The 58,488-nt window shown below is 34.4% G+C and overlaps 1 long non-coding RNA gene across 1 annotated transcript; it reads left to right on the plus strand.

The window, feature by feature from the left end:
* The first annotated feature begins 17,910 nt into the window (after nt 1-17,910).
* Nucleotides 17,911-35,016, plus strand: LOC141482517 (uncharacterized). Its single transcript, XR_012465572.1, has 4 exons — nt 17,911-18,253; nt 18,421-18,992; nt 28,090-28,357; nt 34,772-35,016. It is a non-coding gene; the product is annotated as an uncharacterized lncRNA (long non-coding RNA).
* The last annotated feature ends 23,472 nt before the right edge of the window (nt 35,017-58,488 follow it).

The raw sequence follows: 58,488 nt of genomic DNA on the forward strand, positions 1-58,488 counted from the left end.
ACATTCAATATTATCGGGATTGAAGGGAGCTGATAGGTTAGGTGGAGTACCAAGGAGGCCGATAGGTTAGGTGGAGTACCAAGGGGGCCGCTGGATGGAACGAGTATCGTAGTGATTTAAGCGTGTAACTCCGCCCCTCGGCCCCCTTGGTACTCCACCTAACCTATCGGCCTCCTTGGTACGCCACCTAACCTATCAGCTCCCTTCAATCCCGATAATATTGAATGTTTGGTGGTCATACAATCGGGATAATAATGAAAATATGGATAACGGGTGTTGGTCATAGAGCATCAAACACGTCTACAAAGCGTTAAAACGTTGTTTTTTTCTATTTCCAAACCCCTTGTATTCAACGGATTCGAAATGATAAACAATAAATATTGTCAATTCAAACATTTTTCTGCAGAAAAAAGCCGCTCTTCACTGACTTGTTGTGCTATATCTCCTATTTTTTTGGGGTTCCACCTTCTGCACCAATATATATTGGAATAATCATGTCGCTGGAATTGAAATTGCACGCATCATTCGATACCTAACAAAGCATACCAGAACTTATAGTCACCGTAAGATCTCCTTTGGTATCTTCTAAACATTTCAGTTTTGAGTGAGTGAATCATGTCAAATGCGACGATCAGACTATTATTAACGAAAATATGGTTCAGTGACCTTTTGGTTGCCTCTTTTGTTTTTTCTTTGATATGCTGCACGTGACGATGCGACTTTTATTAACAAAGAAGCAGGTTAGTGCACTTCTGATATGTTGCGCCATCTTCGTTTTTTCCCTGTCGATTAATTCTGCATTCGTTTCCATTTCATTTGATGTGCTGTACGTTGAGAACAAATCATCATTAACGAAAATACGGCTCATTGCCCTTCTGACATGTTACGTTGTCTTTGTTTTTTTTTCTCTGCCGATGAATTCTGCATTTTTTTTTCTCCTTCAGTCAATGTATTTATTGCACGTTGAGATTCAATTGTCATTAACGGAGATGTGGCTTCGTTCCTTCCTGACATGTTGCGTCATCTTTGTTTTTTCTTTGTCGATAACATTCTGCATTCGTTTCTCTTTCATTTGATGTGCTGCACGTTAAGATCCAAATATCATGAGTGAATTTGTAACTTAATGTCTTTCTGACATGTTGCGCCATCTTTGTATTATCTCGTCAATGAATTCTGGATTTTTTGTCCTTTCATTTGACGTGCTGTAAGCGAAGATTCGATTATTATCAGCGAATATACAACTTAGTGCCCTTCTAACAGTTGCTCCATTTTTTTTTCTAATAACTCATTCATTTCCACAAATCCTCACATATTTTCTACCACGCCACCACCTCCTACGCTGACTACGTCACTTTCAAAGTTTTAATATTTTATCATTATTATTATTATTTTTCAACCCACATTCCCCAGTTCAATATCATCTAACACAATTATTAGACCGATATTTGATTCCTCCATTCTGATTGGCTGACCGACACCACTCTGTACCACAAGTTGAGTTTTAATGTTTTATCACTATTATTATTATTATTCGACCCACATTCTTCAGTTCAATTTCATCCAAAACCATCATTCTACTGATATTTGATTTCTCCAGTCTGATTGGCTTACGACACCACTCTGTACCAGAAGTTAGACTGATTGTTCCTCAAGGTTCGGTTCAGGAGTCTGAAAAATCGCAAAACGAACCTTCATACGACAAAGCGTGGACTTTAGTCATCTCCTGATGATGCTTACTTGGTAAGCGAAACGCATTAAGTGTTAAATGACTGTCATATTGAAATAGGAAAAAAAACGACAATAACGGCGAAACGATAACGAATAAATGCACGTAAACTGTTCGAAAACGCACGCAAAACTGTTGAATACTTCACTTTCCCCAATTTCGAACGTTAACTCTACAATACTACTCAGCATTATTTCTGCCAAAATTCGATAGAGAAGGGTTTGGGGGGGGGGTTCCAAACGACGTATTTCAAATATTAATTCACTCTGTATGTATGCGCTTATATTTCGTAGAATTTTAATACGATTTTCACCACACTATGGCAAAATTTCCAACATGTGTGGGCTATTATTTCTGCAAACTGAAACTCACTTTTCAAATGTAACTGAAAAAATGAATCGCAAACGTGTTATGATTTCGATATATTTTGAAGTAATAATATTTAATATCGAACGAATAGTCATAAAGAAAATTATTTGCATTGTATTCCGAAAGCTTTGGACACCGAATGAATTTCTTAATACCTGTTGATGATCTTGACCTTCCCTAATATTTATAAACATTCATATTATGCTGAAGTTGTAACTTTGCCCCCCCCGGTCACCGTACTACGACAAAATGCTTGATGTGCATTCATGCAACTGTATTTGAAGATAGTTTTATATTCCTATACATATTATAATCGTATCAATTTTGATGACTATGAACTTGGAATAATGAAAGATGGAATTGTGAATATTGTGTGTTTTTGTTTCAGAATATCGAAGTTGAGGTTAAAATATCTTTCAATTCATGTATTCACTTGAATGGATTTGAATTATTTTATGACGATTTTTCATATTTGTCTGTATCGTTACTTTGTTATGTTTATATGTACAAGAACTCAGAACTCCGAACAATGGAAACTCAGGTTATCTACACATAATAGACTTGTCCGGTATCTATATCAAAGGATGCTATTTTGAATGGGAATTTCGAAAAAAATACAATACGAAATGAATTTCCAAATATCACACTTGAAATTTAATGACAAATGTCAATCATCTATAATAATGTCCTGAATAAAATTCAAGATATAAAATGCCACTTTTCGTTATATCGACCCAACGAATCAGAATTTAAAATGACAGACAAACTTATTTCCTTTATTTCAAAAATGTTCTGTTTTTGTCAACTTAGTATCTTTCAATATGATGTTTCTTCATCTCTATAAAATCTGGTATATAATTTTTTGTTATTGCATATTTTGACAACTTTCCCTGTATAAGATAAGTTTTCATTTTCAAAAAAAGATGTGTATGATATGTATTTTATTTATTTTGGTAGTATATTATAAAGCCATTTATATAAAATATCAACGTTATTGAGACTGCAGCTGAACAAATTTCCTTTGAAATGACCCATACAGAACGGCGTGTTTTTCTTGAATTTTGGAACACACCACGATGAATCTTCAAAGTCTTCCAAATTCATTACGGTTGTGTATATATTGAATAGACGCAGTTTGTCCAACAAATCACTGATAATCGACATATTCTAGCCTCATAATGTGCAACTATAGACTGAAAAAAATGGAAACTGCTGAGATAACTCTGACTGATACTGCACACGTTGATGTATTATTCTGAAATAAATTCGATTTTTCAATAAAAAAATACACTGAAATAAATTCGATTTTTCAATAAAAACATACACTAAAAAAATTTTTTTGGCAACAGAGAGGGTAATGTCTTTCATGAAGTAATTGCTACACTTATAATGAAAATAAAAAATCAAGTGTCATTCAAAATAAAGAATTTAAAACACATATTCTGCACGTACTAAGTGAAGGAAAAATATTGTATGAAAACACTACTTTATGCAGATCATATCTGTGAGTGAGAATTTTTGACCCGAATGAAAAATATTGTATACACCCAAAAACTCTTTGCCTATAAAACAAAGAAAAAATTGGAAACAGTACTAACCTTAATTTTGTACAATCTCAAATGAAACGACAAGATTCGGTTTCCCAATGTCCATTAACCCTTTGAACACAATAGCGTATTTTCCTGATGAAAATTCTTGTAAGTGAGGACGATACGCTTCCGTCACTCGGTGGGGCAGAAATGATACTTTATCTCCCAAATCTAACAAGACCGCCTCACCAAATTTTCCTTTCACGATTTTGGCAGTGAATATCCTCTGCGGCATCTCCACAGGCAAATCTGCTACTTTGATACTTGGCTTTCTCTCCACGATCGAACTTGCATTCAACTTTTGTAAATCCATCTGTGAAAAATATAAAATGAAAGCTTTATGTTTTGATTCAAAATATATGCGAATACTATCTCAAACAAACCACGACATGTAAAACATTCGACTGAAATCATCCAACATATATATATCGAGAAAAATTTTGGAAATCAAAGGATTCAACAATTCTCAACAACTTTCAATTTAATTACATTTGAATAAATTCATCTGAGAAAAAAGTCAAACCTAAAACACTCACTTTCAAATAGAATCGGTGCACTTGTCACTGGTATCACTTTCAACGGATGCAACTAACTCATTTCCCCATGCATGACGTATTTATAATAAAATAAGTGATGACATATTTTAAAATGAAACGAAGAGCCTTTGTTTCGTCGCTTTAAAAACTGCGTATCTCCGGATGTAGATTCGACATTGACAGTGATCAATGTCACCTTGGGTTTGAATATAAAAATTAGTGATGACATATTCTGAAATGAAACAAAAGAAAATCAAAGAGTCTTTGTTAGATGCATATTCAGCGTTGACAATGATCCATGTCACCATGGATTTGAATAGCGCAACAAACACATGAATTCTGCTTTTTTTCCCCCATTTTATTTGAAGTGCTACATGTGATGATGCGACTATTATTAGTGAAGATACAACTTTGTGCCCTCTTGGCATCGTCTCCGTTTTTTTTCTCTGTTGATGAAGTCTGCATTCGTTTCCCTTTCATTTGATGTGCTGCACGTTGAGATCCAACTATCATTAACAAAGATGTTGCTTAGTGTCACTCTGACATACTGCGCCATATTTGTTTTTTCTCTGTCGATGAATTTTGCATTTCTTTTCCTTTCATTTGACGTGCTGTACGTGACGATTCGACAATTATTAACGAAAATGTGGCTTTGTGCCCTTCTGACATGTTGCGTCAGATTTGCTTTTTCTCTGTCGATGAATTCTGCATTCGTTTCCCTTTCTTTTGATGTGCTGCACGTTGAGATTCAGTTATCATTAATAAAGATGTGGGTTAGTGCCCTTCTGACATGTTGCACCATATTTGTTTTTTCGTTGTCGATGAATTCTGCAATTTTTTTTCTTTCATTTGACATGATGTACGTAACGATCCGAAGTTTTTTCAATGATTCTTTTTGCAATTCTTCCTATGCTGTTTCACATTAGGCGCTCGATATTATATTTTTCATAGTCTACACATTAAATCATTTGAAATGAGTACCCACACCGACCTGTTGCGACTAGTATAGCAAAAATAGGTTATGAAGTCCTTTTGGCTTCGTAAAATGATCAACTATGTTTTTTGACATCTAAACGAATCCATTGATGTCAAAATCATCGGAATCGGACGACCGGAAGTAAAAACCGGAAGTGACCTGTTTTTGACGGATTCGAAACCTTCTCACCCTAAGGAATCCAAAAATACCATATGTTTCAGTATACGATGATTATTTCATTTTTTTGTCAACAAATCATGTGTTTTGAATCAAACTTTTGCAATTACATTACACTCGTAGTTGTTCATAACCCAACAACTTTTAATTTCAAATATGTTCAATGATTTTCTTCAAATGTGCAATTTTTTCTATGCTATTTCACATTAGATGCTCGATATTATACTTTTCATAATCTACAAATGACATCATTTGAAATGAGTACCCACATCGGTCTGTTGCTGCTAGTATAATGAAAATAGGTTATAAGGCCCTTTTGGCTTCGACAAATGATTAATTATGTTTCATGACATCTAAACGAATCCATTGATGTTGAAATCATCGAAATCGGAGGACCGGAAGTGAAAACCGGAAGTGGTCGTTTTTTGATGAATTCGAATCCTTCTCACCCTAAGGAATCCAAATATATCATATGTTTCAGTATCCAATGATTTTTTTCATTTTCTTTGTCAATAAATTCTGCGTTTTGAATCAAGCTTCTGCAATTGGAATAAACTTATAGTTGTTCATAACCCAACATTTTTTAATTACAAGTTTGTTGAATTTGCAATTCTTCCTATGTTATTTCACATAAGGCGTTGGATATTATATTCATTACGCCATATTTGTTTTTTCTCTGTCGATGAATTCTCCATCTCTTATCCTTTCATTTGACGTGCTGTATGCGACGATCTGATCATTATTAGTGAATATACAACTCAGTGCCCTTCTGACAGTTGCGCTATTATTCTTTGTAATAACTCATTCATTATCACACACGCCACCACCTATCACGCTGACTACGTCACTTTCAAGCTTTTAATGTTTTATCACTATTATTATTATTATTCGACCCTCATTCTCCAGTTCAATTTCATCTAGCACAATCAATCGAGCGATATTTGATTTCTCCATTCTGATTGGCTGACCGACACTACTCTGTAACAGAAGTTAGGTTGGGTGTTCCACAAGGTTCCGTTCAAGAGTCTGAAAATTCGCAAAATGAATCTTCATATGACAAAGCATGGACTTTAGTAATTTCCCAATGATGCTAACTTGGTTAGCGAAACGCGTTAAATGATAAATGACTGTCATATTGAGACACGAAAAACCGTTACGACAATAACGATGAAACGATAACGAATGAACGCACGGAAAACGGTCGAAAACGTACGAAAAACGATCGAAACGCACGAAAAACGATCGTAAACGCACGAAAAACGATCGTAAATGCACGAAAAACGATCGAAAACGCACGGATAATCAAGTTTTTTGAAATGTCATTGTCGAATACTTCGCTCCCCCATTGCCCTCACGTTGAGTTCACAAAGCTTAACCTCCCGACACTTTTGGATCTCCTCTTTCTCCTGATGATGCTAACTTGGTTAACAAAGATACGAGACTTCCGACATGTTAGAACGCTAGACTTCTGTTGAATCGACATGTTTTCTTCTTAAATGATGTATTTTGAAACGCCCTGTATACACATTAATATCATTTTTCAAATCGACATGTTTTTTTCCTTAAATGATATATTTTGACGCACCCTGTACACTTCGACGTCATATTTGTTTTTCAATGATGTATTTTGAGATACCTTGTACACATTGAGGGATCGCATGTTGAAAACTTACAGCCTCGTGGAAATGTTATGTTTTTTCTTAAATGATGTATTTTGACGCACCCTGTACACTTCGACGCCATGTTTGTTTTCAATGATGTATTTTGAGATACTTTGTAACATTGAGGGATCACACTTTGAAACGATACAGCCTCATTAATCTGTAATGTTTTTTCTTAAATCTGATTCATTACTATCAATATATCACTTTCGCGCTTCCAATTTTCGTCGAGTAGTTCACGATTAATTCCAAAACCGGCAACGCTACATTGCCCCATAAACAATGATTTATTGTACAACTGGCAACGCCGAACCTGCCATGCTGGCATGTATTGACATTTGACAGATGCAGTCTTATGAGTCTAGTGTTTACAGTGTCCTTCTTCAACCAATAGATAGTTCAGCTAGTGACTCATAGATGACTCTGTGTGTTCTATAACTTAATTTTCAAACCGGCAACGCTACATTACTCCATAAACATTGATTTATTGTACAACTGGCAACACCTGCTTGCACCAGCAACCGGTAAAACCTCGATCTCCATCTCTCTTTGCATCGATTACGTCACACGCGCCTCTCGCTCTTACACACACATACACATCTCTACATGAAATATTAATTATTTCCCAAATCTAAGTATATTTTCCTATCTTCAATATGATAATGACGATTACATTCTACGGAAATCAAAAATAAAAATGCTGTCAAGTATAATGAATGAGTCAATTTGGGTCCCGACAAAACTAACGCTATAAATACCCAACATTCGCAGTCAACTTCAATATCTTACGATGGTGTAGAGGCTAAGGACAATGTCTACGGCGCGGACGATCCAGGTTCGAATCTCATAACTATGAACTTTTTTTAATTAAAATCACGTGACTGAAGGGGGCCGAGGGAGCTGATAGGTTAGGTGGAATTCCAAGGGGGCCGATAGGTTAGGTGGAGTACCAAGGGGGCCGAGGGGCGGAGTTCCACGCTTAAATCGCTACTATACTCGTTCCATCCTGCGTCGATTTCGATGACGCTGATAGGTTACCCCCACTCCCATTTGCGCCAGAAGTCTCTTTGTTACACTACTATTGGGTATAGAAGGTTTCTTCATAGAAGTGTCCATACGGTACTATTTGGAGGATCACCTTCTATCGCATTAAGTATAGGTTCTTCTAGTTCAGGCAGTGTTACAGTTTCTGGTCTTCCACCACCTGCATTTTCAGTAAGACTCCCAGTTTTACATAATCTTGCATGTAGCGTTCTGAATGTTTAAGCACATGGAATTACTCTGTTGAGATATCTGTCCTGGTACATTATTCGTGCTTCTTCCGCATTTCCATTTGCTTATCCATAAATAAAGTGCATGTCAGCAATTTCAGCCTCAGTAAAATTATTTATGATGAAATCACTACTGATTCACAACTCTGACTTTCACTGATATGACAACACTTTCACGGTCAGCTGGTATCCAACACAGATATTCGTGATATGCAAAGTGGCTTAATTTTTTTTTCTCGAAAACAAAGCTAAATATGAAGAAAACACATTTAAATATATAAAAAACTACAACAAGTCAGTGACGCATATTTTTCCCAATTTTGTTGGCTGTGGTGCCCACTAAGACTCCAATGGACCTAAAATTTCAATCTGGTTAGGCACTAACCAGATTAAAATAACTATAGCAAATTTCAACCAAATCGGTGTAAGGCTATCATGATATTTTATAAACACCGTTTTTTTTTCAACTCCCTGAATCTCAGAAACGAAGAAACTGCGGATATATGTTCATTAGAACTTTTTTTTTGAAATGACCCAAGTAATCTGAAGTTTTGTACCATAGTTACGAAACATCTTGTATATTTCAAAATATGAGGAACTCACTGAAAATTGTCTCCAAAATTATGAAGTGTCTTTCAGTCTTTCATTATTATCATCAATGATCAATTGAGATTATAATATGTAGTATCATTAAATTTTTATCTGGTTAAAATGTTTTCAGCTATCAGTTAACAGCTCAATCCTTTTGTAACAAGTGACTATCCTCTTCAACTTCCTTATAAAAGTAAAGGCGATGACATCTCTTCCTACGAAGACACCATCTATAGGATTGACAAACGACTTTGATCTTGGAAAAGTTCACTTTCAGGCTTGTTGATTTTAGTACAGTTCAGTGGTTCAGCCTAGCACCACCGATGAGACCTTAGTAAGTCGAAACATCACTATCTGTTATTTGATGATGTTGCCTTGCAGTGAAACCTGACTTGTGCCACTGACCGCCTTCGGGAGCCTGGTTCATCTTTGATATTCAAAGATTTGGTCTTCTGTTGATCCCATAGGTGGGGTTTTCGTAGGAGAAGGTGTTATCGCCTTTACTTTCACGCTTGTAAATAAATAAAAAGGTAAGTTGAAAAAACAATTTCATTAAGCAAAAAACTGAAATTACAGAGAAATAACATACAAGCAACAACCAAAAAACCAAAAAAAAATTGAACTATTAAAACGAGCTGAACCAGGAATTCAACCACCATCAATCGACTGAGATAGGAATCATCAAGACTCTACTAGACCGTGCCTTCGGGCTCTGCAATATTAAGGAAGGACTCGAAAAGAAACTAAGCATCATCAAAAATGACTTTCAACGGAATGGTGGCAATAGTGGCACATGCTTTAGCTAGAATACAGCAAGAGCTCCACAAGAAAAAGAAGCCGCCACAACCAGTACTTGTACTTCTCTACATCAGAGGATTGTCGGAAAGGATAAGAAGGATTGGGTCCAAGTATAACATCAGAACCTGCTTCAGATCTGGGAACACTATCCGTAGCAGTCTTCAAAATCAGGCCTCCAAAAGCGGACTGCGATTCCAAGAATTGCATTTACCGGATACCCTGCTAGTGCAGAGAATCATATATCGATGAAACTAAGAGGCCATTGAAAGTTCGCATTGCCGAGCACAAAAAACACACACAACGAGGAGAAACCAGAAAATCCGGAATAGCAGAGCATATTTGGACTCATCAACATAATATCAAGTGGGCTCAAGCTGAAATCATCCACAAGGAGAAACACTGGTTTAGGAGAAAATTTAAAGAAGCCGCATATATGTTGTCCAACAACGCATTTAGTCAAGCTAGCATAGAGATACGTAACAAAAGGAAACCTCTAGTCAAGCGGAACACGACCAACTCCCGCCAAACGGTCAGCTCCCGCTAAAACCGATAAAGCGGATAGAGGGAAGAGGGGATAGGTGAAAGCACTCGAATGACCTCTAAATAGTCAGATTTCGAAGAAATAAGTCCAGTTATCACCCGAAGACGATTGTGGATACTAACAATCGAAAAGTAGTAAAGTAACTTGGTTTGGAATCTTTTAATTTTATATTTTAAATTTTCATTTTTATTTTTTAATTTTTCATCTCGTGTTAGTAGTTCAATTTACAGGTTTTTTGGTTGTGGCTTGCATGTTATTTCATTGTAATTTCAGTTTTTTGCTCAATTAAATTGTTTTTTTAGCTAATCTTTTCAATTTTTTACAGATTCTTTCAGGGATTTCAAATCAATTTATATCATATTAAACAATGAAAGTCCAATTTGATGAAATCTTCAATTCTGTCTTCGAAAGGAATGCTAAGAATCCTCTTCCAGATAGCCAGGCTGCACGTGGATGATTAATAAACCCAAAACGTGGAAACTGATTTGGGATTACCATGAAAAAGCCTACGATCAGAAATTGATCAACTATTGAGGGTTAGGATGTATATACTTGAAAAAACAAACGGGATTTTTTTTCAAGATAACCGTCTGAAAAATAAATGACAACGTGCTTCTCAATAGACACTGTAACTCAAAAGGCAGCTGTATAACAAATATCTCAACTACGATGAAGAAAGGGAGAAAACTGTTCTTGTTTTAAGCTAATGTGAAGCACTGACAGGAACTGTTCATCAGAAACTTGAAAGAAATAGTCAAATGAAGTAAGAAGTTCACCCTTGAAAACAAAACAATTTTCGTTCAGAATCATCTTGTATTACGGTAGTGTTTGGAAGTTTTCCTCAAAGACTAATTATCGAATGTGAAAATGCTGGTACTACCAGATTAACTTAGCTGGATAATTCATATTTGAGGTATCGATTCCTTCCATACCCGAAATCCCCTAAACCTTGTCGACTTGAAAGACTTAGAGAAGCATCTGGCTTTGACATAAAACATATCAACAATTATACAGCAAAATCATCGAATTGCAACTCTACAGAAGTTCTTCTTCCACACACAACTCTCCCGGTTTCATCAAGAAATTTGGTGAGGTTTATCGATAGTATTGAATGCAGTGACTAATTTTTCGAAAAGAAAGTTTTTGGCTTTCTACTACTCCATCTTGATACAGCAAGATGGAGAAGTAGAAAACGAGCCACCCTGAATAACTTTTGGAGCAATGATTTTCAGTAAAAATAAAAAACCACCTCATCAATCGTATACAGGTACACATTTTGACATATATTCACATTAGATCTAACTTTCCGTATCGCACCCCCAGAGCATGTCACCATGCTCTGTACAATCTTCTACCTAGGTTTCATTGGTGTTTTAGTGCTCTTCATTTTGTATTCGTCTCATTTAACAATAAGGGTTACCTACGGATTGAAATAGTGAGTTCGTACTACATTCGTAAATAGTGCTAGAGCTGCTGCACGTATGTTCAATGATAATCATCCAGGAAGAAATGTACGACACAAATACATTTCGAAATTGTTGAACAAATTTATGGAAACTGGATCTGTTAACAATAAAAAGCATAACCGTTTAGGAGTTGTCAACAATGAAGCTACTGCAGTTTTAGGGCACGTTGGACTAATGGAAAATTCGCAATCTCTTACTGAGTTATCTCGAGAATCAACAATCAGTCGTACAAATGTTTTCAGGATCTTTCATAAATACAAATTTCATCCATATAAGATTAGACTAGTTCATGAATTGAACGAAGATGATTTCGATAGACGTATCGAGTTTTGTGAAAGTCTCACTGAACGGATCAACTTGCAGCTGAATTTCTTGTATAAAATTTATTTTTCGGATGAATGTACGTTCAGTTTGAATGGAGAGGTGAATCGGCAAAATTCTCGATATTGGAGTGATACGAATCCTCATTTATACCGTCAAGTTCAATGAAGAGGTGAATCGGCAAAATTCTCGATATTGGAGTGATACAAATCCTCATTTATACCATCAAGTTCATACCCAACGACCTCAAAAACTGGATGTTTGGGCAGGAATTTCAGGTGACCACATCATAGGACCATTTTCAATCGATGATAATTCGATTAGTGATAAATATTACGATATATTGGAGAATCGAATAATACCGTGCATCAACAAGGCAATTGAGGAGGATATAAATTTATTCGAAAACGAAATAGTTTTTCAGCAGGATGGTGCACCTCCGAATTATGCCACTCCATTTCGACAATTTTGGGATGACCATTTTCCTGGTCGCTGGATTGGCAGAAGAGGTTCTACATAATAGCCACCAATGTCTCCGGATCTCACTCCTGCAGATTTATTTCTATGGGTTAATTTTGAGTCTGAAGTGTACGAGATAGAATCAACAACATTAGAAAATTTGAGAGAGAATATAATTAGGCATTGCAGAGAAATAACTCCCGAGATTCTCAATCATGTGAGGGCGATAATGGAAGCTCGTTTGAACCATTGAATGGAAGTTGATGGAAACGTTTTTGAACATTTTCTATAGAAAATGTTTGTCTCCTCATTGTCCAGTCATCAGATTTTGATTCAAAAGTTAATAAAATATCCAAAAACCAAAAACTTTCTTTCTCAATGATTGAAGACCTTGTTTCTCAAACATCAGGGGCTTGTATGGCGTTGGAAAAACCAGTTTCATCAATAGGGGTTACATACCGATAAACAATATTTCAGAGTCATCTGATGATATGTACATAACTCAGAGTAATAATAAGACATAGAGTTGCCATGCCTATACCAATACAATACATGTATTTTGAAACGGGTATCGTACTATCCTTTTCTGTACAATTTATTGGCGAGGGGGGTGGCGGGTAATGAGGGGTTATGGTTTACATTTGAAGTAAGTTGGACTATTAACAGTGGCGATTGGTTTAGTTGATAATCGGAGGGATATTATATATTTATAAAATAAATCATTTCAGGTGAAAATGTATTCTGTTTGAATAGTTCCTACAGGAAATCTGATTTTTATTAATGATTATGAAACTGAGGCCAGTTTTTCTACCACCTACTAGATTTTTATTCATGTATGGCTTTATAATAAAGCGCGTGGTTTACTGGGTTAAAATTAAATTATTTCAAATGAACTAATTCATAGCAATGATAAATGTTAATTTTAAAAGTAATGAACTTTGCTTCATATAATCAGATGAAGAAATTTGTTATTTATTCTCAGATTTGATGAACAAGCGGTACGGTATAAAGAATTTTCGATTAGAAATCATGAATATTTATAATTACGATTGATATTTGATATTATTATGTGATTTCATTCAAAATTGATATCTAGGGGTCTTTGTGGACCGACATTATGTTTTTTTTTCAATAATTCATGCTGACGAATTCTATAATTACGAAAAATCATCAATGTAAATGAAAAAACTGTATTCAAAAATGAAAAATATCTATGTTTCTCATATGTGTGCCATATGTCATATTCATTCTATGATCAACAGATTAAAAAATTTCTGGTCAATGTTCAGTTTGTATACTAAATAGTTATTCTTGTGCAAAAATCTGTTATTGCTCACTTAACAACTATCTTACGTCACACAAAGAATATGATTTCCGTTTTGGTTTTATTTTCTTTGCACGAGGCTATCGCGTTGCATACAGACAATATTCAATGAGAATTGACGGTTGTCAATTTTTTAACCTTTTTTTGGTTGGGATATGTCAAATAATGAAATAATATTAATCTAGTTCAAAAATGCCATTTATAAGAATAAGATCAAAAAAATTATGATTAAAAACATCAAAAATATCCCCTTTCATGATGTCAGTCCACAAAGATCCCTAGATACCAATTTTGAATAAAATTATGATTTCTAATCGAAAATTCTTCATATCGGACCTCACAAACCGTACCGCTTGTTAATAAAATCTAAGAATAAATCACAAATTTCTTCATCTGATTATATGAAGCATTGTTCATTACTTTTGAAATTAACATTTATCATTATTATGAATTAGTTCATATGAAATAATTCAATTTCAACCCAGTAAACCACGCGCTTTATTATAAAGCCATACATAAATAAAAATCTAGTAGGTGGTAGAAAAATTGGCCTCAGTTGCATAATCATTAATAAAAATCAGATTTTCTGTAGGAACTATTCGAACAGAATACATTTTCACCTGAAATTATTTTTTTTATAAATATATACTATCCCTCCGATGATCAACTAAACCAACCGCCACTGTTTTATAGTCCAACTTACTTCCCGTAAACAAACAAAGATATGCTGTCTTCAATGAAAGGATGGAAAAGGCCTCTCTTTTATCTTTTGTAACTCTGAGATACACAATCAAAAGATGCTTGAGACGAAAAAACTACTGGTAAGGAGAGTATATGCTCCTCTTATGAGAGAGTACTGTTGATGTACACTGGTATTTTAAAATAATATGGAACTGTCATGGTAAAGAACGGCCTGACACTCGTTTGTTTTCTGCATTTCACCAAATACTTTCTTTAAAGAAAGAATTGCCACTTTTTCTATGAAAATGGTACCTATCACAAGAATTTCAGTTCAAAGTTCATTAAAAGTTATTTCTTCCATTCGATTCGTCTATAGACCATATAACATAATATCTCCCAGATTGTACTAATCATCTCCTATGAAGTAAAATACTATAATATATTAGATAATAAGTATGTTGTTAGTATCAACATATGAGTTTTATATAAAAGACTGAATAACATTTTGCAAGCTTGTTCTCTTTATCATTCCGAAGTAAGGACCATCTAAACCTTCACCACCCTTATCCAAAATACGTTTTTCTCATTCCGGTCAGTTCATCCTGAAATCAATGTTTCTTGCTTAACCCTACAATATCTAATTTGATATCCCGACTATATGGTCAATTAAAGGCTTAAATAATGACTAAAGTTGGAAGGGACATCGCAGGGGAGATGGCAGAGCAATAAGATCCGAAATTACTCGACGAGAGTGGTTATGAAGGGCGCTAAGGTTGGATTTACTAACCAACTCGTCGTCCTGGATGTTTTCCGACGGCCCTAGGTGTCTATTATGTAGCTGTTTAATAGCACTTATCCGATATGTTATGTGCTAGGCAGCCCGATCGGTTCCATTATTTCTAATTAAGTGCCTTTCCGTCTTTTCTCGGTGTTTGACTTGCTGATTAATTGGTTTCAGGTGGGTTATCTATTTGACACCACGATCTATCACTATTATGTATTGTTGTCCAGAACTATTGGATTACTTATTATACAGAGTATACACATCTTTTCACTACTTCTGAATATCGAAGGATTCCAAAAGTTTTCCCGTGTTATGAATTTCAAAATTTTGCTGATCTCTATATCCTGGTTTGTACTGCCAAGATGAGAAATACGTGGAAGATACTGAAATTTCGGAAAAGTGTACCTATTGACATCATTACACGAGACAGTTTGTTCCAAGAAGATACCTTGTAAATGAAACGTTTCCACAGAAAAAGATGAAAATACTTCAAAAAATTGAATTCAATCCACCCTTCAGAACCTCTCCAGCCAATTATAGTGTAATTTTTCATTTCTCAAATCATGCAAGATATTATTTATACAATTTTAGTTACGTCAGCGCGAAAAAATGTCTGATCTGAGCATAAAATTGATTACCTACACAAAAATTAAATTGAGTTTATTCTTTAAAAGAAATTTTTGTGGGGGACTCAGTACAAAACTATTGTTTTTTGAGTATACAACCTTCCATCTGAGAAATAAACAAAGCTAAATCAGTGAAGAATCTGCTAGAGTGTGATAAAGGGCAAACTGAAAAGTTCACCCCAAAAAGTTACTGATTATAAACCACTGAAGGCTCCAATTAGTCAGTAACTTGTTATCATAAATTTTACCTACGAACATTGTCTCTGATAAAAAACTCACCCGGCCAGACTGTCCAAATGGACATGTCGAAGGATTTGTGGTAAAACTTGGATTCATGTGATGATTGTCAGACTAAAGGTCACTTATGGTGCAATTGCTTGGTGGCCGAAGGCTTTACAGTAAACGGCCCAGGCGAAGCTCTCTGGCTTACAGAGACAGGCTTATAAGCACCAAAATCGGTTGGATGCCACTACTGATATGCGTTTGAGTTTGAGTAACACTGAACCAAGGATTCAAAATTTAGTAAAGAGTATGCAACCACAAAAGTTACATTAATTTATAATGAAATTTTTGTTTCAGTTACACATTATACCTAATGATGAAAGGACATTAAATAATTTTATGCTTATTTTATTTATAGATGAATTAGAACAACCATCCCATTTATTTATTGTACTGTACTTTATTTATTTGTAGTCATCGTAAGGTACTTTATATCAAGTACAAACTAATTAACCAACTTGGTGATCCATGGCCTGACAGAAATTTTGTCAAATGGTCCCGCATGACTATAAGGTTAAGAACCACTGTTCTAGATCTACCTCCTCACCACATTTTTCCAGAGAGAGAGAGGCTAGATGGACTACGTATAGACTTGTGCACATTGCCAATTTCACGAATCAATTTAATGCAGAGTACAACAGACTGTTGGTTGAATCAAGTATCAACCACAGCATTCTGGAAATGACCTCTGACATTATGACTTCTACTGTCAAGCGCGACCTGCCTTACAAAGTACTGTTCCCGCGTAGAAAGGACTGGATACTCCGGGAGAAGAAAATATTAAAAGCAAATAGTTGTTGGTTCACAGATGGATCAAAAACACCTTCCAGTTGTGGTACAGGTGTTTTTATGTGCGGAGAGATTGGAAGAATCCAACATCATACACAAGTCTTCGATAGGAAGACTTAACAGATTGTCTCTGGTCTGGATTCGTGGTCATACTGGCCTGGAAGGCAATGAGGCTGCTGACTCCCTTGCAGAGGATGCTGCAAGCAGCTTCATCGGACCAGAACCTATCATTGGCATCGCTTCAGGCTTTGCCAAACAAAGATTGAACACCTGGATGACGAAAAGATTTATGGCAGAATATTCCAGGATTGGCTCACTCCAAGGTGTTCATTCACCCTTAGAAGCTCGATACCAAACAGTTGTTGGACTACAGTAGGGATGAACTACGATGCCCAACAGGCCTTCTCACAGGTCACTGTCATCTGAATCATCATATGCAAAGACTCGGACTGTCGGAAGACAGGCTGTCAGAAGATTAAATCAGTTCTAATCTTTCTCTTTGAAGATGCTGATCACTTGGTGATCGAAACACGTGTCGTGCTGTTAAAAATAACTATTTGGTCTTGGGAAAAAACTCCAGTAATATTCATTACTACACCAAAGGTTCCAAACAGTGCATCATAAGTCTCTTCTTAGTAATGGCAACGATGTACGATCCATTTCCACAGAACTTTTCGAAGCACACGTGTTACCTGTTGAAAAATGTATGCGGAATCTTTGAAATTACTAATTTTTTCATGAGTTTTTCTGGTGATAATTTTTGTTTCACTCTATTTTATAGCATAATCCCCAGCTGGTTTTGAAATATGCTTCGCTATCCCTGATCCTGCCATATATCTTCTCCTCATATATTCACGATGTTCATTTTTTCTCACATCTAGGCGTCTTGAGATTTTATCTATATCATAAACACCCAATAATAGAAAATGCTATTTGACATGGACAACTATTTGACATGAAATCAGTTGACATTTTGATATTTGATAATTTTCATGGTTTTTGTTCGCAGTTATTGCAATAAACTATGGAATGAAGCAACGTAGTGATTTTTAAAATGTGCCTTACGAAAGTTTCATTGTAGTAACTGCTGATACAGCACAATTATCGCCTGAAAACTCTAAACGTTTATGATTTGTTGTCCAAATGGATGGATGTGAAGAAAGTACAATGGATGTAATTTTGACTCATTTGGCGCAAAAATCTAAAACTGCCAAATCCTCTACCTTGTGGACCATGTACTCTATATTAGAAACTACCCTTTGAGTGGAGAAAAAAGTAAACAAAAGGTATCGCATTTCTTTAAAGAGAGAATGTTGGTTATGGAAAAGAAATCGGAATTCTTCAACAGCGAGCAGATCAACAAAATGAAACATATCCAATGCTAAAGATACTTTTAACAAATTATGACAATTGTAGAATATGAAAGTATCAACTCAATTTGCTTTATTTTCAGGTAGCAAAAATTATTGGGTTAGTCGATGGGTGTAAGCGGGAATAACTGATAAAAATGTCAATTGGTCTGATGAGTGACAAGAAAAACATGTTGCCTTTGAAAGTACCAGATTCCAAAACACATATTGAAAGAACTTTTGTTGTAATTGGCAAGAAAACCTGCTGTTGTAAAGGCAATATTCATTTTTATGCCCATGCCATATTCCACATAACAGATTATTCGTGAATTACAAATAAAGAAAATGGTTAATTCCCCTGTTGGTATCCATAGTTTTAGAAATTTTGGATCAAGTTATATGTTGATAATGATGAAAACATCACGAATTTGAAGAGACACAGTGGCTGAAAGTTTACCAATGTCCCTGAAAGATATAAAGACAATTCACTTACAATCGAAATATAATTCACCAAGACCATTCAAAAATTATTATCAGATGGGATTTATTCAAATAACCGAATGAATGTCATGACGTATTGCCATCGATAACATGAGTAGGTTAAATTCATTCGAGTTATCCAGATTTAGTGTTGAAGAACCGATAAGACAAGTCTCTTACGGCAAAATATCGCAAAGTAAGTGTCAACCATGTAGGTGAAATTTTACCTCCTTCATTCACTATATTGTGTAGCAATCCTGTGAATGATATCTGATTCAATTCCATTACGAATGTTTGGAATACAAACTGAATACAGAAAAGTTTTTATGGATAATTCAGTGAATAATTCAGAATAATTCAGTTTCGAGTAATTCAATGTTTATACTAAGGTAATTGTTTCGGGACGGCTTTTTCTTTCAGTTTTGTGTCTGAAAGTTACTTCTATGCATGATTTACACATCTTTGTATAGAGTTAAACTTTTTGTTATTGATTGTTTCCTTCCTTTCTTTCGAAGATTCCCACATAAAGATGTAGAAGTAGAAAGCCAAAACCTTTCCTTTCTGGAAATTATATCTTCTTGTTCTGACTTCAACAAAATGCATTCAAATATACCAAGCATTTCAAACGAACTGAATCCGTTCCATATTAGTTAGCAATTGCTCGAATTTTCATGTAAATATTAATATAAATATGAATTATAGTGTTTCTGTTCGATTTTCAATATTTAATATAAATAAGAATTGAAATGTTCCAAATTATGTTCTACAAAGACATATAGGGCGTTTCAACGAAAACTTGACACCCCTGTAAGTCAGAATAGGACGTGCAATCGGAAATTTTAAAGAACACGTCAATTTTTATTTCTAGGGTGACTAATTCTGATATGGAAATCATACTCGAAACTTCACTTCCCTGCGGTCAGCAACTACCCCCCTATTTTTTCATTGGCATGGGGGTCGAGTGATACATCATTTGAAAGATCTTTTGTCCCTCTATTACTTTTTATTTTTTTTTTAAATTGATTCATTCGTTATTGAGAAATTAAATGTTGAACGTTATATTTTAAAAAAAAAAACAGAAAATTCGCCGCTCATTTTATTGAGGAAATCAACAAAAGTAATATCAATGGCAACATCAACGGATAAAGTGTTCAAAATGACCTCCATCTAGTCATGTACAATAATACAGTTTACTTTCGAAAGCGTTTCTACATTGTTGAAGGTGTCCGGAATGAGTTGAATATGTCCGGAGTCAGAACAATTCTCTGTCGCAGGTGTTCTGTTCAATGTATTGATGGCTCACGTTGTGGTCTGGATGATTCGTATTATAAAGTCTTGCAGCAGCTTCAGCACATTCATTATTTCGATAATAGGTTGCAACAATGTGTATTCCTTCTTCAGTAGAATGAACCGTGTTGGATCACAGTGGACAAGGATGATTGAATAATACCTAATTCGTGAAGAAGTGACAGTAGTATCGCAGAACTTTCTGTTCTGCGATAACTAGATTCAACAAAAACTACCAGTGCCGAAAAAACTAAGTGTCGTCCATTTCAAAACGTTTACTGCTAATTAAATGAATCCTACAAATCTACATGACATTCTACAACTCTACAAAACGTTCAACATTCAATTTTTCAATAACGAATGAACCAATTTCAGAAAAAATTACAGGAGTAATAGAGGGAGAAAACCTTTCAAATGATGTATCACTCGACCCCCCATGCCATTGAAAAAAATAGGGGGGATTTGCTGACTGCAGGGGGATGAGGTTTCGGCATATCCGAATTAGTCCCTCTTGTAATAAAAATTGACATGTTCTTTGAAATTTTTGATTACACGTCCGTTTTTTACTTAGAGGTTGATCAAGTTTTCGTTAGAACACCCTGTATAATAAAGGAATGGGTTTCATTGATTTATTATTCTACACGTTTGCCGAAAAAATAGTGTATTCCAGACATCTGGAAACAGTTTGTGACACTTACAAACTTCCAGGACTAGCCTAAGGCTCACCGTAGAGTTTTACAAAGAGTACTTTTTCGTGGACTTAAAAACTATTTTCAACAAAATAATACGTCACATTGTTTAAATATAAAAAACATGTTTGGATAAAACGAAAAAAAAACTTTTTTATTGCTGTCCAGGATTTATAGATATTTCTGAGACGTTCCTTTTTCAGATTTTTGAAACTGAATCCCCATCAAAACTTGGTCAGATATAGGCAATTCAAATTCAGAATAACTAAAAAATCGCACCTATTGAACAGTATCCTTCGCTTATAAAATAAATTGGGAAGAAAAATATTTTTTGCCAGATATACCGAATATTCTCAAATAATGAGGTAAATTCCAAAAAGTATCATATTGGTGAATTTTTTTTATCGAAACCTATAAAATTTCACGAATTTCAAAATGAATCATTTTTTTTTTTTTACATTTTCACCCACAAATGGGCACCAAAATGTATGTTATTTTACCAGCAATTAGCTGCCCAATAGATTTGTATTCAACGTTTATATCAAATTCAAGTTGAAAGAAGAAAATTTCAAACAGTTATTTTGAAAATTTAGTTAGTGGTGAGGTTTTATAACCTCATAACGGTTCTTTTTCAATGAATGCTCTCATTTTATTATCAAAAATATTTTCCATTTTCGACATAGCCTTTCATTTTGAGTATACCGAACGCTATTTGCAGAGTTTCAGAGAGAAATTTCTGAAATTGTGTCAATGGTGAAGTAGCTTTCTTCGTGTCTCCTGTCCGCCGCCTAACTTCGCAAGTCTCTAAAAGGTGCAACAGCCATATTTACGTTTCAAAATCGAGTTCTTATTCATTATAAAGTTCAAATATTCCAATAGTTCTCATGAAAATTCCAGCCTTCAATGTTCATGAAGAGGAGTGGTGAATTTTAGAAAAAAAAGCTTGTATCTTAGATTCTTTACTTTTTCAAAAATGTGTGTTCTTTTCCAGCTACAAGAATATGTCGGAAAATATTTTAAAAAATCAAAAAATTTATGTTGAAAGTCGTAAAATTTAGGTTTTGACGAAAAAAATCCACTGATACATCCAACTCCCGGAATGCGAATGTTAATATTGACTATACATTTTGCTCGTTATTTGTGAACACTCGTGGAATCTCGCAAAAAAAAACAATGTATGTTATTTAACAAAATTTATTTATTTATTTATATTCATTTCTTTATTTTAGTGCCCAGTCCCATAGGTGTGATTTTGGCGAACTGAAAAACCTACCTACCTACAAACCGGAACAGTATTCAAAAATAGTTTTTTCGTTTTGAGCTAACAATTTTCAAAGTGTTTCAAGGAGAAAATATTTTATCACGTTATTTGAAATGATTTCATCTACCGATCAATTATGGTTAAAATCGCTCCATTCTTTGATAAGTCGCCAGATAAGTCGCCTGGAATATTTGGAATTTGTACCTTCGGTGAGCTGTAATAATAAATTGAATTGCCTCTAATACGAAATCAGTCTCTGAGAAAATCCACAACGGCACCCACAAAAAATCATATAATTGTATAACTTTTACTTCCTCGTTCTTTACCTAAGTCGACATAAAAAATACCGTTTTTTATTTGGGTAAAATTGTTTTCTGAATGGTTACCGTTTTTTAAACATCAACTGTAATAAACATTTATTATACTTTGGGATGCGAGATTGCTTTTTTAGGTATTACACTCCGTTATTTTTTATAGCTTCCAATCCTTTTTTATAACAACTACAGCAGCAAAAAATGCTCTAGACTGCAACCACGGAAGGAAAAATGTCATTTCGATTTTGAAGGTGAATGATGTTATGTAACATCAATAAAAATGAAGTGGTTATAAATACATAAAAGTAGAATTAATTTTTTACCACTTTTTCATGGAACTGAAAATATTAATAGTTTTAAGTCCCGAAAATGTGGACAACAACACTAGTAAACCTGAAACTGGAAAAGTTGTTCAAATACCACAAAACAAGTTATGTTGATGAATAAAGGTTTTGATTTTCTACTTCTCCATCTGTATACAAAAAATTGAGGAAATCTTCCAAATACAAAAAGAAAGCAATCACTTCAAAAACAAACTCTGTTGATCACACCAAAAAAATAACGTTCATACACAAACTGGTAGAAAAAGCTTCTCGAAACAACTACTTTCATATAAACATTAAACTACACAAAAATAAAATAGTTTCGAAACAACTAATTTCACATGAACAGTCGATTTTCTGGGAAAGGCACCTCCCACTATTCCTACACATTTTGAAACATATAACCTTGGTTGTTTAAAAAAATCAAAGAGAATAAAATAAAACAAGGCTACACAGTTGCAAACGGTTACTCAGTTTTTACGAGGGAGCTATGGGTCGTGAGTTGGACGAAAAATACAAAATTAACCTCTTTGGGCGCCAATCAGTTTATTTATCAAAAGAGAATATATATATATATATATATATATATATATATATATATATATATATATATATATATATATATATATATATATATATATATATATATTTATGTAACTGATAAATATAACTATAAGGATCAATGATGTCGTAAAAAAAAATATATATAAAAAGATATGCAACAGATTTCTGAACACACACCAAACATTTATTATGAAAAACATTGTAGAAATACATATATCATAAATTATGTTCAATCTCAAAAAAAAATATATTTCAGGATATTTCTTCCTGTAGCAATATGCAATCGTATACGTATACCTTTGCCTCACACCTTGGAAATAGTAATAAAATCCTGATATTTCCTAATCTGAATTTCGGTAAAACAGAAACTGTATAGAATATTTTTTTTCTTGCGAAATATTCGTTGGAGCGCAAATAAAAAAATATATATATAGTTTATCTGGAATGTCTTTCGAGGGCCGCCGGTTACATAGACTTCGTCCAATTTCCCAAGGATGATTACTGATGAATTTCACAAAAGAGTGATCAGAAACTACCATAGGTGACAGTTGAAATTAAAAGGATCCAAAATGCCGGTCGGTACTATTCTTCTACTTTTGTACATCGAATGATGATTTCAGGTAGAAATCAATATAATAAATAAAATTGAGGAGAAGGAAAAAGAGGCCGTTGGTGGAATGTGGCCTCAAAGTGGAAAGGGTCCAAAAAAAATATTTGCTGAGATTTTTCACTGAACAAGGCTCGTAATCTGTGATGTTTTATAGATCCATGAACTCATGATACCACCACAAAAACTTATTTTCCTTGTGTGATCTCGACAATGCTTCTCATTTGAACTCTTCAGTTTCTTGGCTAGGAATGGCAATTTTAAAAGGAACATGAAATACCGTCACGCTACGGAAATATTCACTGAGGGCAGCACCCAGTTTAGGATACGATAAGACAATCAGAGATGTTCAAAATGTTAAATGATGTCTGCTATATTATTTTTCATATTCATTAAAACTGATGTTTTTAGAGTGTACATACTGACAGTATGAGCCATAGCTGATATTGGAAAATCACCAGAAATTAATTTAATCGCGAAATAAGAAACATACCATCAAATGGACTTTATTGGGTCTCCGAACATTTTGATGTTTCCTGGATGTGAAAATGAATACTCTGAATATTGGTTTGTTCGTTTTTTTTTTTTTCATTTTTCTATACAGTGTGTTCACTCTTGAAATAGTATTAGGTAAAAGGTATCGATTATTCTGTGTTGTAGCATTTCAAATACTACAAACAACGTATTTATGCATATTTTGAGACAAAAAACTTTTTTGACAAGTTACAATTTGGTTTTCGCAGAAATTGTTCTACAGCTCAGGCTGTTTTTAGCGTGGTCACTAATGTAGTCAAGGGTCTTGAGCAAGGTGATCTCACAGCAATTAAGCTCTGTGACCTTTCAGAGGCCTTTGACTGCATTTCTCATGAAATACTATTAGAAAAACTAAGCTATTATGGAATGAGGGGAGTTGCACTTTCCCTTATGAAATCATACCTGTCAAGTAGATATCAAGCCGTTAGTGTAAACAACAAAGTTTCAAAATTTGAACATGTAAAGTATGACGTTCCGCAGGGGTCAGTACTGGGACCCCTGCTATTTATAATTTATGTTAATGACATCAGTAAATTCATGCAACCATTTAGCACCGTACTATTTCCCGACGATACGACATTTATATATTCAGATAGAGAACTATCAGAACTCACAAGAATATCCAAAGAGGTGGATGATAGGGCTGAAAATTGGTTTTTGGCAAATGGTCTCAAACTAAATAGTGAAAAGTCACAGAGTCTTCATTTTTCAACAGCAACGCCACATCTAATGTTGACAGTGTTAAATTACTGGGTATATATTTGGACAGCACTCTCAGCTGGGTATGTCATATTGAACAGCTTGAAAGTAAATTATGTACTACACTTTTCATCCTTCGTCAAATAAAAAATGGTGACAACGTATTTTTCTCTTTTTTATTCCCTTATTAGTTATGGTGTCCTTCTTTGGGGTAATTCTACTGGTGCTGAAAAAATTTTCAAACTAGAAAAAAAAGGAATGAGAATTATTGCAGATGCCGGTTTTAGAGATCATTGCAAACCCATATTTATTCAGATGAAAATAATGCCTTTACCAAGTATATATTTGTTCAATGCGCTTATTGAAATAAAGAAGAAGTCGAACTGTCTCTTAAAATAGTCGAATATTCACACCTATAATACCAGGCATGCCGATAAAATTCAAACGACTTATTTTCGATTACATAAATCTCAAAAAAATAGCCTTGATTATACGCTTTAGAATAACCTAGCCAAGGAGTATAAAAATCTTAGTTCAATAAAGCTCTGAAAAAGTATTTTTTTGAAACATTTTTTCTACTCTGTAGATGAATATCTGAAACACTTACGTGAATCTTCCATGACTTGATCACTTTGACAACTAAGTAACATTATCGAACTTTTATAATCTATATGTTTTTATTTATACATTACTTATATTCTATTATACATATACTATTTATACATTACTTATATTCAATTGATTGTACTGACTTGCTACAAACATTTTTGTAGCAAGAATTTATTTCACTACGTTATGTAGTGAAATAAATTCTACTCTATTCTATTCTATTGTATTCTTTTCTATACACTAGAATCCACAATGCTCAATATCAACAAGGCGTCTGGCCCTGATGAAGTGCCCGTCATCGTACCTAAAAAGTGCGAAATGAATTCTCGCCAGTATTTTGCAGACTTTTCAATCTGTTTTAAAAGAAAGGGGTTTTTCCTTCGTTTCCTTTGACCGTGTATGGCATGAGGGTTTGCTTGCCAAACTTCGATGCTATGACTTGTCGGATAATTGCAGTGTATGGTTCTCCGGCTTCCTGAAAAAAAGTTCCCTACAAGTGGCCGTCGATGGATATTTCTCGAATACTTTCACCATCAACGCTGGTGTTCCCCAAGGATCCATAATGTCTCCAATCCTTTTTTTATTGTATATCAACGACTTATTGGAAAAAATAAAAAATCCAATATATTGCTTTGCTGACGACAACACACCTGTTTCATCATTCCTGTTGGATTCCAGCACATCGGCTACGGAGGCACATCTTCACCAGCAGCAGTAGGTTGCATATCTTAATGAGGAAGATCTAGAAGTGATTTCGAATTGGAATTAAAGTAACCAGGTTCAATTCAATGCCACAGAAACCCAAGCATCGGTTTTCTCCAAGAAGATGAATATCACCGAACCGGATATAATAATGTCGGGACAGGCAATTCCGCTTTCTGCTTCGATAAGTTTGTTGGGGGTTAAAATGGACAACACTATGTCTTGACACAATCATCTCGCTGGAATTGCAAAGGTTGCTTCTCAAAAGCTTGGAACACTGTTCAGAACTGTATTGTTCTCATGTATGGAGCTCTGCCCCCAAACATACATCCGCCTCATTTGAGACGCGAATATCACGTGCAACCTTGATAGCCTGGAACATCGAAGCAAGGTTGGAGATCGTCTCTCTTCTACAGATACTTTCACGAAATGTGTTCAAGTGACTTGGCACATTTGATTCCACCAAGAGCGGTACATATCAGAAATACGCGACAGACTGTGGCTGCTCATCGTTTGAGGTTTAAGCCAGTACACCTCGAACTTCACTGTTTAAGAACTCTTTCATCTGGAGATCTGCGTTTGTGAAATAAACTTCCTGAGAACGTTTTTCCAAATGGATTTGATCTTCAGCGACTCAAATCCAATGTGAATCGTTACTTTCGCACAGGAACCGCTCTGAGAGCGTCTTAAGGATTTTCCTGTAGTGCTTGTGTTTTGTCTTAAGAAAAAATATGAACATTGTATTATACAAAAAACACTTTTTCCAATTCATTCTTCATTCCAAACATTCGTTATGGAATCGAATCAGATATCATTTACTTGAAGAGTTTATTTTGAAATCAATTCCTTTCTTTGGAAGATTACCACATTTTTTTGTATAAAGATGCAGAAGTGAAAAGCAAAAACTTCTCCCAAAAATTAGTCTTTCCTAAAAAGTCAGTTGACTATCACACCAGTAAATTTTTGACAAAAAAACATTGAAAATCTAGTGAATTGTCGCATTACTTACTTTTTTTAATATACAATATCAAATGGACGTCTACTAATGCGAGAAAAATAACATGGGGATTATATTATTATGGAACATACAGTGCATTCTAATTACAGCGAGCCCCCTAAATAAGTCATATGATATTGAGACAGTAAAAAAATCGTGAAACACGGTAACATTATTTGATCGGTGAATTTGGAATCTTTTGCGTGAAACGAGTCTAACGGAAACACTTCTCTCACACCAGAACAAAAACACGGTCTCTTGACACGACTTTTCTCATCTCCTGAAGATGCTAACTTGTTTAGCGAAACGTGAGTCGAGGGGCAGTGTATTTTGTTCAGGTATGGAAAAAATATTCTTCAGATATGTTTACTTTAATTTTCTGATTGACAAATTTCTACCCCTCAACCCTATGTCACAACAAACCCCCTTTCCATAACAAACTACATGTCAGAATTCCCAAATAGAAATAATATTTGAGTGATCCCTCATTTGACAGAACTTTCGATTATGTATTTGACACAATTTCGACATTACAATGCTAAGCAATATCAAAAATAATTCAAATACATTTTTAAGTTTGTATTTCATCTCGAAGTAGAAAATGAAACTGAACAGTAGAATTCAATGCTGAAACTGAGTACCTTAACCTTGCCCACAATAGTATAATCAAGCTTCTGTTCACTTCCTCACATTCTGATGAATTTCAGATGTTAGTAGCCTACATCACCTGATGATTTCTTCCCGTAAATTACCTCCAGCCTACATCTCGTAGAATTCTTATTTAGACCATGACCAGTGGAGATGGAGATGGAAGTCCAGTGGATTCAGATCGAGGAAACTGTGTGGTCACTCTGTAGGTCCTCTCTTTCCAATTTACCTACCATGAAATTTATTATAAAGAAACTATCAAATTAGTATCACGCGACAAGGAGCAAACCCATCTTGTTGAAAAACAACCTCCAAAGAGAATACCAGGTATGTTCCAAAAAAGGTGAGTTTTCATTTTTCTCAAAAATTATTTCATTATTCATCAATTTTTATTTTGTCCCCTTCGAAATAGTACCCATCAAATATAAAACACTTCTATCAGGATTTTTACAATTCTTGAAGCCGTTCTTATATGCACCTTTTAAGAATGTCCTTGAGCTCTCTCAGCGATTTTTTTTATTCCCCCAATCGGCGTCCTTCCATGGTATCTCTAATCTTGAGAATAGGAAAAAGTCGCAGGGGGTCAAATCTGGTGAATACGGTGGCGCAAGCATTGGGCTTTTGCATTGGGACGATTAGACTTTCGATGGTTTCGATGTCATAATCATATACCCATGATTTGTAACCAGTTATAACTTTTCAAGCAAATCTGGATCGCCGTTAACGTTATTCAACAATTTCTGAGCGAAGCTCATGCGACGGTTGTTTTGGTCAAAATTCAACAACTTTAGAACGAACTTCTATCTCAGAGTACAATATCCGTATGCTACGGTCAACATCTCAACTATTTTTGAGCACCCACTTTTTAACACGAATTTCTATGCAAGTTATTTGATCCATTTGTTTTGATAGCAGAAACTCGCCTAGCACGCCAAACACTTCTATCTTTTATGTCTCTCACCAACAAAATAAACATGCTTAACAGCTAAAACTCTAAAATTATGTTCGAGATGAGTCCACCAACATAAAAAATCGCTTATCGAATATACGTAGCCCGCAAGTTTCAATATTCACCTTATATTTTGAATATACCTCGTATCATCTGCGAATAATTTGAAGAGAATGAGGACCTAAAGCTGAAACCTATTAGATATAAGAGGAATAATGTGAAAGAACGTGATGATTTTGATATTCAATTTGGGTGTCATTTCTGGCTTCAAGAACTAGAGAAAGGGATTTTCGATTCGAGTATCATTTTGCAGACATATGTAGCAACTTTTTCTTCAATTGAAACAATGAATCTCTAAAACTGATAAAAACCATAATTTGAATTGAAGGGTTTCAAGTTTGTCAGTTGTGAGTATTCATCACAAAAAATTAAATTTTTTGTTATTCATCTGACACTACATATGACGTCATAATAAAAATAACATAATAACTACGCACATCAAGGGTTATATTATAATTTTGGTGTTTTACTGAGCCTGCTTTAACGATTTCACTCTGTATCCCATTTTCGGAACGTCTTATAACCCGTTTTCACCCCAGCACTTACCTTCTTCCGCCAAATAAAATAAGAATCAAAATAAAATGAAAGCAGGGACATTGTCCAAAACTTTAATCCGCCCTCTTTGGCCGTCAAATGACCAGCGATAAGCGAATTTCCCAATTTTCCAGAATTTTCTCTACTCTCTCCCTGAAAAACAGAGAGGGAGATTTGGACGGAGTGTGCCAACGACAAAGACACCACTAGGATTTGTATAGGAAAACCAATAACAATTCCGAAGTTTGCTGTTTACGAATAAGGACATAAAGGCTCCTGCAGAGTCCTGCGTGTGCTTATGTAATCTTATCGCTGGAAGTTATTCTGAAGTTATGGTGGGATTTATTGAGGATTATTTGACCGAATGACCTCTGGTCAAGTGCCTGTATGGGTAATTTGATTTTACAGGCTATAGTTTGGTTTTTCTAACGAATCCCGATTAGGTTTTCGTTTTATAGTGAGTGGACTCTATAAGAAAAATCAAAACGAAGTAAATATTGTACAAATTATAACACAAATACTTCTCAGCAGGTTTCTCACCAAGTTGGCATCATCATTACACTTATTGATTATAACATTTACATTCAGTTACTTTCCAATTTCAGTCACACATCAAAGACTTCTCAAATATATACTATTTTCTAAAAAAAATAAATTTAAATGTTCAAGCCCGTCTCGGATATACCTACACAGTGAGTTGAATGGACTGACGCCTATCAGAAAACAACTACTCCACTGGCTAATACCACGAACGGCATTACATTATATCCGACAGGCGTCACTGAAAGAGTCTACCTCCAATTGCATATGTAATTGCCTGTCGGATATACTCCAACGCCGTTCGTGGTATTAGCCAGTGGGGTGTTTGTTTTCTGATAGTCGTCAGTCCATTCAATCTACTGTGTAGGTATATTCGAGACTGGCTTGAACGTTTAAAGTTCATTTCTTTAGATTTGTTTACTGCCTGTTTTCAAGCATAGCCCACTGACTAATAAAAAAATATATACTATTTATCTGTATAGTTCATTTTTAGATGACATCAACTTGGTAGGTAAATTATGCGTTGGAAATTATATTGCAGTGTTAGTATTGGATATATATTATTTGTTGCTTCTGAGTCTCCTATACAAAAAACTATCGAATATTTGAAGGATCTTCCCAGGATCATTGATCTAAAGTCTAAGTGGTGAAATAGTTGAGGAATACTTGGATACATACGTCTCAAACAAGTCAGCATGAAACCAACTTGTTTTCAAGTCAACAAAGAGATCAAGAACATCAAAATGGAAAACCCACTGTATCACTTCATGGATAATCCGTTAATCACAGACTTGAACGGGAAGCAGAAGAGGACCTAATAAAAATAATAATAAAAATACAAATGGAATAGACAAAAATAAAATAAAACAGTATATAGGAACAATAACAAAAACAAAGAAAAAAACTTCCAGTATATGGTGAATAGGCGGAGTATCAGCCGAGGCTGTTTTTCAACTCGACCTGGGAGAAACTATAAATAAATAATATGAACACAAGTCGAGTTAACAATATCCAAAAAATTCAGTTATTGCTTTACTTTAGAAATGCCAAGGTCGGAAACAGACAAGAAGCTAATGAGATAAATAAGTCTTCAGTCTTTTTTTAAAATTTACGATGGTGTATGATCGAAATTCGCAGGGTAGTTGATTATAATAATTTAGTGCATTATATGAGAAGCAGCGGGTGAAGATGGAAGATTTGCGTTTGTGGATGAATAGAACTGAACTGTTCCTTGTAGTAAAGCTGTTTATCGTAGAGAATGTTTTAAGCTTCTTCAGTAAGTAATCAGGTTGTCGAGTTATCGAAACTTTATGTGTGTTGGTAAGAAGGTGTAGAATTCTAAGTTTCTCAACATTTAACAATCCTGATTCTTGCATTGCTGGGGATATATGGTCATATTTCCGAATACCAAACGAGAAACGTAGACAGCTATTCTGAATACGCTGTAGTCGGAGAGCATCCGATTGTTTTAAAGCAGGTCCATAAATACTGTCGCAATAGGAAATTTTTGACATAATCAGAGATTCGCATAGTACGAGAACGAAATACGCATAGCTGTCTAATAACGTTACAAGAAGATTGGTTCCGATAGCTGACATGTTTAGTAAAGCGAAGATCCAGATCAAACCACAATCCTAAATTTTTTATCTCGTCCACGGAGGGAAGTATATCGTTTTCGACGCGAACTTGAAAGTTGGTGAGCTCTCTGTTCTTCTTAGCTCCGAACATCATTATTGCGGATTTGTCTGAATTGAGCTTGGGCTTATGGGCAGTAAAAATGTCAAATGTGGCTTGGAAATCGTTAATAATATGCGACAGAGCAGACGTAGACCCGCCAGGCGAAAAAGAGAAATATAACTGCGTGTCGTCTGCATAGTGATGTATATTGCATTTTGTCACGGACCGATCAAAGTCACAAATATACAAGCTAAAAACCAAGGGCCCAAGGATAGATCCTTGTGGCACTCCCTTCAATACCGGCAGAGCATCTGAAATAACTTCATCCACAACAACTCTTTGAGTACGATTCTTCAGATAGTTTTCTAAGAGAGACACTGCTTTCCGAGAAAAACCGAAGTGGACAAGTTTGTCACACAATATCTCATGATCTAGAGTGTCAAATGCCTTGCTGTAATCTGGAAGTAATAAACAGGTCAAATTTTGTTCATCTGCAGCTTGAAAAATATCGTCAGTGGAAAGGGGGGTCTTGTGACATATTTTTTTGAAGCTCATGACAAATGCTTCACAACCATGTAATATAATTTCAATTTTTTCAACTACTTCAAAATGCCGGAACTTTCAATGATTGCCTGAATACATTGACATTTAACTACATAATATGAGGTAATGAGCTTGAGATCAGTTCAGAAGATGCTCGAAATAGTCGCCTTGAACTTCTTGACATATGAACAGCCTATCCGATATTTCACGCCGAACATTTTCGAACACAGTAACGTCAATATCTCTACAAATATTTATTATTCCCTGAAGTATACCCAATATTGAAGCAGGTTCAGTTTCGTACACCTTTTGCTTCAAATAGCCCCATAAAAAAAGTCCAAAGGTGTCAACTCTGGCGAGTGGGCTGGCCAATCTGTAGAACCTCGACGGCCAATCCAACGACCGGGAAAAGTAGTATCCAAATAGTTTCTTACTTGTCTGGAGTGATGTGGTGGTACTCCATCTTGTTGGAATACAATATCCATATCAAATTCATTAGGATCCGATTCGACGATTTCAGTGATAAGAGGGTCAACAGTAGTTTCCAGCATATTGAAATAATCATAATCAATAAATAGAGGTTATTAAATATGGTTTCCTAAAAATCCTGCCCAAACGTTAATTTTTTCTGGATATTGGGTATGTGTTTCCCGGAAAACGTGAGGGTTGGTATCACCTCAATAACGGCAATTTTGTCTGTGAACATTGCCATTTGAAAAAAAGTACATTCGTCACTGAAACAAATATTGTGGAGATGTGAAGGATGCCTTGCAATGGTTTCCGTCATGATTTCGCAGAATTCTGTTTTTCGATAAGAGTCATCTTCAGGTAATTGGTATACCATTTTAATTTCGTATGGATGATACCTATTCCTCTTCAAAAGTCTCCACACAGTAGAAGGAGACACCTCACAAACATTCGCGACGGAATAAGTATACTGTTCGGATTTACTATCATCTCACCAATTATTTGCACTTGCTGCTCTTCCGGAATGGACGGATGACCTGGGGGCTTTTTGTTATGTACACTACCGGTAGTTGTGAATTTGGATACAAGTTCCCTCAAATATTTTCTACAGATAGGACGATTCGGAATACGTTCATTGAAAATCCTTTCGGTCTCGTGAAAGTTACGCGTCGCACGGTTAGTAAAAATCGCTTCAATTTTTTCTTCCAATGGACAAGAGTTGACCATTTTAGAGATTGTTGACGTAGTACGTTTCTACTAGTAAAACCGAAAACTAAATGAGAATATTCTAACCGAACAACGATGTTCATTGTCGTACTGACGTTTTTTGACATTTTTTATAAACAAAAAATAACTAAACAAACCTTATCGGGTTGTTGGAATTGCCATATGGCACATAAAAAGGAATATTTCTAGAAATATCGACATTAATGTGTTTGTCTTCAGGAAATTATTAAATGTTCCGCCATTTTGTAGTACGTGAAGATATTGACTTCTTATTCTAGGTTTGTGAAGTATTCATCAGTAACTTCAAAATGATGTGTCACAAAACCCCCTTTTCCGTTTAATTTTTTCTCCCAGATGGCGCCCAGTCGCCATCTTGAAAGTTTCATCTGTCAATTTCACTTCAAAATAAAGTATTCATGCATCAATTTCATTATCTCAAATTTCAATATTTTGAGTTGACCCCTTCAAAAAATAAAAGGCCCAAACAGGCTATTTCAACCTAATTATTTGAATAAATGAGGTGAATTACAATCATTTACATAAAAATATTGTCTATATTATATCTACTAGTCAATGCCCAGAATTGTAGGAAATGAACTGAGTCCAAAATTGTGGAGATGTGGAAAATCAGTCTCAAAGACTTGCGATAGATCGCTGAGGGTGAGGTCCAGACTAAATCGAAGTATTGAAATCATTAACTAATTTAAGAATAAAAACCACTGGTGCTTTTGCTGGATTTCCTATTTTTGATATATCGAACATGAGGATAGAACGTTTACGATGAGAAGAATAAACGTTGAATGGAATCGCATCAAGAATTTCTGAAGAGTTAATTTTATTATCAATAATTTTGTGCGGAAATATTATACAGTTCAAACTCGTCCGTAGTTCCAGAAATAATCTTTTGAATTCCGATCTCAACGTATGATATTATAGTCAGGCCACACATGATAATGTTTCAAGTATAAATGCCTTAGTAAGTCATTCTGAACCTTTTTTAATCCATATAGATACGTTTGATACTTCCCGGACCAAATAATAGAAGCAAATTCTAGTTTAGGCCTCACTAAAGAATAATATAGTTGCTTGATCGTATGTATACTCGAAAAACATGATGCCCGCCTGATCACAAAACCAAGAATTCTATTGGCGGGATTTTACTTTTTTTTTTGATATGACTAGAAAATGATAATTGTGAATTATAAGTTACTCCAAAATCTTTTACTTCTGTTTTTTTTTTCTAGGACCTCTCCATTCATTTGATACGCAAAACTACAATCTCTAGCCAAAATATTAATTCTTCAAATCTATGAAAATACATCGCTATCATTCTCTAAACTTGACTGAAGAAAACAATACTTTCAACTGGGATGGAAAGGGAATTCAGAATGTGCAATATTAGTTCTTTTTATAAAACAAAATTTACATCGATGTGACATTTCACTTTGTAAAAAATACATTAAATTTACACAGTAACTTAGATTTATACAAAAACTTACACAGTAACTGTAGCTATATAAAGTTTTCTACTGAGATTTTTATTTATTGAACAAAAGTAATTTTGATGTAGAAATTCAGGGGTTTTGTTGACCTTTTTGGCGATTACGTTTTTTTCAGATTGCGAAAGGTGAAGATTCCCGAAAAGAGCGAAAACAAATTATCTCTTCCAGATTGTGAAAAGTAAAAATTCCCAGAGAGATCCATAGAACAACTTTCAACTGCTAATGACGCATCTTAATGACTGAGTGGAAATTTTGAATCTAAACACAAAACGATTCCGTCCACGTGCTCACACCCGACAAACGATTGTTGTAAAAACTTGTACATGTAACAAAATTCCCTAGAAATCTATTTTAATGACCGACAGTTGGCAGCAAACAATACCATTAGACCCTCCTTTTCAAATGAACATAAATTATGTAGTTCTTATGTATGGGCGGGTATGCGTGGTCTTACCTAAGTAGGTATTGACAATTCACGAACTCAACATGGCTAATTTACCTCTGTCGTGTCTCAGAGGACTACAGAAATAGTAGAATGTAAATACATATTGACAATTATGGCCAATTTATTTCAAACATATTTTTTAATATTTTCAATTATATCTTGTAATAACATCCACTGTATCATCTCAGACAATGAAATAAGTATTCAACTCAATCTATAATTCAAATTTTCGTTTCCAATCGGCACTAATATTCCAATATTATGATCTGATGAGTTTGAGATATCTTTATTTTAAAATTTTTTTAATATTTATATTTCACAACAGAAAAAGTTCAAAAATCATCAACATTGATATGCAACCCGACTCACAGCGAGAAACCTAGATATGCCGAAAATGAACAAAACTATTGGACAAATATTACTGGAGTTTTTTCCCGACACCAAACCGTTATTTTTAACACCTCGACACGTGTTTATCTTCAAATGTTGTTTCGTTCCTTTCTCAGAAGCCACCAAGCAAATATGCAACTACTTCAATATGTTATTGACAAATCTGAAATCGAAACATGTGGTTGCCTTATTTTTTATGAAAGTTTAAAAACTTTTAAATCTAATAATGTTGATTTATTCATAAACAATATAAATTAATATCGATATTTACTGCCATAGAAGTCAGTTGCTACTTTTTACTCAGGTTTTTTCCTACAAACTTTCCTGTTTCCCAAAATTTCCTTTCTAAAAATACTGTATAATCAAATAAAGGAAATCAAATATATTTTTCGAAGCAACTGGCAATCTCTTATATTCGGTTCATTATCTTTACTGGTGAAAACTCACTTTTTGCAGAAATATTGGTGAGAAATTATTGATAGAAAGTGAAATTCATGACCCCTATGGTCATATTGAATACACAAATGACTAAAATTAATTCACAGATATATTATACTGTCATGATTTATTACATCAACGTCATACAATTATTGCAATAGTTCAGAAGAAAAGGAGTCTTCATAGTTCTTTTAAAGTCGATTTCATATAGAGCGTATATAATTTAATGTTTCTACAAAAAGACGCTATAAAACCATTAGTCATCAACAAAAGAATGACACTGAGAGTGTTGTAAATTGTTCACTTCACAAAAGAAAAGAGATTCGATATATTTATGACCGATAATCGCCCAAGTTTTGGTATAATGTTGACATTTGTTGGCCAGAATATGGTAGATTTCATGGTTGGAATACAAGTTGAAATCATTCATTTCAAGGTTGTGTCAACTGATTGTGAAATCGTCCTTGTGTTCTTCAGATACATAATTGTTTTCAGACTTGCAGTTTGACTTTATTGTTAAGAAAGATCTTTCTGTCCCTGTCCCTACATTCTGTCAGCTGCGAATATCTCTATAATCTTTAATGTTTAAGTCAATTATACAAAAAAGTTTGTACGAGTATTCGAAACAATACGTATTATAAATTTTCAAGATAGCAGTATTTTCGATATCAGAAGAAAACTGAAGACGTATTTTTTACAATGATTATTCCACACAAGAGGTGCTTCTTTGGTTTCTTTATTATGATATATGATTATTAAAATAATTTTTATGAAAATTCCACACCTGTAATTTTGAACCAATCAAAATACGTTATTTTGACAAATTGCCATGGCAAAGGAGGTATTTTAGTGGAATTTTTTTTCTCGTGGGATACCCAACAGCGAATTATACATTTTTGGCAGATTGGTTTTTATTTGTTCACATAATATTTAGTTTTGATACATTTTAATTACAAAGTTAAGATTTTTGGGAAAGAAAGTTTTTGGCTTCCTACTACTGTGATTTATTGATTTAGTATGTATGAATATAACTAAAAGACTTTTATTATTATTATTATTATTGATTATTATAATGGTCCCTATAAAATCAACTCGGGTGTCTCACAGGGATCAAACTTGGGGCCTTTGCTGTTTGTTTTATTCATCAATAATCTAACATCATGTTGACATTTTTCTAAAGGGCACCTTTTTGCAGGTGATTTCAAATGCTTCAAAGAAATTGAAACTGTCAGAGATTTTGTTGCACTACGATTTATTATAAGATCTAGCTATTTGTTTGCGAACGTAGCCACGATAAAATAACTTTATATCACACTTGTAAGACCAATATTAGAATTTGGTTCACTAATTTGAAAATTCAAACCACAGATGCATTAAAACATGAAAAAAAATACAAAATAGGTTACTGAGATATTTGATTGAAGGTGGTTGACAATGTTTCGTGGTGTATTTCATCAATTCGGACTTCCATTGTCAAATATAATATAAATTATTTGATAACCCTGAAAAAAATCAAAAAGATTAACCGAAAATAACAATTTTATTAAACAAAAAAACTGAAATTACAAAGAAATAACATACAACAACAACCAAACAAATAAAAATTGAAATATTGATAAAAGCATCATCAAAAATGACCTTCAACGGAATGGTTACTCCAAAGTGATGGTATGTTTCGAAAGTTTTTTTTCTTTCGTATAATTCAATGTTTATATGAAAGTAGCTGTTTCAGGAGGACTTTCAGTTTGTGTCTGAAAGTTACTTCTTTGCATGATCTACACATCCATGTATAGAGTTACTTCCTTCCTTTCTTTGGAAGACTCCCTCATCCTTCTTTTTTTGTATCAAGATGGAGTAGTAGAAAGCCAAAAACTTTCTTTCTCAAGAATTAATCACTCCTACAAAAAAAATATATACCCCTTCAATTCAAAGTTAAGATGTTTTCTATATTCTTCGGACACCTTCTCTCTTCTTAATGGCGAAAATGCAGGACTTTGAATGTTTTCATTTAAGTGTCTATTTCTAATAAAATATACATAATATTTAGAAACTGATTTATTCACCTTTTTTCCATTCAGTACTTTCAATTTTGCATAAGTTAGATCCAAATATTCGTGGACAATACGGAAAAAAGTTTCTTTCTTCAAGTTGGAGCTACAATCCTCTATTTATGCGAGTAAATAAGTCATGGTACGATGATTGATCATTACATCAAATAATTTTACGCATATTTTGCATAAACTATGATTTTCAAATCGATTCATTTTTTTAACAAAGAATTTTGTTGGTTTTACCGGCTGTGCAATATTCTTCATTGCAACAAAACACGAGTTTTTTTATGTTTTGAACTGTAAAAATACGATGATCACAGCCTCATATAAGTGATGCTTGCTGACGCTGTTTACGAATTTCAAAAACCAGAGAATTGAAACTTTCTATGTTTTTTACCATTTTCAGTTATTTAATAAAAGTGGTAAAAACATAGAAAGTTTCAATGATTTCTTACCACGTAGTAACGGCTACATTCATCAATTTATTGCAAAAAAACAATGTTCCAATGTTCAATTTTACATAAGTTTTGAGTAACTTATGTAGAATTGGAAAATATACTATTTTCTATTTTGAAATGGCATTCCCGTGCAACCACAATGAGTAGGAAGTACCAATTTGAAGGCCTAAATAATTGCTGCCAAAGCTATGACGCGCTGTGAATCTGTTTATGCAGCTTCCCGAAAAACCTCTGTTTTTGTACCCTGTTCCTGTAGTAGATTTTGGAACTGGGATTCTTCCAGTTTGGATTTGGCGTCAAAAATAAACGCTTCGTTTTGATAAGGCCCCGCTTGCTTGTTACTTTCTTGAACAGTCCCACTGGACATATTTCTTCGTTGAGTGTATTCGAAACTAGCCACTTACTGTCAGCCGTTTTCTTTGAATCGCCTTGGGTGGTCTTGGTGAAAACCGGGTTATACTCAATGCGGCCTATTGGTTCACCTCTATTGTCAATTTCCTCCACAAAATATTCGAGTTGTACTGCCGCTTCTTCATTTCCTCTCCAGGCCAATTCATTCCAGGCTGTGTGGAAGAACTTTTTCTGCAGTCCTTCCGGAGTGTTTTCGTCCCAAAGCTCAATAATTTTTCTCAGCTCGTCTGCCGATAGTGTAGATGAACTTTCCTTTCTCTTTCCTTTCTCAGTCAGAGTTTCTGCATATGATGATTCAAATGACAGTGAACTTAAAGATGGCCTGTTAGACATCGTTCTTCATCCCTACTGCAGTCCAACAACTGTTTGGTATCAAGCGTCGAAGGGTGAATAAACGCCTTGGACTGAGCCAATCCTTGAAGATACTGCCAGAGGTATATAAATCTTCTTGCCATCCAGGTGTTTTGTTTGGCAAAGCCTAAGCCAATGACAGTTTCTGGTCCGATGAAGCTGCTTGCAGCACCCCCCTTCGCAAGGGAGTCAGCAGCCTTATCATCGCCTTCCAGGCCAGTATGGCCAGGAATCCAGACCAGAGGCAATATGTTTAAGTCTTTCTATCGAGGAGAGTCTAGTTGTAATCAGAATCAGAATATTCTTCATTGTTGAAAAAATATAATTCTCACTAACAAACAGTTGCAGCAGATAGCTATATGTTCAAATTAATCTCGAAGTCACAACTTTAATCTCGAAATTTCGACTTGAAATCTTGGATTTTCGAGTTTGAAGTTGGGTAAAAACTGTAGAGATTATTGAAAGCTATGTTTAAATAGTCATAATTAATGAACAGGGTGTTCAATGAATGTTCACAACAAACTTATGTTTTTTTGAACAGAATACTCGGGTTAGATTAGGTTGGGTTAGGTATATAGTTGTTTGGGTTAATACCGAGTGTTTCAGAAGTTATAGTGAAATGTATGTCAACAACTTGGTATTGACTACTACAATTCCATCAGAGATGTAACACACTCTTGACAACAGTATGAAAAAGTCATTAAATAGAGGCAATGCCGTCTTTTTTTATTCAGTGCTGGAAAAAACAAGTACCAAAATGAAAATAAACAATTTCAAAACGCACAAATTCACAATAGATGTTTCAACAATCGTCAATTTCGAGCTATGCATGAATGTAGTGTATCAATAATTTCCCTTCGAACTCCAATTAAAGTTGACCTTGTAATAGACTGAAAAACTTCTCTAATCCTATGTCGTTGGTTTCTCTCGAAAGACCTCTTCTTCAGCATATCTCCGTAGAAAGAAATCTAGCAGCGTATGGTCTGGGGATCGTACTGGCCAATGAATAGGTCCATTTCTTCCAATCCATTTATTTCTAAGCCACCCCTCACCCGATTTTGATTGTGGAGAGGCGCGCCTTCATGTTGGTAATATAATTTATGCCTTGTGTTAATCGGTACATCAACCAACAAATTTCATACTCATTTCGGAGGAAATCTCTATGAATTTTTCCATTCAGAGTAACGCCAAAGAAATATGGTCCTATGACCTGATCCCTAATCATGCCCCCCAAACATTTATCGACTATATGTTTTGGTTATCGATGACTCTCATCGAATGATGAAGTAGTGCCATGCCATGGACTCGTCAGAAAACAAAACATATTTCAAAATATACGGTTCTTCGCATTCTCTTCACGGAAGTATGATTTATAATAAACTCTCTTGCAATTTCTCCCGTACCTACATGAAAATTTTCAATTGTTGAAAGCTTCACCGCTAATTCATTATCGGTATAGCTCATGAATTGAGGAAAATAATCGATATTATTTTACCATCGCAGTGGTTTTTTTAGTAGAATTCATATGTATAGATACATATTTCGTGTTCTTCAAATTTCTAACCGTATATGATTTTCTAGAACCTTATTCTGGTGTGAGTTTTTTCATTGAATTGCAGAACAGCAATAAAATAGGACTGAAAGAATTTTGTATCATCACTTATGAGGTAATTATAAGTGTAGAATCACACAATACTTCTGCAGTAGATACTTCTTGATCTTCTTCAGGCATAACACGAATTCAAAATGAAAATCGTGTAATTGAATGTTCCAGTTTGTGAAAGCCAAAATTTTTTTAAACTAATCTTTCCTAAAAAAATTCCCCTTCAAATTCAAAAATTATTTGGTCTCGAGCTCATTAACATGTTCGATGTAATATAGAGAGGGATCAGTACCATGGTCATACGGTGTATGACCATGGTACTGTTAACATCGAAGTATTGAGCTCTGTATTTTTCCATTTTCTAAGCGACTATTTAAGACTATTTAATCTGTGATCAAAGTCATATTTCTGCAATTACCGTTGTGCGTGGATTATAAAGTTTTAACTTTTGTAAAAGTGAGATTTTAAGAATAGAAACTGTCGAGACAATTCCGAACAGTGTTGCCAGTATACGCATAATGAGCAAAACAACCCGATCTAATGCATCAACCGCTTTGAATTATATCATTGAAACCACTCTCGAAATGCTGATAAATAAATTAGTTCCAAAAATTACAGCCAAAATAGAGGAGCAGTTGGAAAATCTGAGTAAGCAACTTGCAAAAATGGATACTAAGTTAAATAATGTTGTGATCAAATTAAATGCTTTGGATGAACTAGCCCATTCTAATCAAAAAGAAGTTTCACTACTGAGGAACAAATTAGATTCACGTGAACAGAAAAATAAGAAGAATACTTTGAGATTGGTTGGAATGAAGGAAGACGATAATGAGAATCTACAAGGTAGGATTCTTCATCTATTTAATGATGGAATGAAAATCAAATGCGCACTTGGAGAAATTAACAACGTCTTTCGTATTGGTAAATTTTGTGAGATTACTCAAAAGCCAAGAACGGTTATGGTAGACTTCGTCTCATACCTGAAGCGAAACGAAGTCTACAGAGCCAGAGCTGCATTGAAGGGTACCGGGATATATTTGAACGAGGATTTGATTGGAAAACGCTACCAACTTCTAATGTTAACGAAGAAAGAACAGGGTGCACAGAATGTCTGGACTAGAAATGGAAAGATCTATACGAAAGTTGGCAACAATGTGAAAATAATAAATGAAGAATCGGATTTGATGAAGGCAGATGAAAAACTTTAACGATAAAATCTGTTTTTTTCTCTCTAGATTGTTTGTGTTCCACATAAAGTTGGGTTTATACTGTTTGTATGTCGATAATTAGCAAATATTCGCTGAATGATTGATGACATTAGAATTCATAATTTTTTTGTTTATAATAGTTTATGATATTTAATATAAGCATGTTTCAGGGCTTACTAATCGTTATACAATACTATGATCAACTTATCTATATATTACCAGAATTGTAGGGGGTTGAACACAAAATGCAACGAATTTTTTAGAAGATCTTTGGAGGACTACTATGACATGTTAATGATAACGGAAACATGGTTACAGGAAGGAGTCAGGGATGGAGAAATCGTTAACATAGAAGGTTTTCATTTGATAAGATCTGAAATTCACAAATAAGAGCACTGGAGGTGGGGTCCTAATAGCTGTTGTAATAAAATTCAAAATCCTCAATATTGTAAAATATGCACTATTTTTCGAAGCAGTGATTATTCAGCTCAGATTGGGTTAGGAAAAGTACACGTTTGGTGTTATATACATACCTCCCAATAGTACAAATGAAGTATATGAAATGGCTTTCAATGTCTTACAAGAAAACATCTTTTTTTTTTAGTAAATCTTATATTGTTGGGGATTTTAATATACAAGGGATTTCAGGTACTAGCTTTAATTTAAACATGCATAGTGGGAAATTAGACTTAATATGCGGGTTCACTGATTTTAACTCCCTCCAACAACTCAATCATATTAAAAATAATTATGGCCGTATCTTAGATTTAGTATTTACTTCAGAAAATAATTTTACCAGCTGCACTATAAATAAAATAGATCTGCCGTTTGTGAAGGAGGATGATTACCATCCTGCTCTAAATGTCACTATTTCTTCTGGAGGGAGGAAAGAATCTACAAATATTCCATTAGAAACGAGGTATAACTTTAAAAAGGCCGATTTTCTTGAATTGAGTCGCACTTTCAGAGATATCGAGTAGCATACAGTTCTTAATGAAAGCGATGTTGAAGAGGCTTTAGGTAAATTTTATAGTTTGTGGAATGACGTGGTAGCAAGGTGTGTCCCTAAAATTAGTTTCGGTAAGAATATCAATTCGTATCCAGTTTGGTTCACTAAAGAGATAAAGGATCTGAGGAGAGAAAAAGAGAGATACAGGAAATTGAAAATGTTATCAGTTTATTATGAAAATAAATTCAAAGAGTTAAGGTGCAAATTAAAATAATTAATTAGAAAAGAAGAGAGGATTTATTATAAAAAAATCGAAGATAGTATACATACCGAAGTGAATGAATTTTGGAGTTTGGTAAATAAAAAAAAGTCAAATAATACAAATCTAGGAAGTTTTGTCTATAATAATGAGTTTGTGGATGAAGATAAAACTGCCGACGTATTTGCAAAATTCTTTTCGTCAGTCTTTTGCTCCGAACCTGCAACTTATAACATGCATTTCAAAGATAAACATAATGATATAGGAATTTGTAATGAATCATTTAACATAGACTCTATTTGCGAGACTGACTTTGATGCAGCAATGAAAAAACTGAAGCCCAAGAAGGCAGAAGGTACAGATGGTATTCCTCCTTATAATTTGAAAGGCTGTAGTGAATGGCTGAAAGTTCCATTGATTTATATTTACAACTTGATCATTAAAACTGGTTCATTCCCAACTGCTTGGAAAACTTCTATAACAATACCAATACACAAGTCGGGAAACAAAATGGATGTGGAAAATTATAGGGCAATTTCCATAATGTGTGCTCCAGCGAAACTATTTGAGCAAATCATTTTTATCAAACTCAGCAATTACACTCATAAATATATAGTACCACAACAACACGGATTCATGAGAGAAAAAACAATCAGCACTAATCTATTGATATTAAGTAATAAGGTTTTTGACATGTTAGAAAATAAATCACAGTTGGATATTGTTTTTACGGACTTCAGAAAGGCATTTGATCAGGTACATCATGACTTACTTCTAGAAAAGCTTAGTGGCTATGGATTGTCCAGAAATTTGCTCGAATTGATGAAGAATTATCTTTTCAAAAACGATATTTTAGGGTCAAACATAATGGAAATACTTCAGGAAAATTTCTGGCTAATTCTGGAGTTCCACAAGGCTCGAACCTAGGACCTCTTCTGTTTTTACTTTTTATTAATGATTTGTCTTCAACTCTTGAATTTTCGGAGTGCTTACTTTTTGCAGATGACTTAAAACTCTTCAAACGTATTCAAACTGTTCGAGACTGTATAGGTCTGCAGAGAGATGTTGATAAAACCATGGATTGGAGTCTAAGAAATAAATTATATTTCAATTTAAAAAAATGTTCTGTACTCTCAATCACCCGTATTAAAGAGCCAATTCTGTTTGAATATGAAATGAAGGGAGAGATCCTAGAGAGAAAAACTGAAATAAAGGATCTTGGTGTTACCTATAATTCACAATTCAACTTTTCCACTCACATTAATGACATGATTAAGTCCGCTAATCGTATTTTAGGTTTTGTTATCAGACAAACATCGAATTTTGCCAATATTAACACCATTAAATTATTATATTATTCCCTGGTCAGGCCTAAACTAGAATATGCTTCAATTATTTGGTCCGGTGAATATCAAACATATCTAAATAATTTGGAAAAAGTACAAAACAAACTGTTGAGATATTTATATTTTAAAAAGTACCACGTGTGGCCTAATTATAATACCGTCAGGACATATCAATTAAGATCGGAATTCAAGATACTATCCTTAGACCAGAGACGAACTTTAACATTAATGATATTCCTGTATAAATTAATAAACAATTTAACAAATTCCCCAGAAATCCTCAATATGCTTCCATTTAATGTACCTCCACGGTGTATACGTTCCACACCAATGTTTAATACCTCTGCAATATGTACATCATCGAGATCACCTCTTTTAGCTATGATTAAATTAGCAAACAATTTCAATCTACTTATGGATTTAGATTGGACCTTACCTCTATCAGTTTTTCGTAAAACAATTTTAGAACAAATATTGAATTCAACTCTGTCAAACTAAACATATATTTGACGAATCCAGTCAGTGCAGTTATGGACGACTCCCTACAAGTCTGGTATCAGTAAGTAATAGTTTAGTAATCTAGATCTATATTTAATAGCTATCATTGTAGTGTATTTGCCAACAGTTTATCCATGTAATTAGTCTTTAATGGACTGTATGGGTAATAAATACAAATAAATAAATAAATAAATCAATAGGATTAACGAAATTCTACTTATTTCTGCACAGTGGAAAGTAAAATTGTTCAGATACTTGAAAAATTTCATAAATATTATTTTTGAAACCTGAGCATACCCAAAAATCAGCTAGATATCGAATGAGACTCAGGATAATAACAGAAATAATACTTTTCTATTCATAAAAGATACTACCTAATACAAAAATATTATTCTTCGCAGTTATTTAACAATTGGATGGATCTGCGAACGGCAACACGAATTTAACAACCGACACAATAATCACTGATTCAACAATTATTGAAGGTGATTGTTGAATCATAAATAATGTCATACATTATACTCCAGAACTTTCTGAATAGATAAAATTGACTAACAGTATGTATAATGTCAGAACTTTTTTGGAACAAAAAATACTGTGCGATCTATACCTACTCACACATGCAAAATCCAAAAAGACCGGAGAAAAAATAAAAACTTACATTTATAACATACATACTTTGCTCTCGTGGTAAAAGTTATATTGGTGAAATATCAAGACGATTAAAAGTACAGAAATGAACAATGAACAAGATCAAAATTGTCAAGATACGTTTTGAAATCTTACGATGACCAAGTAAAATAGACGACAATGATAATTAATAAACCACATCTGGAAATCGTAAAAAAAAAGCAAACGTGCTTTTCGTCAACATAAGAAGCACATTTGCTCATTCATATTACTGGAGAGACAAGTGAGGTCACCATTTTAATTCACACACACGCAAGGGTTTTATCATTGATTCATATTCTTGTACACCCGTACATTGATGAAATGCAAGATCTGTCGAAAACATCGCCACTATCTGTGAGAGTATGCAGAAGAATCCGAGGCAGTTGATTTCGCATCACTCATAAAAACTGGTCATTCGCAGACCACAACTTGGTGGAATTTGCATCGTGTGTTCGCTGAACGACTCTTTCCTGTGGGGTTTCCTCATGTGACAGGTATATGCGAATGAGTCACAAACCACGGCGGTCCTCAAAACCAACATAGCTCATACCAACGGTCAAATTCAGCCTGATTTATGCGCCAGAGTCATGGAAAATTGGACGTTTCGAATTCGCTTCACCCAGGAAAACCATGGCGAATATTTGACGTTATATTCCACACATTATGGCATTAGGTATTTTAAATGAATAATACATTTCGATATCTCACGTAGTCTTTGTTTTATTAAAATTCAAATGTAGAAAGCATTCAATGAAGAACCCTATATAAAAAGTCGTTTGAGATTATACCAAATCATACAACTTTAAAAACGTTACTACGTTGTTCACTTTTTCCCCGACTCGTTCATGTGGAACCGCTACTCGAAAATGATTTGTTACTCAACAACAAAATATATTTTTCAATTCTGGAATATATTATCAAATTATAGATCATATCGAAAAATGTACCCAGTACCAACTTTGACCCAGATGGTTTCCAGTGATATATTAAAAAAAATTGTATCTCTCAACATTACATCTCTAGTGACAGTGTTGTTTACTATGTAGCAAATATGTAGCAATAAAGCTCATATAATATGGTATACTGAATATGAATCTTGTAACTTTGTTGGTGAATAAATAAATAGGAATAATTTCAAATGAAACAGTTCCATCGATCCAAGTTCCAATGATCAAAAGTGATTTTTCGAAATGATTTAAGTAAGTTTGTTGTTTTCTACTGTAGATACCATCTGGACCATTCATCATTTCGCAACACTTTGTTCAACCACGTTAAAAATCATCCGTCTTCCTCGAATGAAAGCTTGGAGCACCCAAAACGAATAAAACCTCAATACTGAACGCAAGATCTATGGTTAACAACTGGTTAAAGCAAACGTTCTCCTTCTGTCCTAATCGATGGCTCATAATCTTCCGCCAAGTGTAAATAATAGTTGTGTCTCTTTGTAGTTAAGTTTCCTGTGCCACCCACCGGTTCTTGACATGATAAATGGTCTACTTAACATCTTCATAGCCCGACTTTACCCAAATCTCGTCCCTAAATACTGCTCGCTAAGACCACGCACAAAATCACATTGGAAACGTAAACTGGATTTCACGGTAGATTATGCATCACACTGAAAGAAATTAGTTCTTTTCAGATGTTTTAAAATGCATTAGTTGAAATGTACTTAGTAGGAATGTGCTTTAGAAAAGGCGGAACTAATGTCTCTCGAAAGAAATGGTAAACCTCAGGAGTCAGTATCAAATGTGGGTTTGTTAACATTGAGGATTTCAAAAGACAACTATTCTTTGTTATCTGCAGCAATCGGTAACCGATGGTTGCATGTTTGTAATACACAAAGTGAACAATTGGAAATATAATGCAACATATCACGTCTTTTTTGATACTTCATTGAGAAATATGTTTATGTTGAAGTTTTTTAGATGATGAAAACAATATTCTCAATTATGGCACAGCAAATTTCCACAAATGAGAATAATATTCTGTTGAGTATAAGTAAATAATTTTTGTTTCATTTCGTGCTGTTCATAATATTTCAATAAATTTATATTCTTCTTCATCCAGTTTCAATTTGAACAACACGGTTTGTTCATGGTTATGTCACTTTCAATAATAACATCACCATTTATAAACATGATTTTTTCCACAATCACCAACAAATTCAGATTTATCATCAATTTTTGATCGTCCAGGTCCTGATGATGGTACTGAAGATGAAGGAGAGAACAATATGAAAATAAAGTTAGCGAATCCAATCTGATCTATCAAAAAAAGAGATATAGCTTCAAAAAGAGATGTTCAGAGCGGAGCAAAATGTTAAACATGTTTCTGTCTTTTGTGATATCGGTTAGAATTATATTAAATGATTTGTCTTATGATGAAGACTTCTACACAAAGACTAAGAAAAAATAATAAGTATTTGTGGAACCCTATGAAAAATTTATAGTATTTCACTGAAGATACAGTCCCATGTTATGATCATCAGATTAAATTGTGATGTTTTCAAAAAGGTATAGTATATTGTTCTATATTTTTTATTTCTCTTTACCTGAAAGAAAATTTAGTCTCTGACTTACATTACTGAAAATATTAATAACAAAAAATGGACTTTGTTCGTCGATAATACATATACAAAATCAAAAGGTGAAGCTCTTTTGCTTAGGAGTATTTGGGATTTTTTTGAAAAGACAAAACATAATTGAAATATCAGAATGAATTCTCATTCAGAAATGAAAGATTTTGGCTTTCTACTCCAACTTTATACAAAAAGTCTGGGAATCTTCCAGAGAAAGAAATAAAGCAATTAAATTCCAAATGAACTAATCACAAGGATGTGTAGATCATGCAAAGAATTAACTTTTATTTACTTGTTTACATGATCTACACATCTTCGTAAGGTGTATATTTTGAATTCAATTGTTTTATTCTTTCTTTTGGAAGATAGAGAATTGGAAAGCCAAAACCTTTCCTAAACATGTTTTTCTCCTAAAAATATACCTCTTTCAATTCAAAAAACTATTTCCGTTTCTTTTACCCCATAATTCGAGTTTCCTATAAAGCTTCAGTTCTCAAATCTACTACAAAACCAGGGAAAGGTGTTGCTGAAGAGATATTTCTGTCTCATCCATAGTTTGCTTTGCACTGGAAGTACCGTGTTAGGAATCACACGTTAAAAGGTAAAACTTCGTTAGTCCCTAGCTCGCACAAGGTTCGACTTATGAGGGTTGTCGTTCGTAGGGGTGCGATAGCTGGTTAACGAAAAAACATATTTTGAAACATATTTTCAAACTCTTGGAGATGAAAATGCAATTGAATAAGATAAGTTAAGATGAAATTCTGCGTTGAGGAACTACCTAATTTGTGAACTATTTGTACAAATTTGTATAGTGGATACAGTAATGTCCAAACAGATTATAATAATCAATATTCTGATCAAATAGCCTCGCCATCCAAGTTGTAAATTTTTTCCACTTTTCAAAGAGAACAAGATCTAGGGTGGCAGGCCGTGGTCGAATGGATCCTAAAAAACTAAACGTTTCGTCTGCTACTGCGGCAGACATCATTAGCGGTATGTACGTTGACTCCGAGGTTGACGGTTGAAGAGAAGTCTCAACTACGACTGACTGACGAGCTACATGTTCACTCCTATTTATAATTGGAGATGGGTGGTAGAGGTGATAGTAGGGAAAACGTTGGGGCTGATGGTGGGAGCGATGGCATGTATCCATGCAAATGCTCGCCCCTGATTGGTCCTCACTTCTGCTGGGCCGTTCTGATTGATCCGAACTTGTGCTGAGTTGGTCCATGTTGTTGTTGTTGTTGCTACTGATGGGGTGTCGATCTATGTTGTCTCCTTATCTATTTCTGGCCCTTTTTGAGTACTGAATATCACGCTCTGTTGACCCGTATATCTATTATTTTCTGTTGAAATTGTTGGGATGCTTTTAGATCCCAACGGCTTCCCATGAAGATTTCGACGGAGAGGTACCGAGCGGAAAATTCCATGTAGGAATTTCCATCCTCATAGCTGAGATGACACTTCAAACTACCGTGAAAGCCGTTTTCACTCTTTGTGTAGATATGAATAAGTAACTATGACAATCCATGAAACTTACATGAAAGAATGAACGTTTGCGAAATAATCATCATACCAGCCACACCTGCTTGATAAAAAAAATCAACCCGTTACTTTCGACAGTCCAAAATAATCCGAGTCGACGTTTTTAGAGCGGACACCCGATACCATACGCCACATGAATTCATAATCCCTTTTCAAATTCGATACGAAAGAAATGACGTCCATTTCGAGTACGGTTGCTCTACAGGGAGTCTTACAATGTATCAAAAACCTATTAAGGAACCCATAAATAAACACATTGTGGATCTTTTCTTCTCGATGAATATACGCGTACTCACATAATCAACCGGAAGCCAAAAGGTGGCTAAGGATGTGTGAAAGAAATCATTTAATGCTGTGTCAAAGGGGCCATTTAGTCCAATGAAAGGACGGTTCAACCTATACAAAATCCGTTGAGATCTTCGTATAAAAATTTCTGCAGCAGAGTTTTATTATGTCAGAGTATTTATTAATAAGACCGATGTACTTTTGAAGGTGTGATTGATACCTAAAACTTCAAATATATCTTCAGGTAATTAAAAAATCTTACCAGTACTTTACGTGTTCATGGGTGAATTGATCAAAATGAAAAACTTGGATTCAAAGAAAATTAAATATTTACTTCTCGACTCTACACATGCTACTCTGTTCAAAATGTTCTTCTGATTATAAAAATGGTAGAATCGGGACTTCTCTCATCTAACCTTGAGATGATATCCCCTTGTCATAAAATATCTGTCATTTTTGGTGGGGTTCTTGATGAAAATCAAAGCGGTACTAATTGGTGAACCATACTGGTTCGCCCATGGCGAACAAGGTGAACAAGCGAACGAACTGCCACTGGCAAAGTTTTATTCAAGAAATAGAGTTAGGTACACAAGTAGCACCAGTACATAAATTGAAAGGGGATGTGAAAACATAAATTGATAAATTACCTCTATGTATTGAAAATGTAGCATAAACTCATTTCAACTCCACTGAAGTACAAGAGAAAATATCAAAATAATTAGAAAGTTTTTTCGGATGTTAGTTCCTGTTATATAATTCGTTATAAATTCAAGGCCAATTTTTTAATTTATTCGTTAAATGACAAATATATTTATATATTTGATTTTCTTTGAAAGTGTCTTCAAGAATATCAGAAAGGATGTGTTGTGTTTTTCTCTAAAGAAATCAGATCAATAATGAAATATAGTTTAAGTCTCAGCATGACTAAATGCTATATTCCAATGATTCTGAAACTAAAAAACTTCTCAACATTATTTCAGGCAAAACAGTGATAGACCATCATCAGTTTATCAAAAACAAATCCCATATATTTTACCTCTTGAAAAAATTATAATAATGCAAGCACAACAATAAAAACAGAATTTCAGTGTAAATAGATCAGGAGTATATAAGTTGACTTGTAGTTTTTGCCCGAAACTTCATATAAGCTAAACGGGGAAAATCTTTTCTCAAAGAGTTAAAGACCTTAAGTGTACTTCTTTAATGTGAAGAACAATTCCACTTTTGCAACAAGTCATATTTTGACAGGGGGACCTGCGTTTGATCATGACTGTGATACAACATTTGAAAGAAAAAGGTTTGAAACTCAATCTTTTGGAGTACTTGGAAATAAATAGGTTTCAAAAATCTGAAAATTTACTCAGTAAAACATGCAATGTGAAAACTCAATTCATTTTCAATTATTACATACACATTCTAATGAGTTTGTGAACTTTATTTCATAAAATTTTAATTTGCAATTAGTTCATGAATAAACACTAGTAAAATTATAAGTCATTGAGTAGGTATGAGGTAGTATTATTAGGTAGAATTTAATTGGTATAAACACGTCTGAGAAAGCCATTGAATAGTGAAACAAGTGTTGCAGTTTTGTAAACTGTTTAGTGAATATCTCATAATACAGTTTCACTATTTTGATCGAGTACCGGCTAATTCCATCACATGCAATCATCAAATCGATAATCATTGCAAAAATCTTCATGCTTTCTTATTTCAATCTCAGTTACTTCTTCTGAAGTCGTTTCTCTTGGTTTCACCAGAAGGATTAGTCTTTCTTATTTTATAGTCTAAAAGTCAAGATGTCCTCAAGGCAAATATCAATCGTAAGTACCTCTATGTTTTGTATAATTGTTTTATTTTGATAAATTTATATATTTTTGATGTTCGGACTGACTTCCGTTCAGATATCACAAAGTAATCAACTAAATAAACAATCCTCTTTCATTTTCTATTTCCGACATTTAGTGGAGGCGCCTCGTTAAGTTTCTAGAGGTTCATTCGTGAAAATTAATTTCGAAAGATATCATTCATACAATTATATCTGAATTTTGTGAAAACGGAAGGGTTAGTGTGAAGAATGTTACTAAGTTTTATGAATGATGTCATCATTAAATTTTTCTCTCTTCTGGTAAATTTTAGAGTGTAGGTACATGATAATTTTCATGTATTCAAGTGAAAGGTATGTGAATTTTTAACCAATTCTGTTTTTGGTGATGCTTGTGATTTTCAACGGAATCCGTTTAATAAGAAAGAGGTTTGAATGTGGAACTTTGAGGGTTGAATGACTGTTGTAAATAAATTCAATTTCATTGAAAGATTTCGATCATTTTTAAAATTGAAGGGGTTGCTAGATCTCTTCTAGATAAAAATATTAAGATACATATAGATAGATTCAATTGAGTAGGGGCAAATATTTTAACAGTTCCACATGAAACTACTTGGTTGAAAATAGTATCGAATAGAATTCATTTGAGTAATTTTTGAAAGTGTGTTTTCTTCAAGTAAGAATATTAAATAAAATAGAAGTTACATGGAGAAAAATTGAAAACGCATTCAGTGGATGTATGTTCAAAAGTTGATTAATAAAGATTAGTCGATTACTACAGAAAATAGATTGTTTTTCTGTTCTGTTTTTCCGTCAACCAGCTGTCGCCCTCATACGAACGACAACTCTCAAAAGTCGAACCTGTGCGTGCTAAGCACAAACGAGGTCTTATATTTCAATGTGTGATCAATAAACTTCAAAACACACCTTCAAGATACAAAAAATATCACTTCAAAATAAAATAATTTTTTTAGAAAAACTAGGGAAAAACGTTTCTTGAAGGTATTCTTTACATGTTTTAACCCAAAACTGAATACTTTTAATGAAAATTGAAAACCAATAAATTTCACACTACATTTTACTGGCCATATATCTCAAATATCAAAATGTATTCAGTTCATTTTTTTACACAGTGTAACGCGTTCTTTCATGAACCTTCATATGAAGATAAAATACAACTGTCAGATTAGGATCTAACTCAATCCACTGACATAATCAAAAGGAAACACGTTATGAACGAAAGGACGTGAAATAATTCGTTTAATGCCAGTTGTGGGCACCTTGATATGTTTCACTGGTTCTATACCTTAATTGTTAAAAACTTTATCCTTTCAAGGGTTATATTTTATGTTTTGTCCTAATAATAGAACTTGTAGGCGAAAAAATCGGTTCAACACGCCCTTAAATGCTAGTGAATTGAAATTTGATGAAGTTAGTTTCATTCACACGAAATCTTTTTCCATTCATCTGAGGTATTTCTGTGAAAAGGGTTCCAAAGGGCAAATATTATGAGAAAGATATTTCTTTCGGAGTGGGAGTAGGTTCTAATTCTACAGCAGTTCTTCGACTACAGGAAATAATTTGTTTTGTAAGTTCGCACCATATGAAAAACTTTTTTAATTGATAATTTTACGAAGAAAATTATTCTTTATAAAAAGTTTTGCATAGTCTTAAACTTTGAACGAAACCATCAGATTTGATGATTTCAGTCGTATATGCGGTTTCTCAAGAAATATGAATTACATCAAATTATATAGAAAAATTCTTTTTTGTAGAACTGTCATTGAAAGTGACATTTTTAGTGGTTGTCAAGAGTATTAAAAATGATGTGTACAAAATAGCGTGTAAAAAAAAAATTGTCATTTTATCTCTGATGACAGACAAGAAAATGTCACTTTTCATGAAATTACTTTTTTCCCCGGTCCCCGTGAAAAAAGTGAGTTATTTTTTCATATATATATATATATATATATATATATATATATATATATATATATATATATATATATATATATATATATATATATATATATATATATATATAAATATATATATCAAAAGGGAAAATTTTTGGACAGAACACTCAAAAAAGGGGGCAAACCGCGGACACGTGTTTCTGGCTAATGGCCTCATCAGCTCGGTGCACAAATTTTCCTTTTTGATTTATATCATACACACTCAATAACATCTTTATCTCTGTGTATACATATATATATATATATATATATATATATATATATATATATATATATATATATATATATATATATTTGTGTGTGTGTGGGTATATATATATACATAAGTAAAGGTAGAAATTTGATTTTTCAATATTAATTTTCAATATTAAATACTGTTAACACTAGTGTTAACACGTGTATTTCAAACACGATTTTTTTTCGCCAAATAGCAAAGAACAAAACATAGTTATTCAATTTTCAAGGAAGTTTTATAATGAACAATAGATATAGATACAATTGAATTGTTTTACAAATATATTATATACATTAATTACATTATTATTATTATTTATGAACCTCAATATGAAAAGTACAATCAGAACAACTGCTGATATTAATACCTTGTAATGTTGAAGAGCCTTGCAATACATTTGAACTATCTGAGCTGACAATTTCATGGGCATTAACATTTAATTCTTGAAGGGAAGATGACGATGCTGTAACGCACGAGCTAGCTATAGGGATTATTCTTTCAGCAATAGCTGAATAAGGAATATATTAATCGATGTAACCCTCAGCTACTGTTGTAGACTTTCATCCTCCGTGTTTCTCAATATCAATTATATTTGCTCCTACTGATTCTGCTGCAAAAAAGCAGAAGACATTCTGAAACAGTAAACTGTTTAAACCATTAGTTCCGGAAGGTTCAGAAACTCAGCAATGGTAGAGGGCATTTTTCCAAACGTATTTATACCAAATGGGTTGGCATTGATTTTATAATTTGAGTATTTCAGAAAAAAAAACGTTTTTTCCAACAATGCAAAAAGAACGACCTATTTTAATTTTTGTATTTGGAATTTGAATCAATGATTTATCCATTGATTTAATGTCTTTTATTAATGAATGGCACAGCTCTTCACGGCGGCAGGCTCCATATATTCAGAACAAAGTAGCAACTTTTATCATCAAATATTTTTCATCTGGCGCCTCATTTATAAACCTATGGACTTGTTCAAACGTAAATGTTTTTGATTTTTTGGGCCTATAACTTTCATTTTTTCTGCTTAAACAAATAACATTTTCTTGAAATATTTGCTCGTATTAACACCATTTTAACGAGCGCACTCGACTTTATTATTGAAAACTTGCTCCACAAAGTTGACGAGTTCCATATTTTTTATTTCTCTTCTAGATAGACTAAGAAGACGGTTTCGTTGAAACTTCCTTCGACTTTTTCAGGTCTACACCAGCTAAGAAAATTAGAATATGCGATGTCATACTGTTAGGCCAATTTTTTTGATAACAATTCAATTGAAGCTCTTTTTGCAGCCTCTTCATTATCGCCAAAACCACACAATTCCTCACTATCGTGAGGTTGACTTGAAAAACAGCTTATGCTGATAATCCGCCTGTTCATCTGATTTATTTTTGATCGATAAAGTCGATTTATTATTATTATAATTTTTTTTCACCGTAGTGTGCGCTGGTCAGGCCCTATCCCTCGAAGCCCCGATACATTCGGAAGGGCGCGCCAGCATTATCAACCAATGACCACTCCCCACACCGTGGGGTAAGTGATCATTGGGTCCGAGAAGCATGTACCCTGAGCAAGCGCAGTGAGCCAAGAATGACAGCCTTCTGCATCTGTGCGGATAAGATTTCTGCCTTAGTGCGGCAAGCCGGTATGATTTTAAGATTCGAGAGTAGAGAGGACATCATTCCACCAAGGACTCCAATAATCAGAACAACCATCTTGACAAAGTGATCTGGATAGAGTCTGCGGAGTTCGAAGAGAAAATCTCGATATTTTATCCGTTTTTCCTCCTCTTTCCTGACGATATTCGTCTCGCCAGGAGCTGAAAACACCACGACAAATATCGTTTCGCTCTGGTGGTCGAGAAAGACCACATCAGGCATATTAGCTTATATGAGCCTGAGGGTGGGGAACGAATGGTTCCAATAAATTGGCACTTCTCGTTCCCCACAACGGATTCAATATCCCCCGGAGTGTAGGTCAACACCGGTGTCTCGCCAATACCGTAAGAGTGCCGTAGATGGTAATATAGCACTCTTAGGGCCGCGTTATGTCGATGAATATAGGCCGAGACCGCATATGCTGGACATGCTGATAGCAAGTGCATTAGGGTCTCGGGCGCCACGCGGCAGGCCCTGCACCTTGTGTCAGGAACCTCTGTACCCATCACGCGACTGCGGTAGACTAAGGTGTTGAAGACACCATCCTGGCAAACTATGATGATGAACCCCTCAGTTTCCAACTTCAACCCACTCGACCTGAGAAAAGCGAACGTCAGCTTTGATAAGCCAAGGTCTCCAATGTTATTGAAGAAGACCCCATGCATTGGCTTATCCTTGTGTCTCCGCAGAAGTAAGGTGATCTCTGCGGCTTTCATCTGAGCTTTTTGCTGAACGGGTTCCAACTCGGGGACAGAGTTGTAGTCACCTCGTTCAGAGTCGAAAACTATACCGAGTTCATCAGCTGCTCGGGCAGCTGCCCTAAGGAGAAATGCTACAATTCCTGCTGTCTCATGGTCACGGACCAAGCAGAGAAGGGGATCCGAACTCCTGACGACTTTACAGGCTGTATCCAGTACCATTCTGTCATGTAGACACTCCAAACTCAAAAGTCCACGGCCTCCCTGTTGTCGGGGGAAGTAAAACCGTGGAACGGACGATTTGGGATGCAAACTCTTATAGAGATGCATCCTTTTCCGGGTCTTTACATCGAATTGATACAGCTCCTCCCGAGTCCACTTTACTACTCCAAACAAGTAGAGTAAGATTGGAACGGCAAGCATATTTGTTGCAGCAACTTTGTTCTTCCCCGACAGTTCCGATGACCAGATCTGTCGAAGTTTGTGCTGATACTTGCCGCGGAGAGAGTTTTTCACTGCAGTTACCTCTTGTGAGTGACGTTGTTCCACCCCGAGGTAAGTATACCTACGTCTCTCCGGCTTCCAGATGGTGTAAGATGCTTCCATCTACGAGCTGCACATTCTCTCCGTAGTCCCCGCATCGTCCTCTTTTGAGATGAACCATTGCACATTTGTCTATCCCGAATTTCACACCGATATTATTATTTTTATTATTATTATTGTTGTTGTTGTTGTGCGTTATGCAAGACATTAAAGACCAGCAAGAATAAAACGTATGAGCTGTTGTAAACAATACTGTTTGTTGGTAACCAGGTAATTCGGCGTCACCTGACACGACCACTTCACAGCAAATGCGATAACATGAAAATAGTTACGTGAAATCTGGGATGCACTGATAAACAAATGATTTCTTGAAAGCAAGAAATATTAAATATCATTTGACGTTAACTGTCAGAAGTAGAAAATGTGTTATTCGTTGGTGATAATTGGAACAGTTAACGTGAAGCAGCTGAAATATTCAACAACAGACATCCAGTGAAAAATATGCACCATACATCATAAACAAACGTCGAAAACCTGTTGCAAGTGAGAAGATAAAATTAAATGTAATGTTATCTGTTATTATGTTCTCTCATTTAAAGAAAGCTAGAAGATGATCCTTTTTTAGCTGCGAAAATATTTTTTTGTGCTGAAGCTATCTTTACGTCTAATGGAACTGTATTTTCGCAAAATTGTCGATTGTGGACTGACTCCAATCCTCACTTCACAATTAAAACTCGCGATTAATATTACTTCAAAACTAATATTTGGTAAGGTATTGACAAGGATAAAATAATCAATATGAGTTGCATGATTTTCTTCGTGATCTTCCAAGAGAAGAACGGTGACAAGTATGATTCCAATACGACAGTGCATTATATCGTAGTACGATGGAAATTGGGCGATATTTTGAAAATATCTTCAGTGGAAGGTTGATTCATAAATATCCACCATATGAATACTCCTGAGGAAGGTATTGTATAGTGAAACATGTGTTGTGGTTTTGTGAATTATTTCGTGAAAATCTCACTATAAAC

The sequence above is a fragment of the Leptinotarsa decemlineata genome, unplaced genomic scaffold (genome assembly GCF_025532065.1).
Source record: "Leptinotarsa decemlineata unplaced genomic scaffold, Ldec_3_MD MMD2_tig00001393_RagTag_RagTag, whole genome shotgun sequence".
NCBI classification, from domain to species: Eukaryota; Metazoa; Arthropoda; class Insecta; order Coleoptera; family Chrysomelidae; genus Leptinotarsa; species Leptinotarsa decemlineata.